The 72089-nt window shown below is 37.5% G+C and overlaps 1 long non-coding RNA gene across 1 annotated transcript; it reads right to left on the reverse strand.

Annotated features, from left to right (window-relative positions):
• Positions 1–4846: 4846 nt before the first annotated feature.
• LOC132661138 (uncharacterized) lies at positions 4847–31804 on the reverse strand. The gene is made up of 4 exons (XR_009602080.1): positions 31565–31804; positions 26610–26738; positions 7042–7102; positions 4847–4926 (listed from the first exon to the last, which is right to left on the reverse strand). It is a non-coding gene; the product is annotated as an uncharacterized LOC132661138 (long non-coding RNA).
• Between the last annotated feature and the right edge of the window lie 40285 nt (positions 31805–72089).

Raw genomic sequence — 72089 nt, forward strand, 5'->3', positions numbered from 1 at the left:
ACCTTTATCTGGGTCTTTCTATGGGGCTGCTATAACAAGTATTAGTTATTACTCCTGCTACGATGTGCCTCTCTCAATACAACATTATCTGGCTCATTATCTGCTCTGTATACCATTACCTGTTTACCTCAATCATCCCATCCATAAAATGGGGTTAATAATATTGGCCCTTGTTTACCTTGAACAAATACTGCTGGGAAAAAATGGGAATATAAATTAAATTGCTTGCTGTTCTTTGGAAGAAAGTTGCCTTAGAAACACAGGCTTATTATTTCTCCATAGAAAAAGCAAAATATATTAGGGTTTGCACAACGTTGCTAGCTGTGATTTTGCTCTTTTTTTAACCCTAGGCAGAAGGACTACATTAATTCCAGTCCCTAGGTGAACCTTTTATTCCATTTTCCACTGGAGGAAAAAAAAGTTACTTTGCAAAGAAAGGAAAGAAAGAAAAAAATGTAGTATTCCCAAACCTCATTTACGGAACATTCTGTTCTCCAAATTACAGCACAGCAAGCAGGCAAGTGGGAACTTTTAGAATCCTGCATCCAAGCCGGTTCCACACAGCACCCACTAATACAAAATGGCTTTAATTACTTTAATATAAATCCTGGAAATGTGCAGATGGATTGTAATAATTATGTAAAACTGCGATGGTCCTTTATAGAAACACAGATCTTGCTAGCTTAAAAGAGAATGAAAGGAACACAAGTTCAACACAATATGTCAGGAAGCGTATCTCCTAAGAAGTCCTGTATTTCAAATGCCAAGCTGTACGTTTCATCGGATGTGGCAGTTGTTATGGAAACTATGCTTTTTGATTGAATAGCAGAATAAATACCTACCTAAAATCAGCATGATGGGCTAGTGCATAAATTAAGAACTCCCCAAGACAACAATTACTTGGAGTTCTTCCTTGAGATAAATTTGAAATATACATATATGTAATCTATTATGAGTTTAAATTTTTCTAAACTCCTCTTCCTTACCTAGAACTGTCAAACCTGCTTCCCTATGTGTGTGCATATGACTGTGTGTTTACCCCCAAACACACACCTTACTCATACCCTGTACCCTTAAGACTTTCTGAATGAAAAATCTGAGGCTTTGCCAAAAAAGGCAAATTTTTTAATCACGTTTCTTCACTTTCCTTCTGAATTAGTACAGGAGAAGCCTTGGGAAACAAATGTTGAGTTATTATCATTGTCATTTTTAAATCAGATGGGTCATATATAAATGTGGAACAATCCCCAGGCATGAGAGAAAGGTCAGTTAAACATGGTTTTCATATTTTCATGAGTCTGATATTAGACTGTTGCAGATTCCTATTGATATTATAACAACCTTTCATAAATCATAACACAAATACTTCTCTCTGTGTAGATATAATTCGCCCATTTGCTGACTTAATTAAAGGCTCACTGTATAAAGTATGAAATAAAACATACTGAGGTTTGTTCCCCTCTTTCACATTTTACATGGAATGATGCGCCAAGGAAACAGTGTGAGTGCAACAGGCACCCATATCACAAACTTCTCCATCATGGGCATGCGTTCGCCCATTGGATCAACATCTTTCAATTTATTAGCATGACAAAGGACACAATTATTTTGGATATGCCTGAATGCAATTTTCATTAACTTCGCAATGATTTATTAACAAAAGTGTCAGGAATGTAATAAAAGCAGCAGGACTCCTCAAAATGCCAAAATAAAAAAAAAATGAAGAATACAGCAGAATTTCCCAACACGCCTTACGGCATCAGGTCAATAAGGTTGCCTGATTCCATCAAAAGCATCACCATGGTGAGTGAACTCTGCAATTAACAAAGAGTAAGCACAAAAAATGCTAATATCTCATTTGAATGTAATTATGCACAGATTACTGTTCACTGGAACAAGAAAAGGGATTTTAATTGTCATCCAAAGTTACATGCAAACCCTGGATTCCAGTTAACTTCTTTTTTTTTTTTTTTTTTTTTTTTGGTTGAGGGGTTCATGTGAGAATAAAGCTTAAAGCTTACAGTTCACAAATTCTTATGTTCAGAGACATTGTAAAAAGCACTGCCTTTGTTTAAGTGATACAACTTGCAAAGTTTTAAAATAACATCATTCGATGTATGTTGGCAAGGTTAGTTTGTAATAAGTTTCACCATCGTTTGCATTTTAATACTATTTGATCTCATTTACATGTTTAAATTTGTTCCTGTAATAAAATTCATTAGTATGTTTATCATAACCACATAATGAATATAGCCCTTATGTAAAATAAAAAATTGAAAGTACATTAGAGACATTACAAGCTGTTTGAAATTACTGTGCTTTGCATATTATACCTTATTAATTAAATTATAAATTATTTATTTATGTATTTCTTTAATCAGGGGCAAGCACTAGAACAATATTATATTAGTATAAGAAACACAATACAACTCCAAGCTAATTCACACGTGGACCAATTTTACGTAAACGCATGCAGATCCATTTTGCCATGGGGCGGCAAATGCCACTCCCCCCTGCTGAGCATCAAGGGATGCGAAATCACTGTTTAAAGGAGAGTGGAGGGCAAAGGGATTAGAAATGTTTCTTGTGCAAGTTAAAAACTGCACTTGTTAGTATAATATCTCCCTTTGCCTCCTCATTTTATTAGTATAATTAGGTCAGATGTGCAGATGGAAGCAAAGATCAGACCATCATAGGAGAGGATACCATGTCCATTTTATTTGGAGTCCACAGAAAAGAAAAAGTAATCTTTTCTTTTTTCCTTTGGTTTCCTTTGTCAGCAGTGGTAGAGAATATGAATCAGAGAGACAGAGAAAGATGGAGATAAAATGAGAGAAAAATATATTGGAAAATGACCTCAAATTTAGGGAAATAAGCATTAAGTTCATTTTTCTCATTCATTTTCTTAAATCTTTTTTTTTAATCCATATGCAGAATATCTGTAATCTCTTTCTCACTATATTCACATGACTTAGAGACGTCTCTTTAAGTTAGTTTCCTAATCCCTGGTTTGAGTACACAGGTCTGATTACAGGCTCAGCCTATGTCTATACACACAACAGATTTGCCTGTTTTGATAAGCAATTACTCCTGTCTACATGGTCAAACATGATGAGACTTACACAGGGCCTTCTGTCCTTAAAGAAGCCTGCGGAGTCAGGGTGAGACAGGGGAGGGCCGGTAAATGGACCGCCTGATGTGGAGAGTGCCTGGCTTTTAGAGTCAAAGAGGTCTGGATTTTAATCAAAGCAGTCCTTCCAAATAAGGATAGTCCTGACTCACACAGTAGTTCTGATGATTCAGTGAAATGAATACTTTTAAGTGGTTTAGCACGGCTACATAGTAGGTGTTCAATAAATGTTAAATCCAGGGCTATTTCTGTGCAGGAACATAACCCAACCATATACCAGAGTCTCCTCATAATCTGCAAGCCTGCATGGCATGCTGCAGTTCATTTTTAATAGATGTCAGCCTCTGATATAGGAAAAAGCAAGCTAAATACCGAGAAGGGTAGTGTTGAGAGCTAATGACAAAAGACACTGGCACAAGTTAATTATAAATATGCCTTTAAATAAGAAAAATAACTCAATTTTCTTCATCGGTTTTAAGTTTAGTGTGCAATTCCCTCCCATCTCAGTTTCCACAATTTGGTAAACACCAGAAGAGAAGAGTAGGTGGGGAAAGCGGTAGCATCAAGAGAGGCTGCGGGATGAGGAGAAGCCCACTACTGTGAGTGTGTTGGTTTCTAACTTAACAGGGTCTTTGGCAGATTGCTAAAACCAAGGCATATCTGTATTCACTTTTTCTTGGCACCCAGCTAAACCTTTTTTTCTGAGCTATTCTGCAGTTAGATGGAGCCATGTAACTGAGTTCTGGCTAGATAGACAGATAACTGGATAGATAGAAGTGATACATGCTATTTCTAGACCTGGTCTCTAAAAACTCCTACCAATCTGCCATGCTATTTCTTTGTCCTCTACCCTCTCTGTCTGGATAGGAATGAACCCACCAAGGACACTGAGTCTTCTGGAGACAGGATGGGGAGGGCCACTGCGTGGAAAGAACATAGGTCCCTAAATGACTGTGTGAAGTAAAGTACCCCTCCCATCCTAATTAGACGGTGTCAAGAAGGAAAAAGAAAACTTTGTTGTATCACGCCACTGAGAATTTGGACTTTCTGTTACAACTGTTAGCCCATCCTGAGTAGAACTCGGTCATCGTGAAAGGTGGGTAGTTTTTGTTTTTCTGAAAAACTTCCTCTTACTGGAAATATAATTCTAGACATAATTAATTTGATTTGTGTCAGAAAAAAAAAAGATGCCCTGAAATTATTTTTTTTTAATTTTAAATGACATTTGACTAAGATAATACAGTTCTGCAAGATTCTTTCAACAAAGGAGTTTTCTCTAGTGTAATGTGTATTTTCTGTTTTTATACATGGCTTTTATTTTTAATTTGTTTTACATTGAAAGTTGATCCATAATATAGTCTAAGTTTAAGGTGTATAATGTGTTGATTTGATATATGTATATATTACAATATGATCAACATCATAGCATTAGCGAAAACTTAGTACTGTAGGTATTTTCTAAAATAAAAAATCATCACTAAAAACATATGACTATATATTATGCTTTTAAGTACTGCCCTGAATAACTACAGGACAGGAAAATTAACTCTTGAGAAAGAATTAAACCAATACTTATAGATGTTCATTATAGAGAAATTAGATTCACTGAACAAAAGGTTTCATCAAAACACATGTTTCTAATCAGCGTGTTCTGCTTTCCTGAGGGCAAATTTCCAGCCAAAATGCTTCATTAACGAATAATCAAGACATCCCTACCTTTGTGCTACTTTTGAACTGGGAGCTGTCGGTGGGCCTCATGTAAAGGATGGATAAAGGGACACACTGAACACAAAACTCTAAAATCAACAAATAAAATAGAAGCATAAATATGTTATGGACCCCCTAAGTCATTGAACAATGTAGGATGCCACATGGGAAAGCAATGTCAATAGAGAGGAGAAACAAAATTGAATTGTATTACATTTCTAATAATTCAGTAGGTAAAGAATCTCCAGATGGTCTAATATTCTATCAGTTGCTATTTTGATGAACACATTAAAAAAATCTTAAAATATCAACTGCACCTGTCAATATCGGGCATAATATAAAACATCATTTATAATCTGTGTGCATTTTCTCAGTGTTTTTTAAAGCACCCAAATAGCCTTTATTGGTTATGGTTTATTAGCATGAGGTTGAGGCTTTCCAAAGTAAGGGCCTAAAGGTCCATTCAAAATTTTATTCAACTTGCTTTACAAGGTAGCACCCCACAATTCAGATGGTCTATTAACAAATACTTATGAAGATAAATATTATGGTATGCTCACCAGCAAGAAAGGACAAAGACATATGGCTTAGTTCAAATGAAGGTAAGCATTAAAAGTAATTTAAACCAAGAAGCAGAGCCTACAGCCAACTGATATAGAGTGACATTCTTCAGAATAAATGAAGAAAACATACAAACAACATGCATACAACAAGTAATTTGCCACCTGGACTCTATTTATATCTAGTTATACATAAAAACAGTATGAGATAGAAGGTGAAAGAAAAATAAAAGTAGGGCAACTCCTGTTTCTTGAGCACCTACTATGTGAACAGTGCTCTCATTCCCATCTCCCCATGGAAAGGTGTCTTTTCAAGGGTACCAGTGACCTCTCACGGTTCTCCATATCCAGGCTGGAATTCTGCCACACTTAGCCTCTGACCAAAGTGTTTGCACAAGTACCAGCTCATAGCTTCCCTGGGATGTCCTAAAAGCTTCTCAAATTTTAGGACATGTTAACTGGGGATCCTCCTGCCTCCTCAACACCTGTTTCTGCCACAGACTGCCTTAGCCAGTTAACAACTCTCTCGTACCAGATTCTCAGGTCAAAATAGTTGATCCTTCTTGACTCTCATCTTTTCTCACATCCACATCCAACAACAAATCCTGTCAGCTCTACCTGGAGAGTATATGCAGATTCTAACTGCTCACACCTCCACTGACACCAGACTCTAGGGGGAGTCCTCCTTTTAAAAACCTAGATTACGTCATTGTCCTGCTCAAAAACTCCAATCACACCCAGGATAAAAACCAGGGTCCTGACAATAACCCACCAGGCCCTGTATGATCTGGCCTCACAGTTCCCTCCCTGACTGGATCTTCTCCCACCTCTCCCCACTCACTCACTCTTCTCTGGCTACACCAGTCTCTGCATTTCTTCTTACACCGGAGGCATACTGCTGCCTCGGGGCTTCTGTACCTGCTGTTTGCCCTGCCTACAACATTCTCCTCAGTGAGACTTTTATTCAAATGCCATCTTTTCTGATGACCTTTTTTAAAATTGCCATCTTTCTACTTCTTGCCCTAGCATTCTCTATCCCCTTCTTTTCTGACCTACTTTTCTCCATAGCACATATTACATTTGTCATTTAGTTTCTTTATTGTCCGACCTCCTCCTTTAGAATGTAAGCTATATGAGGGATCATTTTTTCTTATTTTGTTTTCTGCTTTATTTCCAGAGCCAAGAAATCCACAACACTTGGGAGTACTCTATTATATTATTTAATTCAAATGGATCTTTTGAGTGAAGAATTACCAGCATTGTCATATATTAGTTGAAAAATAACTGAAGCTTAGAAAGAATAAGTAATATTCCAAGTAGCAAAGGTGGGAAAAAGAAGATGGACAAAAGTTTTGGTCTGCCTTTTGTGACATCTTGTTGTTTCCATCACATCATCTGCCTTTACATAAAAGAAATCACACATAATGTACTTAAAGCCTGCTTGGGCTCTAAAGTCTGAGATGAGTTAAGTATTTTATTGTTGTTTTATTTTTGCCCTTCCCGAATCCATTCTGTTGAGTTCCTTGGGCTTACGTGAATTTTAAAAACTATTTTATTTAAAAATTAAAATAGTATTACATCAAACTTTTAAAAGTATTTTCTTCAAAGTTTACACATTATCCAACAAGGAACAGAATTACTTACTGATGTGAACCAACTTCCTAGAGTATGTCTGATATTTTAAAATGTTTCCTTTGGTTTCATGCTATAAGAAAAAAAGTTCAGAAAATAAGTTTAATGGACTGATAATATGATCATAGATCATAATTCTATCATAATAGAAGAAAATCTATTCTCTTTGCACTAATCATTCATTTTTCATCCAATAGATATATTAAAAGAAAAAACAAACAAGGGACAAGAAGGGAGGAAAGGATGGATGGAGAGACAAAAAGGGCTGGAGAAAAAGGGCTGAAGATCAAGAGTGTTTCACTTCATAAATGGGTAACAGTCATCTTCATTCAAATCTGTATACCAAAATTTAGAGAAAATTTGAAGAGTTCTTCAAATAGATGTGGGGACCTTTACAGACTATAATTCAGTCGAGAGAAGAGTTTGTAATTGAGACTATGTGCTGAAGAGAACCCAAAAGCCAAGAAATTCATACCCTGTGCCCACAGAAATGAAATAAACTAAGTTTTGTCGATCTGATTTGTTTCCAAAGAAGGCACATGCATACACACACACACACACACACACACACACACACACACACACACACACTGTGGACATCTACCTTAATTAAGCCACTCTGAACATCTGCAGATTTCCACAGTTATTTGTGATTCTGAAATTGGCATCCCTTTTTATTAGTATTGGATATTATTTTCTATAGAAAGATTCACCCTATTAAATTTAGACATGAAAATTTCTCATTCTTAGATGTTTAAACAAAATTAAAGATAATTTTTAATATAAAAAAGATACAGAGGGGCGCCTGGGTGGCTTGGTCGGTTAAGCGTCCGACTTCGGCTCAGGTCATGATCTCACGATCCGTGAGTTCGAGCCCCGCGTCGGGCTCTGTGCTGGCAGCTCAGAGCCTGGAGCCTGCTTCAGATTCTGTGTCTCCCTCTCTCTCTGCCCCTCCCCTGTTCATGCTCTGTCTCAAAACTAAATAAACGTTAAAAAAAAATTAAAAAAAAAAGATACAGAAATAACATACCTTCCACTAACTTCTAAATATTAAGTTTAATTATATGAAAACACATACTCCAATGGGTATGTTTAAGTCAGGAGGGTGAATTTGAAGCCACACATATTCCTCTTACAAAAGCCAGTTGCTTCTAAAGGGATCAAACATAGATGTTAACACTTAAAAATAAATAAATAAATAAATAAATAAATAAGCAAGCAAGCAAGCAAGCAAGCAGTACTTTAGTAAATTTTAAGTCAAAATAACAACTGGCATTTCTACTTCTAAAATTTGAGAACGATTTTTCAATTCTCAAAAAGGGTTAGATGAAAACATATTAATTCTGATTCATCCCCTGTTTGCCTCCTAGCATTTTAACACTCTTGCTACACAAAGTGAAAAGCATGGACCAGCTGCCTCTGCTTCACCTGGGAACTTATGAGCAATGCAGTATCTTGAAGCCATCCCAAAGCTATTGAGTCAGATTCTGAGTTTTATCAGGGTCCCCAAGAGATGCATATGCACATTAAAATTTGAGAAGCATTTATGCACACTATTGAGCAAAATATTTTTGCTTAGTTAGAAGAATTAAACTACCTTTGGACAATGAAAAAAAATGGGCATAGGAATAAGCTATCATAGCAGTGATATATTCAGAGGAAGAGAAGAGACTCTATCTTGAGGACCCCATTTCTTCTGCTTCTCATTTTGTGTAAAGAGTAAATGTTAATCGGGAACCTATATCAGCAGTTATGGCTTCTTGAACGTTGACTCAACTAACCTGAAAGCAGTTTCTGAGCTCTGTGAAGAAGACCACCATTATCACTGAATAAAAATAACTTCATTCTCAAGTCTAACATTTAAATGATATAAGATTCCAATTTAATTAGGACAACAATGTGAAGCCAGCTCAAATAAAAAGCAGGGACAATTTTCTAATGGATTTAAATTACGAGCTTGTGACAGACTATGACAGATGACATATTTACTTTTCATACAAGCTAAACGAATATGTTAGATAAAATGTGCTAAAAACACAGCAAATTTGAAATTAATGAAACCATTGATAATATATTTTTAAAGAACACTTTCTCTTGTAAAGGAAAATAAATCTGCAAAGCCAAACAGTTATTTAAAATGGCAAAATCCAATACATTATTGGAGCTTAGTAATGAGTTGGGAATTTGACCTTTCTTCAGAAATTGAAGATGCTCTAATCAGAATTAGCCAGGTGCATACTGGGGTCAAGCACCATCCTGAAGTTTCGCTAAATAGCTTCTATCTCGCCTCTGATCATAAATGCTTCAGATCCCAGGCTTTGACATCTCAGTGACTTCAGTATTGTGGTTAGGCAGCTGCCATTTATTTCATTTTCAATGCATCAAGTTTTGCATGCCTTAACTGTGAGCCTTTTGGCAAAATATGTAGTCTAATAAATTCATGATCTAGCATTTTATCTTCCTTATCGTGGCCTTCGTCTCTTTAAGAAAGAGAGAATTCAAATACGACTGCAGAAACTGAGTGGAAAATGAGAATATAAGTGTACACATGCTTGAAGACATCACGGTGAACTAATGACTAATTACTGTGCAATTGAATACTAATGGAGAGACTCATGAAATCAACATGAACAGGAAATGAACTCAATATGACCAATGGTTCCACAATTAAAATCAAATAAATGCCTAGTAATAGAAAGACTTAAAAGATATTACTACAACCAGTCAATTATTCTTCGGGTTATACTTTACTAAAATAAGCACAATGCTAGGTAGAAGCAGCTAGCTGGATATCTTCTGAAAAGTTAATGTGCATCTGAAATATGAATTATAGTACTATAATTATCTTCAAATTAAAGTATATAAAACTAGTTCAATAGCAAGTCACTTATTAAAGCAAATCAGATAAACATGCATTTCAGGAAAGAAACTTGAGAGGTTAACTTTCTATGACCTCTTAATTAATTGTCGCTCCAAATGTTTAACTCTTTAATCCTGGGCAGTCCAGTCAGAAAATTGCCAATAGGAAGCTCGTCTGGGCATTGGAGAAAAAGCAAGAAAACAAACAAATTCAAAAAGCCTCTACTTCCAATGCCTAAAGGGGTAATGGCAATTATAAAAATTGATTAATAAATTTACCACAACTTTTAAGAAAATTGCATGCATGTTTCATTTAGTTCTATTTCATTTACCTCCTTTCCACTACCCAATGGCTGAATAAGGCAGACTGAAATAAACTGCAATATTTTCTCTTGAAAAGTCTACTCACTTATCAGCTGTGGATCTAATCAAGGACCTAATAAGTCCATAATGGTACATTTGCTTCCCAGGAGAAACCACTGTTTCTCATCATTCCAGAAAATGCCCCCTTGCAAGGTGCAACCAAGAGCCACAGACTCACTGCAACAGTCTAATAATTTGATTGGGAGCCCTTAGGCAGGGATAACTTAAATTACAATTAGAGAGCCCTCACACTGGTGCTAACATCTGTGTACTGAACCACTGTATACTGATTAAAGGTTTTTAAAAGAGAACTAAGTACTTCCCACATTAGGGACGAGTCTAATTCTAATGGCCCTCGTCCTTGGTATGTAATACTTCAAGATTCCCTGCTGAGATTCCTGCTCGTGAATCCAACGAACGCATACCCAGGGTAATAACTGTCTTAGAAATGTCCAACAAATGCTCAGGTATAAGTGGGCAGAAGGGCAGAGCCCTAGGAAGGGAAAGAAAGCACTGTTCATTTCATCACTCTTCCTGTGTCTACTTCCCCCTGACTTTGTGGCTACGGAGTTGAGGTGTTTTTATTTTTGTTTTTCTGTTAAAAAAGTGATTCTAAGGAGAGGGTCAGAATGCAGAGAAATTGCCATGGGGGCACCAATTAATGAAAGTTGACATGAATGGGGACATGCACACTGCATCCCTCAGTGTCCTCCTGCCTCGTTATTAAATGAATCGTGCATGCAAGGAGAACAGAGCAAGAAGAAAGCAGAGCCACAGAGCTCTTCCCCAACACCCTCGCCACTCTGCTCCTTCCCCTCCATTCATTAGGGCCTTTTTCAAGCACATGGCTACAGCAGATGTCCCCGAGAGAACATTTTGTTTCCCCCCTGCATCCAGGCTCAAACACCTGGGCTCTGACATGACGTCCGGTGGAGGCTATTTTCTTTTTCCTTTTTTAAACTTTCCTTTTATTTGGTTTGCATACAAGGCTAATAATGAGGTTTAAAAAACTATACACAATCAGTATACAATTACACTCATTGGGAGCCTGACATGTAATTTCTGATAAACCCGTATAACTATGAACAGCAAAAGGAACCACAGAGCGCACACAATGTGTGGGGTCATCAGAACACAATGCCAACACAATCTCTGCGTCATGTCTTGTTGCATAGTATTAATCAGTGCAAACATTGTTTGGGAAATGAGAGGGGAGAGAAAGAGCAGTTTCCCAGCTGCTACTGCTTTGCCATCAAATCTGATAGTTCTATCTAATACAAGAGACTTTAGTAATAAAGCTTAGAACCCACTAATGACTCTTGAGGAGTCTGCTTAAACTGTTCAAAATGCAATGAAATAACACATCCTTAGATATAATCCCAACTCTTCTGATAATTTCACTTTCAACATTTCTTTAGCAATTTATTTATTTTCTTAAGTTTAGGAAATGTATCAGCATCTTTAACAGGTACATTAGGTGGTAGTGAGTATCCACATGATCTAAATGATCAGTGTTCTAGGCTGATCACTACAATTTTGATTTGCTTCAAATTTTCAAATCTTACATGTTGAAACATAATTATTTTTCTGTTGATTGTTACAGGGAAAGTATACAATAAGGTTTCATTATGAAAGAATTATCCAGGACCATAAGATGACAGCCCAGGTCACTGGGGAGCACAATGCAATACTATTGTCAATACTATTGATATGTCTTAGGAAAAGTGAGTCTGGGAAATGCAGAAATGTCACAAGCTTTGTTTTACCTTCATTTTAATAGAGCACAGAATGACCTGTATGGGAGGGGCTGACTACTTCAATTAGGTTTATGCTATTTTCAATAGGCACTTCCAATCAGTGCATTTAGCTGGAAAGCAATTCCTGACTTTATTATTACCGTTGTCATCCTTAAAATGCATTCTATTTATTTTTTTAATTCGCCAGGAGGGGCGAAGAGAAGACGGGAGCAATAAAGAAAAGGAGCCAGTAACATGCCCTTAGGGACCAATAGTGAAGGGAGAAGAATCACAGGAGAAGAGAGATAGGAGATGAAAATGAAAGACATATCTTATTAAACCATCATAATTAAGAAGTAATAGGTATTCATAAAGAGACCCATGCCCAAAGGCCTGAAGATGTCTACAACAGCAAGGGCAAATGTTTTCTAATACGTAATAATCAACAAATAATCTACATTAAAAAACAAACCAGACCTCACAAGAATGAGAAGTCAGAGTTCTACCTTCTCACAATGCTCCTGCCTCCAGTTCAGGGTGGACAGTTCAAAACTGAAACTAACTGAAGTAAAGAAAAATTGGTGACTCCTTTTCAAGTACATGCAAATTCTGGAGAACACAGCGATAAAGAGCATTTGATAACAGAGCACCTTGCTCCCCATCACCTGTAGCTTATATTATGGGATGGTCCCTGGTTCTGAACCCTGAGATTACAATTGCTGCCAGAGATCCAAGGGAATCGGGGCCTGATGATGAAACTGACCCCACATTATTCATTTCAGCACAAGACAGGAATTAATTGGATGGATTTTCCCTCAGCTCCTGGACTTTAAGTTAGCTGGACCTAGGAGTACCGACGAGACAAATCTGAAGGGAAGGAGAAACACATTTAGTCCTTGGACACCCCCTAGTGTCTATGTGCGCATGAAAACATCTCACAGGTATCCCTTCCTTTCCTGCTACATTGAAGAATGACAAGTCTGGCTCCTAAAGACCCAGGACTCCAGCCTGGTGGGGAATCTGTTTTCTTCTCAGGTCAGGAATCAAGGTATCAGACTCAAAACCCCTTTTGGATACTTCTGGAATTTCTGCTTGCCATTAACTTTGTCTGAATGTGGCAGACTTTGTGTCAAGAAAATGTGGAAAATTATGGGTGGAACCAGGACGGGTCTATAATTTGCTCCCCCCACCCCCCAAAAAAGATGAATTTCACAGCTAATATACAGAATGAAAAATGCAAAAGAGAAATGGAGGAAAAATCTATTTCAGAGAATATGTGGTAGTTTGTCTTTATATAGATAACTTGTGAGTGTTTGAATAAGTTCTGTGATGTATTTATGTTTACCAATGTGATTGGATGTGAATACTGAATAAAGTCTGGGAAAAACTGCTTGCTACTTCTCTCAGTCAGCGGTTCTTTGAGCAGTATTTCATTTGTATGATGAAGATATAATTTAAAAGTGGCATGGAAAAGCTTTAGTGTAAGCACCTTTGAAAGTTCCCACAAAAATTGTATGTGATTCCCTTTCCATGTAGGTAAATTAATTTTTTGTGTGTCCCAGAGTCATCTATGGACTAGGCCTTCTCTGTTAAAACATTGTTAAAATTATGAAGTGTTACCGGGAGTTTTATCCATGATCATCTCAAAAGTGTAAATGTGCCAGAATGCCATTACTATGTTTGGCTGTTATAAACACCCCAAACTGTCCCAGTGTGCACCATTCTAGGAAAAGCATCCTTATACGTGACTTACTGGAACTTCAAGAGACACTGGCTATTTTCCTAGCTTTTCTAGCACAATGCTTTCACACCAGTTGTTCTGGGGAAGCACTCCACCATTCTACTAAACCTTGAAGCATATATTACAGCAATATGTAAAAGCACGTTTTCCTGCTGCACCTGGGTAGGCTGCAACCTACATGAGATGGGATTCTTTACAGAGTCACAGAATTTTAAAGGGCAAGGCTCCTCAGAGACCACCTAATTCATACCCTTATAAAGGAATGGGGAGTTCAGAGTGATTTCATGATTTGCTCAGAGCCACATGGCAAGGTTGTCAGAAGGCTAGAGCAGGAACCCAGAAGTCCCGCACCCAGTCATTTTTGGTCACTGATGCTTCTAAGTGTAAGAGTGCGGAGTGGGAACTTCACAGATGTGAATATATCACCTGTGGCAGGAAAAGAGAAGCCTGATTACAATATTTGTACCCTCTGTGTTGGGGACATATTCCCTGAAAGGTGAAGGTGTCCAGCCAGGTCCTATGGCACCCACCCAGGAAGATTATGACAGTAGACTCAACAGCCCTCCTTCCCTTGATTTTTCATTCGCAACTCTGATACAAGATTTATAGGGCAGAAAGAGAGAAAGGAACCGAGGGGAGGAATGTCAGAAACATCCTGCCCCCTCCCAACCACCTCTAGCACCACATACAAGCATGTGAATGAAACAGTTTTGTTCCTTCCCCAGCAGGACATGCTACTGTTTTAAATATCAAACAAAGATAGCTCTTGCTTCTGGTTACAGCCCACACAATAAATAAACTTATTTTTAAAAAGGAATCTTGGCATATGGTAACAAACCTATATAATTCTCTTGATCTTTAATCTCTATGCCAATGTCTTTTTTACAGATTATGGCCTCAACCCCTGACAAATCTGCTTAGTGAATTTTTGGCTGACAAATCTGGCAACACAAACGCTGTCTGAAATACATTCCAAAGGCTAAACATTTTCATAATAGCTACTTTACATAGCCTAGTAGGTTTCCCTTTAGGACACCAATTAGATTTTTTTTTAAAGTGACAGTGTTAATTTTTATGATTACACACAGAACTGAGATTTTTATTTAATGCGCTGGGCCTTCTTTTAAAGCTTTTCAAGGGGATCAACTACTTTGCCAACAGACGGGTGTTACAGCAGGGGTGATTATAGTAATTTTTCATGTAATTGGGAGTCACCATTTGGTTGCTATCTTTCACATGCTTGTTGACTCATCATATAATCCTTTATAATGAAGGTTTGTTGTATGTCACAAGAACGTGCCAAGCAGCCGGGAAATAACAAACAGAGGAACCCCCTGGCTGGTGGGGACCACGAAAGTCTTTAACATCTGCCCAGTTCTTTAGACTAAAGTACATTTTACTTAATAGCAGTGACCGAACACTGAGAGAAAGGTTTCAGAGGATTTGGGGAGAATCTGGGTTTTCTCTCAAAAGAAGATGTCTCAAAAAACAGATTCTATTACACATTATGAAAGCACAGTTTTTAAAAAGATAAGAAGGTGTAAGTACTCATTAGAATTACCTAAGTTCCTTCCCATAAATTCAAGAATTTTAGACCAAAGTGAACACAGGATGTTGTCCCTCGGGTTCACTTACCACAATTCCACTTTTCATTTCATCTTTTGAATCCCCACAGTCAGCAAAGTGCTTTAATGGAACAAACACACAAACAGAGGTTGCAAATAAATGTTAGATGCTGTGTGACATAATGGGTGAAGGCCAGAACTGGAAGTGGGGACACCTGAGTTCTCAGCCCAGTTCTGTCATACTGGGAGAGACATGTGAACACACCTAAGCCTCAAATTCCCTTAATATTATTTTTAATGTTTCTATTTATTTGAGAGAGAGAGAGAGAGAGAACAAACAGGGGGGGTGGGGCAGAAAGAGAGGGAGACAGAATCCCAGGCAGGCTGCACGCTGTCAGCACAGAGCCCAAAGCAGAGCTCAAACTCACAAACTGTGAGATCATGACCAGGGCGTAAATCAAGAGTCAGACGTTAAACCGACTGAGCCAGCCAGGTGTCCCCCCTCCAATATTTTAAGGGAAGAGGAGCATCACTATGATTCCTGAGTCTCCCCAAGAAAGAGCTGAAAATAAATAAGAGGAAGTCTAGAAATCTTTTTTTATGTTAAAGCACTAACTACTAGGCCTCAACGTTTGACTTGAGATGATAGTTTCTGTTAACATTTTGCCTTCTTTGAACCAGTAAAGTTGGCACAGCCATCTATAATGTGCATTCCATCTGATGCTATGTGCATATTTCCTTTGGAATTTTCCAAGAGCTGCTCACTTTTATTAAAAATGTCTGGGGTGCCTGGGTGGCTTAACCGGTTGGGTGTCTGACTTCAGCTCAGGTCATAATCTCACGGTTTGAGTTCGAGCCCCACATCAGGCTCTGTGCTGACAGCTCAGAGCCTGGAGCCTGCTTTGGATTCTGTGTCTCCCTCTCTCCCTACCCCTCCCGGCCCACGCTCTGTCTCTCTCTCTCATTCAAAAATAAATAAACGTTAAAAAAAATTTAAAAATGTCTAATGAAAAGTCTCTTCACCATTTGCTTCTAATAGATTCAGAAGAATGACTTATTTTAGCTTATCAGTGACTGTTTTTCCTTTCATATAAGGCCAATGACTATGGACAGCCATCTTGCCTAAAAAGCATTTCAGCTGGATGCAACTCTTGCATATTGATTTGACAAAGAACCTGCATTTGTGTTTTAATTTAGTTATCTAAGTACTTTTTTTACAATTCAAGCACAGTATTAAATATGCCGAATCTTACTTAGTTCCTAAGATCTGAGATAAAGGTCGTTTGCCTCACTAACCATGTGTTACAAATTAGCCATAATATGAGTTAGCCCTAGGTTAAGTATCTTCAACAAATCCAATGCAATTATATATTATACCTTAAATAAATAAATACAAGACACAACTAAAAACAAAAACCTAACAATACAAATAAAGTTTATTTAACCAATTTTAATTCTTATGACACCAAAAACAAATACAAAATAAGATTATCCTATTAGAAATTAGAAATGGCTATGTGTCATGTACTTTAGACTGCTGCTTAACCGTAATTATTTCTAGCATTTAATATCACATACTCATTGCCTTCAAAAGGCCGTCAGTGATGCAGGCTTCTGATAGAAACTAGTTGAGGGGTGCCTGGCTAGCTCAATTGTTGGAGTAAGCAACTCTTGAGTTCAAGCCCTACATTGGGCACAGTGCTCACTTAAAAAAAAAAAAAAAAAAAATCTAGTTGAATAACAGACCATCAAAGAAGACAGCTGGTAAATTTTGTCTATTTTGATCTAATAATTATCTCAGATAAGAAAGAGTAAAGACAACTGCCTCTATGGTAACCAAATCTGTAAATAATCAACCAGATAACTTCATGCTTTCTAGGAACCTCTAATCACTAGGACACTTTAATTACTAAGTATTCATATCTGTCCAGTGCCACAGAAATTAATAAGTAAATTACTGATGGGTAAATGAACAAGCTTTCAGAATCAGGATTAGAAGTTCATTTCATAAACTACAATCACCTTTTCATTTACACAAAAGGAATAAAATTCCTTTGTGAAGTTCAGTTCTACTATTTAGATCAGGAAGACATTCCACTGATAATGACTTTTATGCCATTTCTAATGTTCAGGACTACAAAATCCACAGCAAGCAAAATTATAAAACTAACTTACAGGTAACAGGCCAGTCTTTTCTCCAACAGAGGAAAATATTTTCTCAACTTAATTATATTTAGAAATATTAAATTTGCAAGAACCTACCTTTCATGGCTTCCCCTTGTTGAGTATGAATATTCCCTTTTTTTTTATAAGTAGGCCACATCCAACATGGAGCCCAATTCAGGACTTGAACTAATGACCCTAAGATCAAGGCCTGAGCTAAAATCAAGAGTCAGATGCTTAATCAACTAAGCCACCCAGGTGCCCCATGCACATTCCCTTCTGATGAACTGCTTGTATCCAGACAATGACACTGATCAAATTATGGAGAGGAAAAAAAAAAAAAAAAACAAAAAAAAACACTCTTTGTCATATTCCTTTATTACAGAGCTAACAAGTTATTTAATTCCATTAATAAATTTGGTCTGGTAATAGTTTTTATCACTTTCCTCTTTGTTTTTTTAAACTTAGAAAAAGTGGGAGGTACATGAAGACAAGGGTATATTAGGATTGATGTAGCTTCTAGTTTTCCTCTTGAGTTTAAAATCATAAACTACTCACTAATGTGAATTCTTCGGAGCAGCCTGTCAGATCCATTGTGATAATTAATATAATGGCATACTGTAAATGCCACTGTTGTTAAGGCTGTTATCTTGGTGATTGCTGTTGTTTCTGACAATACTATTAATAACATTACTATGTTGATAATGATACTAACAAACAATGTTAAACACAAACAACACAATGTACTTTGTACTATACATGCAGACTGGAATACTGGAATAAGTGTATTTCCTGGGTAGAAGCTGATCATCTAAATTGTAAGCGACACCCACAGTACTTGTCTTCAGAGCATCTATATATTGGATGTGAGTGGGTGAGACTTTGCAAAGAAGGGCTGGGAAACCAGTTTTACATAATAGCTCTTCAGAGTACAAATTGAAAGTTGAAGGATTGTATGAAGATTTGAAGAAGAGAAATCCTGGTAAGATGAGACGAATGTGAATTGAGAAGTTAGTGAGAAGATTTAGAATTTTAGAATATCAAAGAATATATTATATCAGTGACAAAACAACTGGACACCAATTTTATTTTACTAATCTTTTTCTGATGACAAATGCAATATGCTTGATTGTAAAACAAAAATGTGGATGACGCAGAATAAAGGAGAAAAATCAGAAGCATGTGTAATACTATCAATGGATAGAAAATTTTAATTTTGAGTCATTTATTTTGTAATAGAGAGAACCCTAATTGGATCAACAGTTTAGTGCTTTTCTAGTATTGCCTTACAACCTGTTAGTGAAAGATACAATCAGTTTTTTGGTTTACAATCAGCATCCTTTTTCTTTTTTGTTTTCTTTTCTTTTTTTTTTTTAAGAATGGACTAAAAGTTTTTGCAGCAGAACAGAAGTTTTGTGTGAAGCTTTTATTCATATGCATGATGCATACAGGTATGGGTCATGATGTAAATGAATTTCTATGCATAGGTCACAAACACTGCTTAAAAGCTTTCAAAAGTCATGATTTTGGTTGATTTATTTGAAAAAGGAGAAGGAACTGGTATGGAGTTCTAAAAAGTAATGAGACATATTTCATAATAAACTTAATCTTGGTGAGAAATATCTTGAAAACACTACTTTATTACAACACTGATGGAGATAGCAATTGCCTTCACCTTGGTAACACTCACATATACCAGATGCCATTGAGCAAAAACAGACACTGTCGTTAACCTTACTGAGCTCACAAACTAGATATTAATCAAATAACTAAGCAAATACTTGTACAATTTCAGCTGTGATAAATGCCATGGTGCTCAGAGAGTCCATAACAAGGGAACGTAATCTAATTTAACCTAAAGGAAAATTCAAGGGAGGCTACCCTGAAAAGGTAGCATCACTGCATTTTGAAGGGTAAATATAAGGTGGAGAGGAGACATTCCAGACAGAGAGGACAGCATATTTAAATGTCTGAACCTGGGGGTACCTGGGAGTACAAAGCCCACACAGTCACTTGCTTTAGATCTTCTCACAAGGAGATTATCACAGGTGCTCTATGATCTGGATTTAGCATATTTGCATGTCCAGTGGGGAGAGACATTGTCCCTCCTTGAAAATGAGCTCACCTGCTTCAAAAAGTTTAGGTGATGATCTGCTTGCAATATAAACATGGGTGGGTTACATGATCTTTTGTGTAGGCTTTCCAATTCTGCTTTTTATTTCATTTTTGTTTTTTAAAGGATATGGATAGTTCATCTGTGGATCACACAACTGCCAAAAGCGCTTAAAATGTACTGGACACCTTCAGGGTCGGTGCTGGTTTTTTATGTACACATGAATATGCATATTCCCCTGGTAATAATTTCTTCATAAAACACTGCTACATCCCTGATAAGCTCATTAATATCTCCACTTAAAGGAAAAGGAACTAGGAAACTTCTAAATACATCTTCTATATCTTAAAAGACACAAATACAGACCAATCAGTTATAATTTTGAATTCTAAAAACTGTAGGCACATTTTGGGCTGCTAGTTTCTTCTACTCTAAAATTACTTGGCAGCTTGCTAGGTATTTAGCATTAGGAAACTTTAATTTAAAGAAAGCCAAGGTTTCCAAAAAAACAAACAAATTTAATTTAAGCAGACAGTTCTGGAAAGCTCAATCTCTTAAAGTATAAAAGCATAACAGAGTAGAAAAAAATTAAAATAGGTAAATTTCATTTTGTCAGTAGAACTGTGTAGTAATAATTTCTCAGAGCCATTTTAGGAGGTAATTCTTTCTTCAGTTTTTTATCTTTAAAGCATTGTTCCACATTTGGTCCGGAAATTCATTTATTCATTCATTCATTTAACTAACACTAATTAGACACAAGTAGTTATGACATATATAACTTTAAATATTTACTGAAATTACCTAGATATGAAAGAAATCTCTCCAATCCGTTTCCTACATGGCATCAGGAATGATTTTGTAAATCTCATTATAACATCCCCTGATTCAATGATATTCCTCTGAATTTAAGGTAAAAATCTAAATCCCTATCATGGCTTTTTACAAAGCTCTACAAAAAGCTGGTCCTGCCTATTTTCAAGCTTCATCTCACCAGCCCTCAGTTACTATGACCTGGTCACACTGGCCAGTTGTCAGCTCCCACCTAGGGCCCTAACATAGGCCAATTATTCACAGAGAAGAGAACTGCCTCCATTCTTCACTTATGTGATATCATCTCGCTTTTTAGGTCTCCATTTACATGTTCCAATGGAAACACCAATGGAAATGATGTCCCCCTGTGAGAATACCCTGCACTTTTTCTTCGTAAGCTTTATCACAATTTATAATCATGTACATTTTTAATGATTTTTTAAAAATATTGGTCTCTGCCACCTAGACTGTGGGCCCCAGAAGGGCAAAGATCACATCTGGTTTCTTCACTACTAAATTCGAGAGCTTAGGTCAATAAATATCTATGGAATACTTCTGTTTTAATCCTAGATCCACCTCTAGTTACTTAGTCTGGCACAAGTCACTTAACCTTTCTAAAGCCAATCTTATCATCTAAAAATGACTATAATACTACCTTCTTTTCATATTATATTTAATTTTTTTAAATACTATTGCCTAGAACAGAGCTGGGCTTAATAAATGAATAAACTTCTTTCCCCACTCCCTCTCCTTTACCTCCATGCACATCTAAAAATGTTTCAACACTCTGTCCAAAATAAAGCAATGATTCACAAGTCTGGCATTTACCAGCCACTAGTTTACTTTTCCCTTCCTACTCCCCAATTAAGAGAAAGCTCATTTTGAGGTTTAATGGAGAGTGTCACAGGTTCATCAGAGTTCAATTCAGCAGTCTGGAGTGAATCTGTAATAATCCATGACCACAGACCAGTTTGTATTTTTCCACTAATAAAATTCAAGAATGGCTATGTTTAAATGGAATTTTGCAGGTCATTAATCCATTCTAAGGACTGACTCTTTTGGCTGTTTAATTGGGAAACAGTGGTGGTAGGAGCAGATTACGAATCTAGATTTACCTAAAATATAAGGTGGTAAACTGTTTACATTTTATTAATTTATACTTCAAAAGAACTTCTGAATGACTTAAAATAAAAATTTCTAAAAGCCACTGTCTTCTTTCTAAATCAGACAGGACTTAGATATTTGCAATGGCACCATAAAATGCTAAACCCTGATGGGACAAAAAGGTTCTTTCTTATTTTAAACTAAGAAAAGCTCTAGATGACTGTCTTTCCTGTTCTGAACTGACCACAGTCCTCTATTTTGCTGCCTCAGAAAAGACTCATGTGTACCATAAGTAATTGGTTGAAACACAGGCCAAGTGCCACAGCTCTGGCCAATGAAACATGAGGGGAAGAATAGAGGGGGTAGGTTCAGGCAGAGCTTTTCCCCTCTTTAAATGGTACATAAAACAGGGACATTCCCTTTTTCCGCCTATGCATGTTATAAACTGCAAGATATCTGGTCTCTGGCAGCTGTCTGGGAATGGCAGCTTGGCATATATGGGATAAGAAATATTATTATCTGCATGAATAGAAGAAAAAGACTGAAGTGTCCAAATGTAGAATGACTAGACAGAGTCCAATCTGCTCATGTACAGACTGCCTCAGTTACTGTAAATTATCTGGTGATTCTCTACTGCCCCTTCCCTCCTCCCATTACCCATATTCCAACCAGTCCTGAAAGTTTTAATCTTGGCAAATGCATACACCAATGTCCCATCATTCCCCAAACACCATATACATATTTTTAAATTCTAAGTACTAATTAGAAGAAAGATGTCCATTTACTAATCACAGGGATAAATGGGTGGAGAGATAGATGAATAAATATCTCACATATACACATATTTAACATACATTGAATATATTTATGTTAATATATGTCACATTCATTTAATGTATGTACATTCAACAAATATACTTAACATGCATTTTTACATATGTATATTTTTCATATATACTGTACATGTGTGAGCATGTGTAATGTGTCCACAGAGAGAGGAATTGAGAGACAGAGAATAGTTAATAGCTTACGGAAATCCAAAACAAGACTGGAAACAATCCTCAATTGCCAGAAATTCATAGATTCAGTGTTTGTGTGAATGACTAGCATTGTTCTTTTGCCAGCATGTTAGTAAGGAAAATTCATGAAAGCAATGTCGGTACGTAGTTTCCTTATGTCGGTACGTAGTTTCCTTATCTCTGCAAAAGTTTTAATGACTAACTGCAATTTTTCTCCTTTATTTATCTACCTTCTTTGGAACTGTAATGACTCACCCTAAAGATGATGACTAAATGTCTACGGTGATTTAATGCTGTCACCCACAGTAAAGACGTAACTAGAAACTGTCAATTATTAGGCTAATCAGGAAATGCCAGATTTCTACGATAATAGAAAACAAGTAATCATCACTAGAAATGTTCAGTTGGAGTTTAAAGTAGATGTATATGAAGTTAAAAACAAACAAAATGTAGTCACTAACAGAGTCATTCCAGAACTATCGCCAGACTGTCGCCATTTTCTTCATGTTGCAAAGATTTATTTCAACCACACCTTAAAAAGTTGAAGTTTGGAACAGAATGCTTGATTGTTTTTTTAGTTTTTATATTTTGACTCTCTCTAAATGTAATATTCCTTCCTCAGAATCTAGTATTACACCTGATACACAAGGAGTAGCCCCCAAACCTGACCTTGTGCTTGCATGAGGTCAAGCAGTGCGATTTAGAAAACCAAGAATTTGGCATGAGAGTGGATACTATAGGTACTTATCATTAATTTATAAATTATGTGCTTCCCCTCCATGTCCAAACTATTAAACTGGAACCAGTGATTGAACTTTCTTATCACTAAAAGTAAAATAGCTTCTTTTTTGTCTGCTAGTGTATTCCTTCAGGACCCTCTTCCCCTTTTTTCCTATACTGATCAGTGAGCCAGGAAGAAGTATATGGTAAATTTTAGTGCTTAACAAGCATCATGGCATACCACAAACTTCATAAATAACAACAAGAAATATATATTGTCTGTCATACAAAAGATGTTAAAATACAATGTCTGAAATATAAGACTATAATATTGCCAAAATATGTCACTAAACCGAGGATCATATGTATCCAATATCCTGCTTCAAGAAAAATATGGATTTAAAAATTACAGCCTATGAGACTCCATTTTAAGATGACATAATATATTAGTCAATGTTTCTCACAAATGAATCAACCCATTGCATAATTATAATCAAATTTAATCATTATAGCAAAGTATAGGGAGCAGCATAATCTTTTTTTCTATTGGACAACTCATCTCACACTGGAATCTCACACTGAAAGCAAATTTATTGAGGGTTACTTGTCTGGTTATACCTGACCATTTTATAGAAATTAATTTTTAAAGATTCTAGGTTCGAACAGAAACATGGTTTTCTAAAATAAATGTAGTTTTGTAATGCAATCACTCAGTGTTTGTTTAATGTTTGATTCACTCAATAGCAATTCCTCCCTGAAGCATTTGTGAAGTAGTTTGTGGACATGCTTGCAGTAGTATACTTGTGTGCAAAAATCAAACATAAAAACTGATCACATGCTCACAGCTGGAAACCGTGTCAGGCTTTATTCAGGAAGGTATCAGGCATTATCATTTAGCGCTCCCACAGCGGGAGGAAAAATGGTGGCACAGAGGAGAACGATCACATCAGACACACTCCAGGGGTTTCCTTTCCCTACATTGTTCCTCTCCCAAATGTAACTCTTTAAATTTTAAATAGGAAAAGAACACACAGAATCATTGCTCAGAACAAAAAAGGGAGGGGGAGTGGATATGGAGGAGGAAGGTAGTGGCAAAACAAGAAGGAAAACATTTCTCATTAAATAAAGTGAATTCTAGAAAGCTCAACATACACTTTAATGTGTCCTTAAGACCTAAAGAAGCACACACATCAAAGAAGTTTTGAAGATCTACTTTAGTTCAGGCAGTGCTATACTGTGCTGTTTTACAATTGTTGATTGTGAACAAGTTACTTCTTAGTAATCAAATGCAAATGAATTCAAGAATAGCTAATTGATGAAGTTTTGCCTTATAAACCTATACTTACCAGATACAATATACATTAATAAATATTAAGCTAATTGAAAGAGTGAAGACACACGAACTGGAGCACATTTTATTTTTCCTTTCCAGACGAGAAATCATCTTCCAACCCTATTATCTAATTCTATTTCTTCATAGAAAATTATAATTTAGGAATTAATTTTAACCTCTGAAAATCCCCATGTTCACATTAGTCATTGTTTAATACAATAATACCATCATTATTTTAGAAAAAAAAATTATTATAATACAAGGTTTATTTTACCAGAAAAGCAAAATTCATGAGCAGCTTAGTTTCAGCAAGTGGAAGGATTTCTCAACAAATAATGATACCTATTTCAAATCAATAGTCCATGCCAATACCTTCAATAGCAGTATAACCAGCTCCTGAAGGTCCACAGACGGATGGTCTACTCAGTGTTTTTGCTTCAATGTATTTTGCTGCACCTACTGCTCTTCTTGTGGACACTGCAGGCATTCTTGGCATACTTCACAGTGTAGACTGAAAAGTGGCCCTTTGAACCCCAGACACTGGCTATCTACTCTGCTTTTGGAATGATTTGAGAAAGAAATCCTTGTCAGCATGTAATAGCTAAGAAAAGGTAGAAAACAGATCTTGGTCCATCCATCCATCTCCTAGGATTAATTTCCTTTTAAGTAATCTGTACCCCCCCCCCCCAGTGTGGGGCTTGAACTCACAACCCCAAGATCAAGAGTTGCATGCCTCACCAACTGAGCAAGCCAGGCTCCCCCATCTCCTAGGATTAGAGATGAATCATCTGCACCCTCAGATTTCATTCTTAACTATTATGATAAAATTCTCATGTGTCTTTTTCACAACTCTGTCACAAATACAGAAACTAAGCCATAAACAGATTAACTACTTTTAGCCTAGACTAAATCTCAAATAAAATTTAGATGTGACCTCTAGCCTCCTAACTGCAAAGTTGTTCTTTCTATAAGTTCCTATTCTGACACATATGTGTGTATGTGTGTGTATGTATATGTTATATATAATATATATGTAATATATATAATATATGTATATACATACATATATATGTTATATATATTATCTATACGTGAATATGTATGTACATATATATGTGAATATACACATGCACACTCACAGAGATAGATGGATAGATAGATATCCATATATACACACATCCTTTTAAACTTTTAGTTTTTTTCTAAAAGAAGAAAAATAAGAAGAAACAACTGAATATGTGCATTTTCTTTTTAAACAGGGAATCAGATCAGCCTAACAAGATGTTTCCCTGAAATATTGGCCTCAAATGAGTCCATTCAGCCATGGCAAGGAGAGGTTTCCAGCCAAAACATTTAATTAGTGCCCAATTAAGACAGCCAGAATGATGTGAAGTCCGGGCTCTGGCCGCATGCACGCCTCAGGATGGGTAAGCAGCTTAAGTGAGTCTAGTCTGACTAAAAGCTGTCAACTGTCAAACTGTCAGTGGGCCATATGGGTCAGGCAGCATCTCTCTGAAGAATTCGGCTTGTCCACTCATCAGGGGAAAAATACCTCCAACACCATTGGGTTGACAAATACCCAGCAGTTCCTCAAAGCAGGAAGGAACTGAAGTTATGATCAGATTAGAAGAAGAGCCCAGCCGTGTCCCCTTTTAAACTTTCCTGGCACCCCACCAGCTACAGAAAAAGGTCCAAACTCCTTAAAATGGCAGACAACACCCGGCCTAATTATCTGGCCTCATCTCTCATCCTTCCCTCTCCCTGCTTTATCCTTAAGCAACATTAAACTGCTTGATATTCCCTCCATATGCATGTGCACTTTCCGAACTCCAAAGCTTTGCTAATACTGTACCCTCTGCCAATAATACCATTCTCTCCTCTCTCCCCACCTTGATTCATTCATCTCTTTCACTCAAATTCATCCTTTTATATTAAACTTATGAGTCAGCTGCTACAAGAAGCCTTCCCCACGCATCCCCTCTACCATTAACCTCAGGCAGGGTTACAGACCCCTTTCCCATCCTCCCATAAGCCCCTGGGTGTCCAGCACTAACCTTAATGCGTATGATTCTCATCATCTCTTTATGAACCCATTTTCCTCTCTTGACTGGAATATGCAAACGGATGGCAGGAGTGTATCTCCTTTGCCTTCATAATCCCAGCACCAGGAACACTGAATGTTCCTAATAATTGTTATTGGTAAGAATCAACAAATTAATCATGAAATAATCAAGTAAAAACCAATTTTATCCCACGTTTATTTCCCTCTTTTGTTTCAAAATGTCCCTTTTGAGGCAAGCAAATATCACCATGCAATTGGATTGGTTTGCCTATACAGACATAGTAAGTCAATACATAGGCCAGTCACTGCAACCCTGTTGCTCATCTTGTGCTGAGGTCAGTGGGTACGCCCTTCCAAGAGGACATGCACAGGGCAGAGGAGCCTGGAATTAAAATCGATTAAGGTATTAGGCTGAGTATTACCAAGTGGAGGAGTGTACTGGCAATCAAAATCAAATGATCTTTAAAATAAATCATTTTCGCTTTGGTATTTTATCAAAACCAGAATCAAACAGGATGTGGATGACTCTGGAGCAAAAGAGGAAATCTTGGTTTGTAGAAGTACCCTAATCTTCTTCTAGTCCCTTCCTCAACAGAAATGTTTTTATATGAATATTAGAAAGAAGAAACTGTCACAGGCAAACTCCTTTTCAAGGAGAGAACATGAAGAAAGATGCTACCAGATTCAGCTAGAGCTTGAAGTCTCCGTGTGTGAGTGTGTGTGGGGGGGGGGGGGGTGTATTTGCGTGCGCACGCACATGCTGTGGAGTGAGGTACTAATTCCCCAGAATCTATTCAGTAAATACTGGAGATTGGGATCTTAACATTCATCTGTCCACTACCTTCTTGAGTAAATGTGCGGTATGAACTCTCTCCAAGGCAAGCCCGTCTCTGCCCCCTAAAAACCCTAGGACCAAATGGTATTGCCTCCTTAACAGTTATGCAAGGAAATGTAAAATTTTGTCTTTTTTGGAATTTTAGATGAAGAATTAGTCTGCTCTATATCTATAGAGCAACTCTTAAAATAAGATCAAAGATTAGAAATACTAACTCAACCCCAAATGTCACATAATAATTAAATGTAACCAAAAAACTTTAAGAAATCTTTGACAAAAAAAATATGCATTAGAAAACAATAAACACTCTCAAACTTAATCCTTCCTAAGTTCAAAACAAAAATAGAACCTGTGAACTAATCATTTGACAGAGGTCATGAAAATGAGCACATGTAAATGATGCCATTTTGCAAATACCAACTGTTGGTCACAACTCCCAGTGCAGAGAATTCAGACTGTAGTTATTGCCAAAGAAAGTTAAAACACAAGTTATTTTAATAGATCGATGAACCACTCTCAATGATAATACTTGTGCATAACTGTGGAAAACTGCTTTCTCTGGCTATCAGGAAAAGGACCCTAGAGCTCTGCACTTAGCCATGTGAAAAGTCTTGTGCTTCTCCTAGGAGTAGGGTCTGTTGTGTGGGCAAGAAACTGATGGAAAGTGCCTTATCTTAAGATAGGGATGTCCAGTAGACAAAAGAGGAAAGGGATTTGAATGCAACTATGACTTTCTACCTAAAGTACCAAATGTCTCACCCAAAAAGTGTAATTTTTTCTTCATTCACAAAGGAGAAAAGCTCGCCCTGTTTTGCAAAAGAACACATGCCTGTCAGGAGGACACAGAATCACCAAGTCCATGAAGGTCTTTCCAGGGTGCCTGTAAACCTGCAGGAGGCAGACTTTCACCAAGCCACAGTAGTGACTCAGCTAGCAGGGGCTTGCCTTCTAACTATAGCCAATCCACATCTGTTGATAGCTCCCAGCCCACCCTTCCAACGTCCCGAGGTACCAAGGCTCCTCCTGGCCTCCCTATCAGCTGCAGTGAGTTTTTAAGCCTCTTCAAAGGGACACTAAGAATACTCATGTGGCCCCTGCTACTGCCATCTAGCTGGCTATATCGAGGGGGAAAATCAAGAAACATATTGACTAGGAAAAAGAACTCTGGAGAGAAGCAGAAACATAAACAAAAAACAACAGAAAGACTCTACGTAGAAAAAGGAAAGAGAAAAAAGAGCAAGCCTCCCAGTGTTTATAGTCTTCAACATCTAATGGTAAGATTTATTTTTCCTTCCTGATAGTGGACTGTTAACTCCTCACAGGCAACACCTAGGTGTTGCACTTAGAAATAAGTCCCTGAAGACTCTCTTGCTCCTTCCTGGAGAGAACGTGGGAAGACATGCAGAAAGGGGCCTCCCCTCTCCCTTTTTCAGGGAGCATTCCTTCTTTAGGTCAGAAGAAAAGTGAACCTTATTACAAGGAATCCTTAATTTGAGTATGCTTGCCTTGAAATGCACACATTGGTCAGAAAGGAATGAGAATTGGACTGTTCACATAAGCAAAACAGAAGTCCTACACATGGATATTGTACGGGAAGTTCCCAGGGTTTTGCTACTGAGTCTGTACAGTGGGTTAATCATAGGGAAGAAGAAAGCTAAGATCATAGGTATCAGATCAAGCCCTTACTCAAAACAGCCACAGGTCAGGATCAGGGCAGAATTTGGGGAAAACATTTAGAATAAAGGAAGTGATGTCAGAATCAGCCATCTGAACCAAGATTTTTAAAAATGTCAAACACAATGGTTATAGAAGACTCCTGACTCAGATTCACTGTCTTCAAGGTCGGGACCACAGAATCAGGTCACCACCAATAGAACAATAATATCTCCATATGCATGGGTTTTAATTATGAGAGCTAAAAGAACAAAGCTAGTTAATTCACACGGGTACTGTTCTAAGATGTATTTTGTAAAGACATTTCATAGTACAAAGAAGGTAACAAACTCCACAAGCCTTGTGAAAGTAAAAACAAGCTTTGTGCCGGTAGTAACAAAGGATTATAATTGGACATTAACGGATATACCCTAAATACAGGAAATCAAGCACTGAGCTTGCTATTGACATATAAATGTTGAATTAGAAAAAAAATAATCAATTCCCTTGACTTGGATTAACGGAGATGACAGGTCTAGCAAAGCAAACTGAATGAGAACCCTCTAGGTGATAATGATCATAAGGTCTATAGACTGTGTCTGGAATGAAAGAGGAAAAAACAGCTGAAAAATGTCTAAGGCAGTGAAACTCTGAAATCAAATAGCAACTGTTAAAGTACATAAAGCATTGAAAATTGAAATTAGGCTATATAAAAATTATTCCAGGTTACCTAAATCTGACAATACTCTCTATAGTAATGCTAGAGACCATACTCAGTAAATATTTACATGTAAGACTAAAAATATGGAAACACTAATATTAAAAGGAATCAAAGAATTTGAGCCCTTCTCTTCAAGACATTAAAATATGTATACCAAATATAAAAACAATAATATATCTAAAAATTAGTATTTCTAGGAGCACCTAGCTGGCTCAGTAAGTAGAGCATACAACTCTTAATCTTGGGGTCATGAATTCAAGTCCCACATTGGGCACAGACCTTACTTAAAAAAATAATAATATAAATTAGTAAATAAATAAATTTTAAAAATCACTAGTATATAAAGTTCAAAACAGTAAGAAAGAAAGAATAAGCAATTTAATAAACTCTCCGCCAACTAGGAGGAGACATGAGGGGGTCCTTCTAGGATTACTGCTATGTTTAGTGTCTTGATCAGGGTATATTCAACATGTAACAATTCACTGAGCTGTACAATTATGATTTGTGCATCTTTATAGAAGAATACTACTCTTCTATAAAAAGTTTTCTAAAGAACAAAAAGTCATCAGTCATGGTCAATGGTCCTAAAACCTTGAGTTTATCCTTGCTAGGGTATTTAAGAATGAGGCTCAAAATAAAAACAGGTAATGACATCCTAGGCTGTAAAAAAAGAAAAGAAAAATTGCAATTATCTCAAAGGCTTGAGAACAACCCATACTTGGTCAATAGGTAAAGTCTTAAAAAGCATCTTAAGAGATACCTGTTTGAATTCTAAGAAACTGGGCAATGATATGCACAGGGAAACTGACTCTGCAATGTGTGAAGCTGAGTCTGCATAACTGGAGTGAACTGAGTTCAGGAGTAAAAACGTTCTGCTTGTCCAACTTCCTTCCCACCAATTTTATGAGCCAAAAAAAAAAAAAAAAAAAGGCAGCATTTCTTTGATTCCCAATAACACAGCATGCGTCCAGTTACAAAATCAGAATCCCCATATTCAAGTCCCAATTCCATCACTTCTGAAGTGCCACTCTTTGGGCACAATATTTGACATCACTGAGTCAATACTTTCTATATACAGAGAATGGAATAACATGCCACGCTCTATTTACCTTCTTGGGTTATTTCCAGTCTCACACAAGATAATGTTAGCAAAAAAAAAAACCAAAAACAAAACCTGCAACATTGTGTTAAATTAACTGAACAAGGAGGTCATTAGACTGAGGGAGCTCTGATACCTTAGCAGCCCATGGTTTAAACCTTAAACCAAGATTTAAGCCTATGATGCCTCCAAGTGAAGAAATCCGAAACCTAAAGGTAACCAATCACAAACCGCCAACTAGGCTTTGCCAAATAAGGCAACTGCTTAAGCTACAGCCAATCAAAAAATGTCCTGGCTTTGCACCGCATCTTCTCTATAAAAGTCATTCTCAGGGTTTCTGTCGCCGCCGCCGCCACCGCCACCGCCACCGCCACCGCCACCACCGCCACCACCGCCGCTGGAGCGCCCCTAGCCACTTCCGGTTTGACGCGCAGCCAAAATCAAACTGATTTTTACTCAAACTCTTAAAATTTGTAATACTGTATACCTCAGTTTATCTTTTAACGGATGTAAAACAGCGTGACTCTGCTGGTTCCCAGCCTCAGGAGTTTCCCCAGGGGAAATCGGAAACCGGCACCCAGGGGAGGGAGGGCAGGGAGAAAATGCAGAAGTGGCGGTTTAATAATCAATAGAACTTACTTAGGAGGCTTGTGTTCCTTGGCCAGAGGGGCAGTAAATATCCGCACTCACCCGCCAGGATCCTAAAGTTTAGGAAGAGGCCTTAGCACGGCTCAGTCACGTGTACCACCCATACCACACGTTGCTCTCTCAAGGTTGCCCCTTTGAAAGGGCTCCGGCTGCGGGAAAGGTGTGCGGAACCTTTATTCCACGTACGCGGGAGGGACGGGGAGCCTCCACTTTGGGTCCAGCGGGGAGCAGGTTCTCGCCATCACGTTGTCTCCTACCTCCTCCGACACGTTCCCTACTGAACTTAAATGTGCTGATCCAGTCTGGTTCCATTTATTCTCTTTCATCTACCCTGTGTACCACTAGCTACTTTCGACTTCCTAAAACCACGTATTGTGCTCTTGTTTCAAACCTCTGCCCCTTCTAACTGCAGCCACAAACCTGTGGTAATAAGGTCCCAGCCTCCCTCACATCTCTTATCTCCTGCCGTACCCCATTTGGAGCCCAATGCCACAGGTTTCTGTATTGTACCATGTGTCTTCCTACCTCTACAAATTTGTTCCTGTCATACCCTTCCCTCATTGTGTATTTTTCTCCCCTTCTTTTCAAACTCAATCTATGCTTTACAGTCCTAGTCACATCCTTCCTTTTCAATAAAGCCTCCTCCATTCACTCTAGTTGATTGGTCTATTTATTATCCCTGAATTTCTGCATCTAAATTCACAATTTGATTGTCTGTTTCTCTAAAAATCTGTGTATGTTAAGACTCCTCTTCTCCCAAACTGGTAACTCTCTTTAGAAGAGGTATCATCTCCTATATTTCTTTTCCCTTCTCCCAGTAACTTGCACACTGTTGAGAGGTTCAATAAATATTGGGGTTCTTTAAAATACCCATGGAAATGAATTAAGTTAATAATTCCTCAGGGCACATGGGACACTTACATTGATATCTATGTGTCAAAGGAATGATTTATCTTGTTCATATCAAATATGCCTTCTGAGAAGTGCCTTGTGAAACTATAGACAAATGTGATCCTGCATTAGGAGGAACCTGGGTCACCAGTGAACCAACCTATGTCACTGTCCCTGATATATAAGAGTCAGGCAAATATGAAAATATCCATACATAGGATTTAGATAAATACAAAACCCATCCAACACAAATAAATACAAAAGATTAACAATCCAAAACAGAACTGCATAATAAGCTTTAGTCGTGCTTGAGTTTTGACAAAGGGAGTTCTGACAAGTTCTACAAAGATTAGACTCAACAGACCGGGTCACTAAGGATAAGAGAGAAAAAAAATGGGCAATTGGTCCAAAACAAAATTCAGCTGCATTTTAAACGTGGCCATTAAGTGCATTGAATTAAACTCCTGCAAATAGGTCTGATTATGGATGGGTAGTGGCTCTGAGATTTGCAGGGTGCATAATGTGGACAAAAGAAGGAAGAAGGAAGGGGAGGCTAGTGAGGAAATGGAGGGAAAGGTACTTGGAGACCTCTTTACTTGGCTAACCTTTGTGGTTCTGATTTTTAGCTTTTTTTCCCCCTTCTGTTTTGTACTCATGCCCAGATTCAAAGTGATGTCTTCATAATAATAAATAAATAATTAAGGAACTGAGAAAAGATCCGAATGACATGCCAAGAAGGGTTACAAGCTTGGCTCCAGATCTCACTGTAGTGAGAGACAGAGAGTAGGTTTGGAATTGCCCTGCCTGGATGGCTGAAAGGCAGTGACAGCCATCCAATTATTAAGCTCAAGGGTCATTTTCTCTTGCCACCATTAGATGCCCAGGCTGCCTGGCATTCACACTTCAAAACATTTTTTTAAGGGATAGTATTGTTTTTTTCTTCCCTTCTACATGATTTAGTTGTGCATGAGTCTTCTCATAGACCTTCCTTTAACTTCAGGAATGAGCAGGGTTTGAGGAGTACCTAGACTCCTACAGACCTAATGCCCTAGAGAAATGTAGCTCTGACATCCCCAACTGAGGCTGCTCACCACTAGCCTTTCAGCGCTCCTCATTAGCCTTCAGATAAGCCCGGTGAACAAGAAGATAGAGGGAAGGATAGCTGCTATAGGAAGGTGATGAAAGACTAATTACTTAAGTTCATGGACTTTTTAAAAAAATGTTTTCACAACTATCATCTCATTTGATCCTCAGACCACCCTGTGAAGCCAGCAGAGCAAAAATGAGCATCCTCATTGTGTGAAAAGGCAGGAGCTCAGAGGTTCTACCTGCTTAGCTTTTGGTGACAGAGCTGGGGCACTGCTCCAGTGGGACTGGAATCTAGGCACCCGAAGTGTGTCCAGAGGGTCACACTCAGGAGCAGAGAATTGGTCTCCTTGAACACTGAGGAGCTCAGGAAATTTCTGGAATTTATGACACAGACCAAAAAATCCCCAGAAGGGGGCTTAGACAATATCTATGGCCAACTCCCTCATTTTACAGATAAGATAAAATTTGATTGAATGGCCCAAAATTATCTCTCAAATTCATGTAAAAATCTGTTCTCCCAACTCTCAGCCCCATGTTATTTTCCACCCACCGTGACATTTCCTTCCATTTAGCCTTGTTTAAACAAAAAACTCAAGAACTTAGGGAGGCAGGTTTGGAACCACTCACCCTGATAAAGTAAATTGGAGATCTAAACCAATGAGACCAGACCTGCAAATAGATTAACTATAGTTAAAAAACTTCTCCTTGTAAAATAGGAAAAGCTGACGAAGGCTGAGAGGTAGGAAGAAGCACCAGATCCAGAATTTATAGGTCCTCATTTATCTCCTACCCCTGCCTCTCCCTACAGAAGGATTCTGAAAGCCTGGCAGAGGGTCAGTTTCTTCATTTATAATATGCTGTGTGAACAATGTGAACTTCATTGGGTTGTTAGAGAAGGTAATGAGAGAATGGGTATGGAAATTCATCACAAATGATAATAAGACATTTTCATCCTTAATGTCATGGTTTGCTTCCTGATTACCTAGATAATATTCCTTCCTTTCACTTCATTTTTGTTTTTGTTTGTGTGGCCAAGGTTAGCTATCTAGTGTGAGGATGAAAGGCATGGCATAGTCACTCCCAGATTACAACTTAAAATTGTCCTTTTCCACCCACGTGCCTCACACAAGATAGTGAGTCCATGGATACCCAAATGTAGGACTAGAATTCCCTATGGATGGTTTTAAAACAATGCCCAATTAATTAGGTTAGCCACCTAGGAATAAAAGTCACATAAGAGATTGTTCAGTCACGTATGATGAAGAAAATTTAGGCATATCCAAGTTTCAAAGAAAGTGGATATTACTAATAGAGATAAAACCAAAGAGGCATAAATAAATAAATAAATAAATAAATGCATTCTCAAACTAAGAGTTTATCAAGGTGGGGTGTCTGGGTGGCTCAGCTGGTTGAGTGTTCAACTCTTGATTTCAGCTCAGGTCATGATCCCAGGGTCATGGGATGGAGCCCCACATTGGGCTCCACACTGAGCATGGAACATGCTTAAGAATCTCTTTCTCTCCCTCTGCCCTTCTTCCCCACTCGTGCTCTCTCTCTAAAAATTTTTTAAAAATTAATTTAAAAATTAAAAACAAAATTGAAAACAAAACAAAACAAACTGTTTATCAACGTATCTTCAGCCCTGTGCAGGATATAGGATACTTAAACATCTGGACTCCATGAGTGGAGACAAATCCACAAGGCTATCAGAACTTGAGGACACTAAGGGCACCTGGGTGCCTCAGTCAGTTGAGTGTCCAACTTTGGCTCCGGTCATGATCTCTTGGTTTGCAAGTTCCAGCCCTGCAGGGGACTTTGTGTTGACAGCTCAGAACCTGGAACCTGTTTCAGATTCTGTGCCTCTTTCTTTGCCCCTCCCCCGCCCATGTCTGTCTCTGTCTCTCAAAAATAAACATGAAAGAAAGAAAGAAAGAAAGAAAGAAAGAAAGAAAGAAAGAACTTAAGGACACTAGCTCTTAAGATCCAGATTAATACACTAACTCTGAGGCCTAGCTCACCAACAAAGACTGGTATTGAAACATTTGCTTTTTTTAATGTTCATTTATTTATTTTGAGATAGAGAGAGAGTATGCACACACATACACGTGAAAGAGAGCAGGCGAGGGGAAGAGAGAGAGAATCCCAGGCAGGCTCCAGGCTCTTACCAGACCACGATGTGGGGCTCAATCCCAGAAACTGTGAGATCATGATCTGAGAGGAAATCAAGAGCCACCCAGGTACCCCTAAACATTTGCTTTTAAACAAGACTTACCTGCATGGAAGGAGCAGCCGACCAGTGGACACAATACATAGCTTTGTTTTTAGTGAATACAGTCAACAAGCATTAATTATTATATTAGTTTCATGTGAGCTGGGGTCACAAATCATTAGTTCCCCTGACCTTAGTTACTCCAAGAACAGAGAAGGAAAGAAATTATAAGACCTCACCTGTCAACAGGTGGCAGTGGTGAGGACACTACAAATAGCAAGGTACAGACCTGAGAGAATCCTCATGTTACTTAAAAAAGCTCCCTGTTTTCTATGCTTATAATCAATGAGATAATTAAGTCAACCAGAAAATATGCTAACTTGATTTCCTTTGGAAAATAATTTGGACTGGGGGGACACCTGGGTGGTTCAGTCCCTTAAGCGTCTGACTCTTGATTTTGGCTCAGGTCATGATCTCATGGTTCCTGAGTTGGAGCCCCGAGTTGGACTCTGTACTGTCAGTGTGGATTGGGATTCTCTATCTCTCCCTCTCTCCCCATCTCCTGTGCGCATGTGTGCTCTTTCTCTCTCTCAAAATAAATAAAATAAACTTAAAAAAAAAGAATTTTGGAAAAAGAAGAAAAAGGTATGTTGGCAACACCAACCACTTTTTAAATTAGGTTATGCTCTAGGCTAGGTACAAATTTAGCCTAATTCTTCCCTCTTCCTAAGGCCTTTCTGAAAATGCTGAAGATAATAAATGATGAGGAAGTACATAAAAGCATATATTTAATGATATTGTAGACACTCTATTACTAGTTAAAAAGTAAACAAATGCATTCAAGAAATAACATTTCAATTAAGGTAGATGGAGTTAAAGGAATTATATTACCTTTCGATTAACTAGAAAACTCAATTAACCAAAGTCACTTATTCACTGTGCTTTTTCAGTTCATGAAGATTTTGGAAAATTTAACAATAATTATCCATCAGAGTTTGTCATGAAGATAATATCCAGTTGTTATAGTACATGGTGTGCAGAGAATCTCTTTCAATTGTTATTGTATTGAGTGCTGCTTATTTCAGAAATAGTCTGGAGTTAAAGAGGGGTGACATGCTAGTGATTAATCTTAAATCCTTTCAGGATGGGAACATGGCCCTGGGCCAGCAAAATGGAAAAGATGCATCGCAATAAAAAATCAGCAGTTTCTTCCTCAAACTTCCTAATCCAGTGGCCAATTGCTGGCTGTCACTGCGTTAATCTAATTATAACTCTTTCCTATTGAATTTTAAAATACATGAAATGACTGGAAAAAAAAATAGCAACTTGTAAAAATCAAAGGGTTTCCACAGTTAATGTTACATTCAAAGGTAATTACTTAACACACGCAAAGCTGAGCTGTACAACCTACAATTCTGCAACTTTCTATAGGCTCTTTTGCTTCTACTTTAAATAAAAGAAATTCCTTTCATTTTGTCAAGAAAACTTTTCTCTACCTCACTACTGCCTGACAAGGGAACAGATGGCAATTTAAGGGGAGAATTTATGAGAGCCACAATCTTAATGTTGCATAAAGGAAAGAAAAAGACTCGCATCAAAACCACTGACAAATGTACTTGCTAATATTAATGCACTCCCCATTCATCCAATATGCTTCCTAATTGCTTTTCTGTACATAATAATGTGGCACCTGCTGCTCAACATTGCAAACGCATCAGGATTTCTCCAAAGTCAAACAGCTCTGCAACTGGCCCTCTCCCAGTGATAAATGTAGAGCACTGTATCACGCACAGTTCCTGTCAGTGGCATAATTAAAATTTTATACTTACAGAAAAAGATAGTAAACAATCAGTTCTTAAATGGATTCACAAGAGGAACTCTTGTTACAGCCAACTTTATAATTAGTATGCATCATGTACTGCTAATATATCCATGACAAGAAAATAGGAAAAAAATTAAAAACTTGAGTTGTTCCTTTTAATGCTATGGTAAACTACAGAAAGAAAGAAAGAAAGAAAGAAAGAAAGAAAGAAAGAAAGAAAGAAAGAAAGATGAAAGAGAAAGACAGAAAGGAGAGAGAGAAAGACAGAAAGAGGGAAAAAAGGAAGCTATTGCTACTGGACTACATTATTATGAGCCTTCTTTCATGTTAACATAACTGCTCCTTCCCTATAACTTGTCTGTGGCTTCTCAAGTGGCGATGAGAATAAAATTAGAGATTATAATGGAGAAAACTTTTGCATGTGCACACACCCACGAAAACATGACCCCAAATTCCATATATTGTGCAGCTCAAGGGTCAGAAAACTACAGCCCGCTGGCCAAATCCAGCCCATGGACTGTTTTTGTAAGGCCTGTGAATTGAGAATAATTTTTACATTTTTAAATGTTGGAATAAAAATCAAAACAAAAATAACGTTTTGTGATACATGAAATTATGTGAAATTCAAATTTCAGTGCCCATAAATAAAGTTTTATGGTAATGTACCCAAGTTCATTCGTTTATGTATCCTCTGTGGCTGCTTTCCTACTACAAGGACAGAGTTCAGAACTTTTAACAGACACCGGCCTGCAAAGTCTAAAATAGTTCCTATCTGACTCTTTTCAGATAGATTGCTGACCCCTGATTTAAGGCATTTGTACTCTATAAGGCAATTAGAGTCTGTAGTTAAGTGTATGTATGCACACACATAAAAAGTAATGATCAACGAGACAAAAGTAGGGTTGCATATATACAAGCTTCTAGCTGTATGTATGCACATGTGTATGTATGTGAAAGGTTAAAAATTATAATTCTAGAGATAATTAAACGTTAATGTCCCAGTTGTGATAAAAATCATATTAATTACCGATCTGGGCTTTTCTTTTGGTTATAATCTACTTTGCAAATACAGCACTTCACTTACGAATCTAAACATTTTATGTTCCTGTGTCTATGAAGAGTTCACTTATCAAACTACAAAGCAACCAAAGCAACAAGATTTAGTTTTGGCTACCATTTAATGTTGAAATAATGAGAGATTTAGTAAAACATCATCAGTTGTTTAAGTTACTTAGCTATTTCTTTACAAAACATGACTAGGCTAAAAACAAAAAAAAAAAGTTATTTGATACAATTGCTTAGAACTACACACACACACACACACACACACACACAAATACACAAATGAATGCATGTAAAATCTGGGCAAGGTCAATGAATGGTATCAATCTCATTTTCCTGGTATCGGTACCCTACCATATATAATTATGTCAGAGGTTACCAGGGGAGGGAACTGAGCAAAGGACACATGGCATCTCTCTATCCGTTTTGCAACTTCCATGAATCAATAATTATCTCAAAGTAAGTTTTTTGTTGTTGTTGTTGTTTTTTAAAAAGGCTTATTTGAGAACAGAGATCATCCGTGGGCAATGGATTGGCTCCTCTACGTAGACTCTACCTACCTGACATGAAATTATAGCGTATCCCAATTTTTAGAAAACTGACAGAGAAAAAGAAAATAATGGTAAATAGGTAAACAAACACATAGATCTAAGGATTAACACACTCTCTATATGAAATGAGGCTGAAACAAATCAGCTTAATTTTCTTTAGTAAATAGAGTGGGAGGTGGGAATGGGGGCAGGGAACTAGCCAAACGGATTATTTGGCTTGGTGGACAAAGTTGACTAGCTGACTGACCATTTTGCTTCATGTGGGTTGTCAAGCATTCCTTTCCCATAAGTCCAGCCTGCAGGGCCTGATGACTATTTCTTTGCTCTTCTTTTCACATCCCCCAGGCACGTTTCTATTGGCCAGAACCTTTCCCTTATTGTACAATTACCATCTTTTACATCTAGATGAAAATCCTTTTCTTCACAGCTGAAATCTGAAAGAGAAGGGAATTTGAAGCTAGAGGATTTTAACTTGCTTTGCTTCACTAGGAAAGCATGCTCCATACGATATAGTACCTTTTAAAAATTGCTGTTCCTTTGAGCAAACAGTATTAATTCCAACACTTTTTAAAGGAGGGGGAGAGCTACCTGTGAATATAAATAAAGTGACAAATTCCACAACTAAAGATCTCAGGGAGATTAAGGTCTAAATCAGAAGCACAGATGCAGACAAAATAATTTGTATCATGAATGAAAATGTTACACACTAAATTCCCAGGAAAAACAAAACCTTTTTGAAGATAAAACTGCATAAAAATTGCTGATGTGAGTGAGGAAATAAAGTATGTTTTTAGTTTTCATGGCAGGAAGAAGATGAGATTCATTTTTACACCAGCTCCACAAAGGCTTGCTAGCAACCTGCTTAGAATACAATAGACGAGATTTAAATTTTCTTTTCCTTTACGTGGTTTGCTCATTTGCATGCTAGGCCCTAGAATGGTCTTCTCTCTCTCTCTGCCATTTCACAGAAACACTGGGATCTGAACGCTGGGAGCAAACTGAAAGGTTCAAGGGTGCTTGTGAGTTCAGCATAAAGCTCTTTTATCAGTGTATTTGCAAGGGAAAAATGTAGTCCTTTCCCCACTTCATTGGGCAACTTTTCCTTTGAGGGACAGCTTCAAAAATCTCCCCGGAACACCTTTCAGCCCAGAAAGTGCTCTGGATTCCTCAAAAACAGAGAAGAAACTCACCATGGGGACTGCTAATGAACAAAGACAAAATTAGTGTTGGTTTAGAAGGATTTTTAGAAAAAGGATCATTCTACCTTTCTCCCATCCTGTTGTCAGTTTCTCGAATTTCTTTATTTAAAATAATACACATGGCTGTTATTCAAGCTTACAGCAAAGTCCGAGGAGGGCAAGACATTGAAGGAAAGGAATACCCTGACCTTCTTGTCTAATCCATTTTAGGATAATCAAAGTATACAGAAATGTCACAGCTATCCACCCCAGTGGCTAGTAATTAAAAGAAGAGAAGGAAATAAACACAAGACACTTAGTAGCTCAAATAGGAGATATCAATCCAATGCAATGATTGCAGTCAGTTTTTCAAGCCTGGAAAGCACATTCTCATCATAAAAAGACATACTGTACATGAAGAGAAATGCTCCCTCATTGCAGTATAAAGATCTCAGATGTGATGCCCAATGAAATAATAAAACGACTATATTCATCAACAGTCTTAAAACTGCACTGCACGTTATTCTCTGTTACAGACAGACAACTGTTCCTAGGAGCTGAAAGAGGTAGAGATGACATTCCTATGTAAATAAGAGGGAGTGGTGCTGGAGTGTTGTTTTTTCCAGCATTGCTAGAGCCCTCACAGCAGGAAATGTTTTATTGTAATGCAAATGTATTTGATTTCCTCCAAAATCCCCTTTCACTGTCTTTCCTGTCTGAATGTATCATCACACCATATTTGCAATTCTATTAAGCACCATTTTATATTAGCCTAATTTACGTAACCTGCCTAATAGGAATCGGAAATGTTACAGTTATTTTACTGGATCCAATTAGTATTTCATTGTTTTAGCCTGAGCACAATATTGTACAATAGTCCTCAATACTCAGCTAAATGGAATAGGATGTACTCCACATAATACGATAAATGGAAGCATATGTTTTAAGCTAATTAAAACGCAGTTAAAACCTGCCTGAACTGAAACCAATTGCATCCTTTAATATCTGATGAGTGACTATTTAAAAAAAAAAAATCTAATAATGAAATGTCATATCATGGTGAACTTAAGGAAAAAACACAAAAGTTAAGTACTGAAAATAGCTGGACTAAATTACAAGTGGATTGTTTCCTAGAAATGCATTTTCTCTTTTTATGTGTCACACAGTGAAGAAGAGTGAGTTTTCCCAAGTTAAATACACAAATTCACAAAATGTGTATGATTATTGGCTTAAATATATCAGGTAACAAGAGGGTGGGGGAATATTTTTAAGTATTCCTAGAATTAAAAATGTAGTATGTCATCTTATTTCTTATTTTAACATCTGTTCAGTTTTAAGAATACCTGAAATGTCGCCTTTTGTGCACATATGAAATACTATATTTAGAAAAAAAGAAGCTACATGATCCCAAATTAAGAAAATTTTGCTACAATGATCAATTTTACATGTGTACCAAAGGTGACACAAATATACCACTAGCTTTATATGGGGATGCTGTAGAGTGTAATGACTGATACTTTGTATCAGAATTGTGAAAATTATCATAGTAATCATTGTAGCTATTAACAGTATAAATAAATATCTTATAAATAATATATATACACATAATTCCTTATAATATAGGAAAATCTTTTTTCCCTAATCTCAGAATTTTGCTGCTGCATTCCTATTGAGTTGTTATACTGTTTTTATCTCGAAATTGTTCCCCTAAGAAACACAGGCTCTATTAAAATATAAGTAGGAAATAATCAACTTACATCCAGGAGGAAAAAATACTGAGTGGCACATAACCCAATTAAAAGCCTATTTGCTTCTTAGTTTTTATACAGACACCTCTCAAACCCCATTCCAATGAAGAGAAAATAGGTTTTTAAATTGCAGCTTTGCTAAAAATAACTTTCGGAAAAAGCAAGTAGGTGCAAGAGGTTTTTCAGACGTTAAAGAGAGACTAAAAGTTTAATGTTCAGCAAAATATCAAATGCAACACTTGATGAAAAAAATTCTTATTTTTTCACTTACGACATTAGAAACAATACTAAAGTGAACACCCAGGCCGACTGGCGATTTTTAATGGTAATATTATGATGGTTGCACTAAACAGGAGAGTGTGTTTTATGTCATTTCTTTCGACTTTACCATTAACTCCATAACAGCTGGCATCAAATATACTAAATTGTGATATAATGAGCTTGTATATTGCTAGCAATTACAGAGTTAAGTTGAATAAATCCTTAGAGTACAAAATAAGTGTGCTTTCCACCTGACAATAAATTAAAGGTGACACCTGCCTTAATTCAAAATTGCCTCGGATCATATATAAAAATCAACAAAAAATACTGTGATTGAAACCACATCTCAAAATTTGCCAGGTTTGACTATATCCATTTCATATATGTTTATGACATCTGTCATCTCGATCTATTATTTAAACACTTTTTATGCATTGCTGAGTTGTGAGGTATGTTTGTGATAACTATACTTCTGAATTTGAAAGCCCGGATTGTGAATGCTATATATTTTGGTTTTCTTGTCAATATATGTACTGAAACAGAAACTAGATAACCGGATCATAATATTCTTTCAAAGTTTGATACCAAAGAATCTGTGCCTATAGAAAAACAATACAGTTAAACATCTGAGGACTAGATTTTGTTTGGATGCTGTTGGTTATCACATAACCATCATTTATTCAGTGAACCTGATACATGTCATGAAATTATTTTTTAATTAATTTTGGAAAAATATATTTTATTAAAACATAATTTGTGCCATAGATTAATGGACTATGTCCAAAAGGAACTCAGATAGCAGCTGCAGTTAGAGACTCATACAGTCAGAGGCTTGGGTTTGATCTGTCAGCATAAAAACACTATGCAAAATAGAAAGAGATAGGACAGGTACCAATACAGAACCTATCTCTACACACACGCTTTTATACTTACACACATACACAGGGCAAATCCTGAACATTAGGTAAAAGTCATGGAGCCTTATGGATTACACAGAGCTGGAAGTGAGTTTAAGTAGTGATTAGAGGCAGCCTTTTGGTATCTAGGAGGGAAAATAAAACTATCTCAACTGACAGGTTTATTTTTCCCGTCTGAATATTTTCAGAGATGGAAACAATATATTTGAAGAGTTAGCTCCTTTCTGAAAATGTGACATCTTCCCATCTTCAACACTCCATATCCCAAATGAATCTGTTATGCACCCTAAAATCTTGTGGTGATCTGCAAGGTATGAGGCCATCTTAGAAAGATAATACAACCCTTAAAATTTCCATCCCAACAAAGCAAGCTGCTTGTTTGGAGACACTGACCAACCTCATCATTTCTTATAGGATCAACTTTATATTATTGGGTCTGAAAGCACAGACTAACATACATCTAAACTACTGAAATCAGATCAGCCCTAAAAGAAACTAAGCTTGCTTGCAGGCCATAATTTAAACTAACTTGGATATTACAAAATATAACAACTAACTGTTACTTTCCTAATTGCCTAATTCTCAGATATTGTGTGGGGTGGAAATAAAGGTGAAAACCTGACATCTAAACAAAGATGTTTCCCAGCCATTCTATACCCAGGGACAAACTCCAATGCAAGACACTCAATTAGAAATTCTCAAGTCTTGTTTTCAGTTAGCTGTGCATGGATTCCAGAGGATTAATTTATGTGGTGACCAAAATTGATGGCACAGGTGGCTGAAATGACCACAAAGATTTGGGAATATTTATCTGCAAAGCTTCTACTGATGCACATGTTCAGATATACACATTTTACAACCACAGATTGACTGACACAGGACCTGTGGACAAAAAAACAAAAACAAAAAGAAAAAACAAGGGCAAGAGTTGCTGTTAATGGAATTGCTTCTTTATCAAATGGTCTTTACCTATTCAATATTGCAAAGAATTATTTTTAATGTTTATTTATTTGTGAGAGACAGAGAGACAGAGGACGAGTGGGGAAGGGGCAGAGAGAGAGAGGGAGACACAGGATCTGAAGCAGGCTCCAGGCTCTGAGCTGTCAGCACTGAGCTCAACGTGGGCCTCAGACTCACAAGCTATGAGATCTTGACCTGAGTCGACTTAACCGACTTAACCTACTGAGCCATCCAGGCTCCCCTACAAAGAATTTTAGAACAACCTAAACTCTTCTGTTTGCCCACAACATCTCAAAATTACTTCTCAGAACATGTATCTCTCCTTTTTGTTACTCTGCAACTTTGTAATGCTACCTTGTCAAAAAACCGAGGTCATCATCAACAACAACAAAGACGATATTCTAGAGGAAAAAGAAAAGACTATCTCTAATTGATTTGGATACAAGAGGTCAGTGCTGGAATCTGAATTTATAAAAAGTGTACCAAGATATGTCTCACATGATTAAATGATTTGTTGATCAACATGCCCATTAATCTCTTGATCCTAAATAACATATGAATTTCTCTTTTACTCCTAGCTCATAAAACCATAAGAAACCCCACGGACTGTCATTCCTTCTTTCAGTGGTCAAAGCTTCAAATGAGCCAGACCACTCTATGTTTTGTCCTGGGTAGGATGTGGATTTGTGGGCAGATGACAAGGTGCTAATGAGGAGCTAATGTCCCTGCAGCTGGCAAACTGCCAGCCTCAGGATGGGAGGATTAGAGCATTTGTCTGCATTAGCCCTGGACAAAGGAGGGAGGGGCTGGGGGACAGCTAACTCCAGGTTGAATAACTTGACTCACATTGGAATCTGTGCCCCATTCCTAAGGTAAGGGGCTATTTCAGGGTAATTACGCAGTTTTCCTAGATGGCATGGCAGGCTCTCATGTGGATGCACTTGACTTGGTTCTCATTCTGGAATAAATTAGTTAGAATAGGCAAGTTCAGAACCTGTCCCACCTCATCACCAACTCAGGATATAATCATATTAATGAGAAACCAGGTGAAACTTCTTGTCCACGTTATATTCATTTATCACGAATGTAAAGTTAGTTTATACAAGTGTCTAGCCAGATCACTTCTTGAATTCAAAATTTATTTTTAAAAGAGAAGGGCACTCTATTTTCTAATTTTGCCATCAAAAATTCACATCATGAGTTTCTAAGCCAGGAGGCTGATTGGAAACAAACCCCAGAGAGACCTGAAATTTCAATAGAATCATACAGCCTGAGCAGAATATAGCTAAGGTGTTTCCACCTGGGCCATTTTCACCCAGGTCTCCGCAACGTTCTTTTCAGTAACAACTATCCCTGTTACATTTTAAAATCTCACCTTTATGCTTATTAATGTGAATTTTCACGTACATAAAGAAAACAAAGAAGGTCTTTTTTTTTTTTTTTTTTTAAATGGAAATACAGGTTTGGTGGGACCAAATAAATACTTTCTTTTCCTGGAAATGATTTTTAAAAACATGAAAGTAAATATTATTAACAAGCTAAATAATAATCCTAAACTGTATTCACATTAAGTTAGATCATAGAATTTTAAATTTAAAACATTTCATCTTTTATAAAGCCATATGAATATGTGGCTCATAATATTTATTTTAGATATATATTCTATATAAGCTCATTGCCTCATTCACAGTGATACAGATTTTTAATTTCCTGAATGATTTACTGAGGATCATGACATATATGCACTCCCAGCCACCCCTTACCCCAATGCACACATGCACGAACATGTCATGGGTCCTCCTGCTGTAAACAGGAACCATGGGAACCACTTGGTCAGCCTTCTAACTGTAATCCTGAGTTCCACCCTTGCCCACAATTCTCCTCACAGCAGCCAGTTGGACCTCCTTGAAGCACACCAGAAATCAGATTGCATCCCGACCTTCAACATCTGTCCCTGGCCTATTCCCCATTCCTATCATCATTCCCCGTCTCCACCCTGTGAACCAACTTTCAACTCCCTTTGGGTTCTTCTCAACAGGACACACAGTTTCTAGCGCAAGACTTCTGGAAGTGCTGTGCAGTATGCCTGGAACCCTCTCCTTTCCAGAGCAGCCTAGCAGCTTCCTTTTTAACCTTCAAATCTAGGCTTAATTATCCCTCAAAGAGTTTCCCCTGCTGGCTCTGACCACCTTGTCAATAAGGTATTTCTTCTTGCACATCTCGAGGTCAACACTCACTTTTTCACTCTCAGCACTTGAACACCATGCTTCTTCCTTTCACAGATGTTTTATTTGCTTTTGTTTGCCTGTTCTCTTCCCCTCTAGAACTATGTGAATCTTCCTCACTGATGTATCCCCAGGGCCTGGCACAGTACCTGTACTCAGTAGCTATTTGTTCCATTAATGAGGAAATACAAGATGTTGAGTAAGGTCTAAATATTTCAGACTGAAAATTCTGAGCATGATGTTATCTACAAAGACAAACAATTTTATTTTAGATGTTGGAAAATAGTTGAGTTTCAGATAAAATAAAAACTCTGTTCAGGGTTATTTCATACATCATGATGCCGCTTTATTGCTAAACTGGCCTCCAGTATCCTATTGAGGACTCTTCTCTAGCTTCTGAGATATGACTGTGAAACAATAATAGATGATATTAACTGAGCACCTTTCAAAGCACTTCCATTAACTCATTTAACCACTTTCTTGAAGATAATGAAATGGAAGTACTGAGCGGATGGATGTGTTGCCCGTCCAGGAACATACAGCCAGCAAGTAGCAGAGCTGGGTTTGAATCCTGAGACTCCAGCTACAGAGACCATGCTTGTAACATCACAAAACATGCTGTCACCCATATTCTCCTGTGCACAGTGGCCACCTTCAGATTATCCAATGGCCACAGGCCCTCATTCCATGTGTGTATATGGAATACATGGGAGAAAAAATAAAAGGAGGACTTATAGAATCATGGCTCAGCTCCAGTCTGGGGTGCTTGGTTTACCAATTTCCCTGTTTTAGATGGGTCGGAACTACAAGCTCCTTCTCACCCTCTCACCACGCTGCATAAAAGTTTGCTTTGTTTGTAGCAAACAAAGGTACTCCAGCTTCTGGCACCTTATGATGTTTGACTTCCTCAGGCCGTAGCTGTATTTGAGCACTCACGGCTGTTTCTCAAAAAGATTCTTATCAGCAACAGGACAATGAATATTAGTTAGGTTGCTACCTTTGACCATTGTGAGGAAACTTTAAGTGTATATTAGATCAAGGAGATATGATATATGAACAATTGCCTACAGGGCTACATGGACACCTGTGTGTGTGTGTGTGTGTGTGTGTGTGTGTGTGTGTGTGTGACTTTCAAAACATGGCTAATACCAGTTGAAAAAAATGTCCCTAAAAAACACAAACAATTAAGTAAAGAAACGTTCAACAAATATTTGAGGGTCAAAAATGCTTGTGGTAGGGACACCTGAGTGGCTAAGTTAAGTTTCCGACTCTTGATCTTGGCTCAGGTCATGATCTCATCGTTCATGAGATCAAATGGCCTAGGGCTCTGCTCTGCCACCTTGGGATTCTCTCTCTCTCCGTCTGTCACACCACCCCCCCCCCTTAAAAAATAAATAAACTTAAAAAAAATGCTTGTGGTAAATAGCACCTCACTTCTTGAAGACAAAGGCAGGTGTCATTCCTACTGAAGATTGTGATGGGGGTTCAGGGCAGGCAATCCCAGAATGTGCCATTTTGGCATATGGATTACTCTGGGCTGAAGACAAAGCCCAACAGACTCAAAAAGAGCTTTTTACCTTTCCTTTAACTGCCTAAAAGGATTGAGATGGGGGCCTATGCCAAGAAGAGACCTATTATAAGAGATAGCCTTTTTTTTGTGTGTGTATCAGAAAGACTAATCTGTGGCATAGCAAACATTTGTTTACCAAACATTTGCTCTTCCCATCTTCCAAGAATTGTCTTCCTTCCCTTTGAAGTCTCAGACACTTACCCTCTTCTTCTTAGCTCCAGATGGCGTATATGCCTCAATTGAATGAATGACTGAGAGCCTCTCATGATTTTGTGGGGCCCCATACATAAGAAATTAAATTTGTTCTTCTCCTGCTAATCTCTTTTATGTCAATTTAATTATTAGGCCAGCCAAAGAACCTAGAAGTGAAGAAGAAAAAGTTTTTCTCCCCCACAGTTGCAAAATATTAACCAGATTACCAGCCTAAGCACTCTGATTGTGTCTGCAGGAATGTTGCAATGATGGTGGTGAAATCTGGTATGATAAAGGAATGAGGGAAAGTAGCAATACCTCAGAGAAAATATTTTTTCAATGCAGTTGCTGGCTGTGCTGCTTTTGCTTTTCCCATTCATGTATAGGATTTGATGAACACCGAATGTAGGCTGCAAAAAGAACTATCTGAGTGAGTATGGATAATATCTGAGTTAGCTGATATCATAATTTCATACACCATTTAGATTGTAATAGTATTAATCTACCTTTGACACCTAGGCTGACCCTTTCCCTGAGTCAGTAAACTTTTTCTTTTTTTTTTTCTTTTTTTAAATGTTTCTTTATTTTTGAGAAAGAAACATAGTGCGAGCAGGGGAGGTACAGAGAGACAGAGAGAGAGAGAGAGAGAGAGAGAGAGAGTCTAAAGCAGGCTCCAGGCTCTGAGCTGTCAACACAGAGCCCAACGCGGGGCTCAGACTCAGGAACCGTGAGATCATGACCTGAGCCGAAGTCAGTCGCTTAATCAACTGAGCCACCCAGGTGCCCCAGTAAACGTTTTCTTTTTTTCTTTTAAATTAAAAAATATATATTTATTTATTTTTTATAAAGACAGAGTGAAAGGGGAGGGGCAGAGAAAGAGGGAGACACAGAATCAAAAGCAGTCTTCAGGCTCTGAGCTGTCAGCACAGAGCCTGACACGGGGCTCAACCTCACAAACAGCAAGATCACGATCTGAGCTGAAGTCAGACACTTCACCGACTGAGCCACCCAGGCGCCCCCCAGTAAACTTTTTCTTAAAAGTTGAGATAGTAAATATTTTAGGTTTGCAGATCCTACAATCTCTGTTACAACTACTAAACTGCCATTGTGAGACGAAGCAGCTGTAATGCAGAACAGACAACAAAAAAGAGCGGATAATACAGAAATGAATGAATGTGGCTGCATTCCAATAAAACTTTATTTTTGGACACTGCAATTTGAACCTCATATCATTTCCATGTGTCATTAAATATCCTTATTTTGATTTTGTTTCAATCACTTAAAAATGTAAGAACCAGTCTTCACTCACAGGCTGGAGAAAAACAGGTGGAGAACCAGGTTTGGCCCAGAGGACATAGTATGTTGACCTCCGTCTTCTACTATTACAGAATAACATAAACAAAAAAACCCTAGGAGGGATTTTTTAAAGAAGGTAAATCTCAGGGTGCCTGGGTGGCTCAGTCGATTAAGCGCCCAACTCTTGATACTGGTTCAGGTCACGATCTCACAGTTCATGGGTTCGAGCCTGCTGACAGTGTGGGGCCTGCTTGGGATTCTCTCTTTCCCTCTGCCCATCCTCCACTCGCAATTTCTCCCTCTTTCAAAAATAAATAAATAAACTTAAAAAAATAAGGTAAGTCTCTTGAAATATTGGATTTTTAAACATAAATTGACCATAGTCCTTATATTTGAATGCCATTTGTAAACTTTTTATTCAAGTACATACATACAGAAAGTATACAATTTGATGAATATTCACGAACCAAATACAATTGTATAACCAGCACTCAGATCAAGAAACAGAACATTATCAGCATTCAGAAGCTCCCCATGCTCCTCACCTGTCAGCCACTATCACCACCACCTCCCCTATTCCAAGGGTAGCTACTACTCTGATTTCTAAATACCCAGATTAATAGGCTGTGGTTTTTTTTTCTTTTGGTATGATAGTTTACTTTTTAAAAATAACTAAGACAGCATTGTAGGATAAAGTATGCTTGTACAATAAAAAAGACAATTAGATGCTATAACTGAAAATTATAGTTTTGAAATCACATAATCATTGACTCTAGAAATGTAAGAGATTGTAGAGCACATCCACATTTACACCCTCATACTACACCAGAGTCTCAGAGTAACATAACTAATATGTTTATAATTCAATTGTCTATCCAAATATTAGTTAGATAAGCATTATGCACATATGCAGGTGGTCAAAATCTATACATCAACACTAATATTGACGGTGAGTAAAATAATAAATTAAATTTTTGGTTATGCTATTATTTTCAAAGCTAATATCTCCCTCATTTTCATTACATAATTGAAAAAGCATTGAATTCTTTTACAAGAACATCTAGGACTGGCCAATACTTCCAACTATTGGCACAGCTAATGAAGATGAAGATCTTTGCAACAACTCACAAATGATTAGCCTTCATGATAAGGTGAAAACTGAATATTTAATGATTTTATTAACTATTATTTTTGCTATACATATCAAGGTATATCTATGTTTTAGTTGTAATATTAACCAAATGTAAAATAACACTTTGCTATTTTTTTAATGTTTATTTATTATTTTTGAGAGAGAGAGAGAGAGAGGCAGAGAGAGAGGGAGAGAGAATCCCAAGCAAGCTCTGCACCGTTAGCCAGAGCCCAATGCGGGGCTCAAACTCATGAACTGTGAGATCATGACCAGAGCCCCAACCACAAGTCAGACACTTAACCAACTGAGCCACCCAGGCAGGCACCGAACACTTTGCTAATTTAACTGAAGTTACAACAAAACTTTTTTTTTATGGCAATACACCAAGACTGGGCATTTTTAACAATCTAATAACAGAGCAGAAATCGAAAAACTATGTGCTGCATTTCCAAACTATGATACAAATAACAGGAGCCAAGTTAGACAAAAGGTAAGATGTGGAGCAATTTTCTTTTCTTTCTTTCTTTTTTTTTTTTTTTAACGTTTTATTTATTTTTGAGACAGAGACAGAGCATGAACGGGGGAGGGGCAGAGAGAGAGGGAGACACAGAATCCGAAGCAGGCTCCAGGCTCTGAGCCATCAGCCCAGAGCCCGACGCAGGGCTCGAACTCACGGACCGCGAGATCGTGACCTGAGCCGAAGTCGGACGTTGAACCGACTGAGCCACCCAGGCGCCCTGTGGAGCAATTTTCGAGCACCATTTTATACAGCCTCGTATGTAATACCTCCCACCAACCCCAACAGTGAGTGTTTTCACCTGAAAGGTACTTTATACTTACAGGATCTGCAAATGTTTGTTTTATGAAGAAAAATTAAAACATGTTATTATTTAAGTGTAAACAGCAATGTATAATATATCCAGAAATAATATAGTATATTATCTAAGTATAAAATTAGACTAATTCCAAAGATTTAAATGGGATTGGGTAATCCTAAATAGAACTGTACTGTCTTCACTCTGGGACAAAACTTGCCTTGTGACCTTGACCATGGCAAATTACCTTGAACCTCAGTTTCCTCATCTAAAATGTGATACTGTGAAGTTTCTTTCCAGTTCTAAAAATATAATTATTCTAAGAACAAGAAAGTAATTAACATCCAAGCAAGAGTGTCTTCCTTCCTGAAATGCCTGAATATAGCATAGTTAGGAAAGAATTAACGTTTGAAAACAATTTTCCTGAAATGTTATGAATTTCTCTAATAGTTCAGAGGCTAAATGTGAAAACACTTCAACATTAAGAAGTGAATATTTTAAACAGTAAAAACACATTCTCCAGGCAGGCAGAACTTTTCAACTGCTGGCCAAAAAACTTTATCAAGTCTACATCTCTTAAAAGTGAGACTTCTGTGGCTAGCCCCTACCGATCAGTATAAATTCAATCCAATTTAAAGCCCGGTAACAACGTGGGCAGTCTCAGACTATTACTTTCAATGGGATTGCGTCCCTAAGGATGGCAACGACTGAGTCCCATTGAAAGTAATGGAGTAAGCAATCACATGCCATTACTTTCAAGGAGACACAGTCTCTACTACCCATAATAACTTGGTAATATAAATCTGCACTGACTCATCAGCATGAAGAATAAAAATGTAAAAGAATTTCAAAGCTGCAAATGTGCACCCTGAGACAAAAAAAAAAAAAAAAAAAAAAAAAAAATTCCTCTCTCTCTTGCGCCCATAGCTCATCAATGTTAAAACATGCTTTAGTGGAGCTAGAAAGGTCCAAGAACCCAGGGTAAGGCAGAATGAATCCTAGGAAGATGATCCTGCCCTCCTCACATTTCCCTTTGAAAAACTATTGACATGCTATTAAGTGTTGTCCTGAATTACATGCCTGTTTTGTGCCCTTTTCATTCCCACGTTTGTTTTTAAGCATCGGCAGTTTAGAGAAGAACAGTTTTTACCCTTAGAACCACAATTGGTTAAACTCATTGTAAATGAGCTTTCTTACCTTCTGTTTTAATACATATGTGTTGATTTCCCCAATAGGTGAAAAAAAAATACAATCTCGATTTCTTTCCATGTGACATTCGGGCAAAATTCCAAGCAAACCTGTGTCTTAGAAATAAGAGAGTTTGCCAAGATTTCCTCGCTTCATTCCCTTTAACTAGAACTAGTTTTGAGCAGGATGTTTTGCTCCTCCAAACCTCCCCTCAATCCTAATCTCTCAACCTATGAAGACAATATGAACAAGTGATTGGAGCCACTTACATTCAGTGTGGTTGAGGTTCATTTTATGGAAGGAACGAGCAAGAGAATCACAATTAAACACTTGCAAAGCTGTAGGTAGAGGCGCGTTAGTAAATATTTAACAGCTAGTTCTCAGGGAGGAAAAAATAGCTCGGACTGTAGCATTTGCCAATTCTCCTGGTGTAAATACTGCCACCATGGCTGATTTCACATTACCAACACGATGATACTAGATGGAGAGTATGGGAAAAGATGTGCAGTAGCACACCATTATATAGTATTTCCACCATGAAAATACAACAGATGTGAATGACTTCAAGACCACAGACAATAGGAAAAATGTTATAAAGTCATTACAAAGCGATGAGTCTTGAAAGGCTATTCCTTTTATTTTAAATATAATTAATTTGACTTCAAGTGTAATAATTTAATTTTTAATCATGACTGTGTTAAACAACAGACTTACAAAATTCCTGACAATCTAAAAATTGGCTTGTGGGAGCCAGAACCAGTCTCCAGCACATCCACTGGGTGTTTTTCCTTTAACACTGGGAGCCAAGTTGACATTGCGTCATGGGTTACAACGGATTTGCAAATCAGTGAAGACTTTCCCAGACCTTATACCAGTGGGATCTGTCTTGAGTAAATATCCAAGCGTGCTGAAAATTCTGAAAAGTCATATGTAACTTGATTGTTACATGACTCAACCAGTCTGGTGCAAATATTCAGGTTTTTATCTAAAAATTTTGATGTGGGAAAGGCATTTGAGTCAGACAAACCCAAGTTTATCTCAGCTCTCCTTTGCTATTTGTGTGCCCTTGGTTTATTTGTTTTAACTTTTTTATGCCTTAGTTACCTCATTTATAAATGAACCTCAAAATAGATTATGCTATGGACAATTATAAGGACTATAACCACAGTCTTTCTCAAATCCTTACATTTTCAGATACCACAATATTATATAATTGCCCTCATGAAATGCAATAATGTAAGTGGGAAAAAAATTAGGCCACTCCCTAGGATCCCTAATGATCTTACAAGTACAGGTTTTAAGTCATTTATGAAGCTATTAAAATAAATTCTACCAACTGTAATTTTCACAAGTTTCCTCTTTTATTTAAAGAACAACTTTTGACTCTTTGAAACAGCTTCGTGAGTCACTTTTTCTTCTGCCTTTTCAATGCATATAGTGGATTCTTCAGTTACAGATTTGAACCAGAGCCCAATGCAGCACTGTATTTTTAAATGTACCCAGAACTTCTAAGAGACATAATTTTCCTAGACTTCTTCACTCCCATCGCTAGCCCCTGGCTTTCTCTAGGCATTATTTTCCCCACACATACAACAGTAAACAATAGTATTTAAAGTACAAAACTTCTCAGTGATGCGAAAACAAAGACATGTGAAGGTGTGGATGTTAGAAGATTAGCCAGGTGCATTCACTATCTAGAACCTACCCCTGCATATTAGCCTCACAGAGCAATTTAGACTCTTTTTTCAGTATAATTAAAAATCCTACACACAGCAGACATTTGGGTGACTCATGAGGAGTCATCACTGTGAGTGTCTCACTTATAAATCCAAGGTTCCACTGACTGGAGCTATCTGGCATGGTTTTGAGATTATTAAATAAGATGCTGTATGTGGAGTACTGGGAACAATGCTTCAGTCTTAAATATATCAGGCACCTCCCCTATGTTACTTCTATAACACCATAATGATTAAAGAGGCCCCAGAGGAAGACAAAACATAAAGAGAAAGCTCTAGGTTGCTTTCCATGCCAATTTTAGACTCTTTATGTTGCAGGACATCAACATGTCCATCATCCTTAACTTTCACTAAGCGCCAGCTCTAAAGAAAGGAGAAACAAAACTGTCCTCCTCAGGTATAACTGTACACAGCTCCATGAACTCATTTCTGAATTTTTCCTTTGCTTTTGCTAGATTGTCCCTTCAACTCATCCTCTGAAACTGGAGGGGAAAATTGTTACTTTTAGCAAATATTTCTTGCTCCTCCCTTACTCCTTCCTTCATTGTATTCTCACGTGGCTCAGCTACATATACCCCCAGAATTTTCAATGCTTGTGTCCCCACTGACTTTATTTTTCACAGTTCTAGAGGCTGGGAAGTCTGAGATCAGAGTGCCAGCAAGACTGGGTTGTGGTAAGAACCCTCTTCCTGGTTCATAGATGGTCATCTTCTTGCTTTGTTCTCATGTGGCAGAGACATAGAGATGGAGAGGTAGAGGGAAACGGAGGCAGGATGCAAGCTGTCTCCTATTTCTTCCTTTTTTTTAAGTTTATTTATCTATTTTGAGAGAGACAGAGAGCATGAGCAAGGGAGGGGCAGACAGAGTGGAACAGAGAGAATCCCATGCGCGGCTCAATCTCATGAAGCTCGAGATCATGACCTGAGCCAAAATCAAGAGTTGGACACTTAACGGACTGAGCCACCCAGGTGCCCCATCTCCTGTTTCTTCTTATAAGGATCCTATCCCATCATAAGCACTCCACCCTCATGATCTAATTACTTCTCAAAGACCCTGCCTCCTAATACCATCCCACTGGAGATTAGGGCCTTAACCTACGAATTTGGGGAGGACACAAGTATGTAGTCCATAATATCTCTTCTACCTCTATTTTACTGAATCCTTTGAAGTTCCCAATTTTTAATGACCCTAGCACCCTAAGTTTTGCTTGAGTATGCTTTGCAATCTCTCTGTGCTGGTCAAATTCTGGCTCTCTCTCTCAATGCTGCATAGCTCAGAAGCCTAAAAAGGAAGTCAGCATCTAAAAAGGGGGCAGTCCTAAGAGAAGAGTTAAAATGGAAATATTTTTATTAGAAAATTAGTTTAGGGTATATGAAGTGGGAAAAGCATTGGTTTTCCATTTTGCATAGAAACCCTTTGTTGTTTTTCACAGGATGCCAGTATTCTACCAAATACAGGGTTAGCCATGACTTAACCTTAAAAGAACATACAGAGTTCTCAAGGAGAGCGCCGCCACCAGTCAATCTCTATAAATTAAATGCATAAGATCAGATCTCAAATGCCCTACACAAAGTATTTCCTGGGATACGTGCTTACACTTACTTAATAAATGTTTGACGATTTATAGTACTAAATCTCCGGGGCGCCTGGGTTAAGCGTCTGGGCCTCAGTCAGCTAAGCGTCTGACTCAGGTCATGATCTCACAGCAGTTCGTGGGTTTGAGCCCCGCGTTGGGCTTTGTGCTGATAATGAAGAGCCTGGACCCCACTTCGAATTCTGTGTCTCCTCTCTCTCTCTGCCCATCCCCTGCTCATGCTCTGTTTCTCTCTCAAAACAAACAAACAAACAAACAAACATTATAGTATTAAATCACTTCACAACATATAGAACATTCTGAAATTGAGGAATTTCTCCTAATGTAGATAATTTTAGAATCTTTAAGGCTGTATATCACAAAATTAGGAATCCCATGAAAGAATGTGAAAGTTATACTTATCTCCTCATAAAAAGAAAGCTTAAAGAAGAAAAAACCCTTTAATATATTATCAAAATAAAATCTTTTTCTAAACAGAGGCCATTTATTTTCTAGTCAAGAAAAAATCCCTACCCTTTCCCACCTAACTGAATCTCAGTCTTTCTTCTAGCCACCAAAAATAGCTCTTTCTTGATCACATGTTAGACTTGCAAGTAACATTTTGGACATGCTTTCTGGCATTAATCTATCCTTAATATTTATGTGTTTCAAAGAAACCCAAAGAATACAGTTGAATAATGGGGAGTAATTTAAATGGTGCATGCAAATTGTCATGAAGAAATGAAGAGGAAATTATGTCAAAACAGAATGTTCACATTACAATAAAAAAAGAAAGGAATAGTTTTCAATGCCTACTGACTTCTCGAAAAATATTTCTATCGCACTAGACTGAACTTTGAAGATGTCACACTGCTTGTGAAAACTCTTGAAGCAGAGAAAATATCCTACCTAGCACTTGAAAATAGATAAATATATTCTTTTGAGGAATATCATAACATTTTTTTAGAAATTATTTTGCCTATCCCTGCTATCCGAATGGTTCTGACAAGAGACACATTTGTATCCATTTTTGTATTCACTGTACAACCCTAGAATTTGGCCCTATTGTCATCTCTTAAAACAGTCACTGGACTACAGACAATTTTCAACATGAAAATACTAGCTAGGTGATAATACCATCAACTAAGCTTGGATAGGTTTAAACAAACTTGTTATAGCAGTTACATCTTTAGACAAGTCTCCCTCTGTTTTCTTCTCCTTTCATTATTTGCTTTGTCTAGAGGAGCTTCCATTTTTTTTTCTATTCTACATAAACCTCTATATTTTGTAGGATTCATCAAAGAAAAGAAGTCAGTCATTTCCTGAAGTGTTCCAAACAGCACAACCAAAAGGAAATGATAGCAATAAACCTCAATGGTTGAAATGTTTCTCATATCTCTTTTAAAAGTTGTTTTATATTTTACTAATGCCGGTCATAATACAGAATCCTATTTGGGTAATAGTCATTTTTCAGTAAGTTTTTTTTTCCTTATAGGTACACCCATTTTTAACATCTATGAACTTAAGAAAAAAGAGCAAAGGAATAAAGATGAGACAAGGGAGGAAGAGGAAGAGTAATGGTTTGGTTATAATGGCATTTTAATTCAGTTCTTCCTAACTACATACAAACAAACCAAAAGAGTGAAAATTAACAACAGGATCTCATTTCAGGAGGATTATTACATAGTGCTGGTGATCTCAGGGGCAAATCTGGTGGTGCGTTGGTACAGAATAACCACGAAAATAATAAAAGTTTGGTTTGTTTCTCAGATGGATGGTAATCTTAATCCAAACCATATTTATATTTGGTAGGGAAGTGCCAAAGTTTTGTTGAAGGAGGAGAGGAAGCTGATTTAAATATGGAAACCCAGCAAACTGCAATTAACATGCAGAAACTCTATTTGGTTTTTCAGAAAATTTGAAAGTTTAAAATAGCTATTTATCACTAAGTGGGATTTCCAAGGTAGGGATAAGTGGGGAGAAAATATTTAGATCCTGTGTCCTTTCCTAGATGGAGCCTCTGTTTTGTTTGTTTTGTTTCGTTTCATGGTACATTGTGGTCTCAGTTCACCTTCCACAGCCTCTAACAGGAGCCATGTTTTCCTCTAAAAGTTTTAAGTGAGTTTTCTGTGGTGTTCGATTATTATTCATAAAGGTTTGTCCCGTTTCTCTTAGAGAAGAATCAGCGGATTCTCTTAGAGGATTCTGGAATCAGAGGATCAGGAAATCACATGGCAGGTTGTCAGAGGACTCACGGCCTCTACACCCATGCCATTGTTACGATTTGTTAGTTACCTTGCACACACAGTAAGTGGAGGAACAGATCCCACTCTAATAAAGTGGCAGCTACATTCCTTTCAAAATGACCATAGTTTTTCTCTTGTGAATTCATTTAACAAATTATACAGACAAGTTTAACGTGGTCTCCAAATGGAAACAGAATGTTGAGGCTCTAAAACTGTTTCTCACATGATACACATAAAAAAAAAAAAAACTAACTCTTAAATGCGCTTGCATCCTGTTCTCAGTGTCTGCAAACTACCCTTCGCTTGAATCCTTCAGGATTCTTTCATTTGGTACCTCTGAAAACTGAAAAAATCATAAGGTTTATTTTTTTATGGTTTGCATATTTTAAGAAAAAAAATGGTAAATAAATCATTCACCCATTAAGAATGATTACTAGCACGTAAAGTGGAATACGGAATTACCTTAGATATATTACACACGATGCTTTTCGGGACAGCAGCTAATTTCAGCAGAAAGGTCATGCAAAAAATAATGTGATTAGAAGAGGTTGAAGGAAAAAAATAGCCACATATTTGGACATAGACCAAATTCCCTTTTTGCCACTGTAACTGAAAACCATTGCTTCAATATTTAATGAAACGCTTATGCTGCAGCACCTGGTCACATTGTCAGCACTGCCTAACCACTGCCTCCCCCGTGGGTCATTACTGCCGCCATCTGAAAGGGGGCAAACTGTTCATCGATGACAATAATGCCAGTCTTTAAGAATCTACAGCTACAAAACAGCAGGAGACAGAGTTACTTTGGCTTTGATCTTGGGAAAAATGGCTGGGGGCAAAATGCTGTTTCCTACCATCAGAGACTATACAGTTAGCAATAATTCTGTAAGTCAAAGCCATTCACAGGACTCAACTTGGCCGCCCTGCTTTGCTTTCTCTCTCCCCTTGCAGAAAGCTAGCAGCTCCTGGTGAGAGATCCTTGTCAACAGGAAAACACTAGTTCACGCTACCCTGCTAATGATCCAATGCATCAATACCTCAAACAATCACAACAAGCAGATGTCCTAAGTTAATATAGACTTCCCTGGGATTTTCCTGGTGAAACACGGCTTTAAAAGGCATTAGTCTTTTGTCCTCACTAGAGAACGGCTAAATCCTGGCACCAATTCCTTGGGTATGTGAACCTCAGCCTAATGGAATTTAATTACTTTAGTGGTATTAATCATCTGTACAGTAGAGCAAAGAGTATTTTATTACCACTTTTAAGGGTTATCGGCACATTTATTTCAAATGAACTGTCAAACTGCATTACGTGTAAGGCATGCCAGGTTTGAGTTCTGCAGCTCAGGTGAAAATAAATTTACAGTTTAAAACTCTTCCCCTATCATCAGCATCCCACCCATTAATAGTTGCAGCACATATGTAAGACTCTCAAAATTAAAAGAAATTAAGTGTTGAATTAGCTATTCATTTTTTACTCTCTGGTTTTATTCCTTATTCCAACCATTTTGACTACTCATTTGCAAAGGTTGCTTTATACCAAGGACCCCAGGAACACCAATTGGCATCAAATAGGCTGTGACACCATTACAGGCTTAGTTACAGAAAAGTGACGCTAATCTTTTCCATTATCAGGCAACAAGCACCAGCTCAATAATATAAGATTCCTCCAATTCACACCATGTAGCAAATGCTTTTGTTTTTGTTCATATTCAGGGAAAATGAATGTGTACTTCTCTCTCCTCTTGGTTGTTTTTAGCCCTATTTGAATTGTTCTATAAAGAACTCTAAGAAACTCTTGCATCATTTATAAAGCTCTCCTCCTGTGCTAAATAGATCCAAGAGTGGATTGCAAGATGCCAAACTCAGGTTAATTCTGTAGACTTCAGTAAACTTTCTGTTTGTCATAAAGCATTCTACAGAATTCAGGGGCAGCAAACCAGGAGAGTGGGGGTGGGGGAAGTGCAGGATGGGGGGTCCAGATACAAAGGTGGCCAGAGAGCTCCTGGAGGCTCTGGAAGCAGACTGTCTGGGCTTCCGTCCCCCAGGTATTATTTATGATATTGTGGTGTAACAGGCAATATATTTGGTCTTTGTCCCCAGTCCCTGGCATAAAGCTGCTCAAACTCTTGGAATTTCCAGAGTGATACGAGTGTTTTTATCATTTACAAAGGAGCCCCTTTTGGGCTTATGCTCCTGAGGTGACTTTAGGGTGGGTGAGGCCCCTAGGTAGCTTCAGGTTGAGTCTGGTCAAGAGAAAGACCAATTGCTCAGAGGGTTAGAACTTCCAGTCCCATCTGGAGACCTCTGGGAAGGGGGAGGGAAGGCAGGGGCTACAGAGTAAACTATAAAAGCTGCTGAGCAACAAGATTTGATGAGCTTCCAAGTGGAGGTGCTGGGAGAATAGCTCATCTGGGGAGACCTTGGAGACTCTGCCCTCTTCTCACATTCCTTGCCCTACGTATCTCTTCCCTCTGGATGTTCCTGAGTTATATCCTTTCATCAAAACCCCCTAATCTAGCAAGTCAAATGTTTCTGTGAGTTCTGTGAGCTGCTCTAGCACATTAATCAAACCCAAAGAGAGGGTCGTGCGAACCCCTGATCTATAGCCAGGAGGTCATAAGCACAGGTGCAACCTGGATGTGAAACTGGCGTCTGAAGGGAAGGCAGTCTTGGGGACTGAGCCCTTAAGCAGTGGGACCTGGTGTTATCTCCAGCTAGTGTCAGAATTAGTTAGTGACTTGGCGCTATTGGGAAAAACACACATATTAAAGATACCTTTGATAAATTCTTCAACCTCCTTGGTTTCCTCTATAAACTGGGAATATAATCATAAGCTAATTTTAAGGTTCAAAGACAGTATGTATAAATCAAATAATCTTAGCAGAATGCCTGGTATACAGTGGGCTCTGTTATGTTGTTGTTATGATTGTAAGGAGGATACAAAATACTTGGAAAGCCATATGTTCCACCTTATCATGTGGGTCAATATCATATTGAATGAATTCCCAATGAATTCTAGTGACTTCTAAGACACCTTCATTTTTTCTTTCTCAACCCACCCCTCCTCTACCAAAGTCCCCAACCTGTTCCACATCCACCTGTTTAAGCCATTTCCACTCATCTCATTTTGGAGACATTCTGCAGTGAGAAGCAAATGAGAGCAACTTGTGACATGAGATACTGCATGTGCAAAAGACACATAATTAGTGTCAAAATGGATGCATTTGCTTTTTAAAGTCTATTTGTCCTGTGATTTCAAATGAATCAAGCTGCTATATCTCTCTCAACAGCTTCATACTACTCCATAATGAATTAAATGGCTCCTTTGAAAAAAAAAAGTATAAGCTTTATGAATAAAATGCCTTTTCAAATGTTGGGATAAGAAGAACTTAAAAAGACTCTTATGTCTAGTACCCCTTCGTCTAAAGATCTTCTCCAAACTCAGTATCTTTGAAAGAAAAGCATTCTCCAAGAAAAAACATAAAGAAGAAAACCCTCCTCTCCACCCACCCCCATCTTTCCAAATGTTATAATTAGCAATGGGGGGGTGGGGGGCGGGAGTCGGGCGTAGGAAGAAAGCTACAGTATTCAGCAAAGGCAGAATAGGGCCCTGAATTTCCCTTCCCCAGTTTAGTTCTCTGACGTCCTAAACATGCAATCAAGACCCCAAATCATTTTTAAAGACATTTCATAAGAGAAGAAAGGATGCTCCACTCAAAGCTCTAAAATGTTTAGATTCTACGATTCGGTTCTTCTATTTACACTCTATTTCTATCCCTCTCTCTTTCTTCCCTGAAAATTCCTGTTTGGTAGTGAAATAATATACCTTCTGAGTTCATTCTCTTAACTCTACCTTTGAAATAAGCTTGGTTTCTCCAAATTTCCCAAACGTTGGTCTTTACTAATGTCCTTATAGATTTGAAAAACAGAACAAAGAAGCTTTGAACCTAACAGTAACCTATGGAAAAGGCAGAAAATCATTTGAGCTTTGGGAAGACCAGAGCTATGGATGTTTAAAGGGAAAAGCATTAACAAATAATTTAATCGAAAGCAGTTGGAGATTCAAGAAAACTATCTGCACTGATCCAACCAGATATATACATATCCTGATTATATGTAAATCCAATTTCTAGTAATGGTGCGTGCTTCGTATTTTGGAAGAAAGTTAAAATTAGCTATAGATTTATGAGACTACTGTTTCCTGTTTGAACAAACAGAAAATAAATAAAGGGCATCTCAGATTCTATCCAATGGTCCATGGGGATCAAGTTTGCCCCATAGTTGTCACCTGCATTATAAAAATTAATACCATTGTGAAGACTATGAATGAGGCACATGGTGAAGGGTTTAGGATGTAACCCTAGTTCTCTTTTTTTTTTTTTTTTTTTTTTAAAGGTTTTTTTTTTTTTTTCAACGTGTTTAATTTATTTTTGGGACAGAGAGAGACAGAGCATGAACGGGGGAGGGGCAGAGAGAGAGGGAGACACAGAATCGGAAACAGGCTCCAGGCTCCGAGCCATCAGCCCAGAGCCTGACGCGGGGCTCGAACTCACGGACCGCGAGGTCGTGACCTGGCTGAAGTCGGAGGCTTAACCGACTGCGCCACCCAGGCGCCCCAACCCTAGTTCTCTTTTATTCTTCCAACCATAAACCCTGTTTCTTCACTGTGAAATGAAGATAATGTTAATCATCTTAACAAGCACATGAGGAAATATGACATAAAATTTATATACCAAGTTAAACTACATAAATTGGACATGTTATAAAATGCCCAACATTATTAAAAGAAAAATAAAATGATGTCATCTCTTTTCTTAGAGCAACCTTCCCAGTAGTGAGCTATAGCTATTTTTAGTTCTAGGTAATAGGGACAAAGTATCCTTTATAGTGAAAAAGACTTTCATTTAATCTACATTCTCCAAGCCTGGAATTCCTTTGGCATAATTTCTCTGTCCTTCAGGTATTTGCCTCTAGAGTTGGCTCTGACCACGATATGAATGATCAGCCCTTGTTAGCTGCTATCAGAAATGATTGACTAAGTGCCCAGTTGCATAGGAAACTGGGCTAATGGGGATATCATACAAACCCAATGGATGTTTATACTCTAGAGGGCAAATGTTAAAGTGTTGTGAATGCATGTAACTGAAAATAAACATAGGGGGAAAAATAGTGAGAGCTATTAGTTCTTACAACATGCACGATCATTAAGTTCATCATTTTATTAAACATTTCCTATTCACTAATCACTTGATTAGTACTCAGAGTACAAAACTGTCAATATCGGGATCATCAGTATTACAGAAATGATTGCATAAATTATAGTACATCTATTGATGCAGTATTATAGTATCAAAATTATCACTGAGAGCTTAGAATGGAGGAATATGTTTTTGCTAAAATGAAAATAAATGGAAAACATTAACTGATCAGTTTTTGTTGTTCACAGCAAGAATGTTTTCCTTTTTTCTAGCTTTCCCAAATTTACTAATATCCTTTTTATGTTCTTTTTCTGAGAAAACACACATACAATTAACTTTGTTAATTAGGAAAAAAGAGAAGAGACTTCATTTTATACTTTTTGTGTCAATGCAGAAGGGTTTCAACCTACAATGACTGTTCTGTGTTGGTTGGACAGAGGTAAGTATACAACTTAAAGAATGAAGCCACTAGCATAGAAGTTCTGCTTCTACCAGACTACTGGCTTTAAGTACCATTCCACTTTTCAGATGCTACTATTGATTTTTATTTATTGTTAAGGTTTATTTATTGCTACTACTTATTTTATCGTAAGCATCAGTCACCCAATTACCAAAATGTCCTTTATTGGGCTGTTCGTGAAAACAAGTGACTTCCCACTTAAGAAAACTTAATTTTTAGAAATAAATTGTCTTTACATGAAGTCATCCCCAACTTGCTCATTTTTCTCCATTTCTATGGATATTTTCATTCTCTGCTTGACGTGTCTTAGGGCGCATTGACTGAAATTAGCCTTGGTATTCTAGATGAACGTGTATCATTATTTGATATAACATCAACTTAATATTTCCATAGTATTTACTCCCTCTTTTAATGCCCCCTGGAGCCCTATTTACCTTCCTAACTGCCAATGTGTGATGGGGAGGCTTCTTCCTAGAGCTGTCCATGATGACTCCTAATTCACTTAAACAGCACACACCGTTTTAATCATATCTGTTTTCACACATACCACATCTTTTTATGAGCTGAACTGTTCTTTTGCTAGCTTAGCTTTTCTTTCATGTGAAATGTTCTAGGTCAGATAAGTAATATGGTATTCAAAGATATAATGATAAAAAGTAATGTTAGCTCAGTGGCAAAAAAAAAACCTATGTTTCACACATGGTGTTAATCATTTCTACAAATATATGAGAATTACATTAAAAGATTTTCATATGAGTGAATATTGAAATATTTAACACTTATGAAAGAGATTTATGTGCCTGTCTTGTTTTTCATAAATGTCTTTGCCATTTTACTAATTAACCAAAGATATCTTTGTTTAGACAAATTTTGTCTCCGTCGCAGCCTATGCTCTTTCTACATTACTTTTTCCTGCAGTAAAATTAAAGCACTCAGTTTTACACACTAATCATCCTCTAGGTAACAGATTGCAATATTTTGAATACAAAAGTATGAGACAGGAAGATGGGACGTTTGGGCGCTCATCCCGGATCTTTCGCCCAATGTGTGCTGTGCTCTGGAAATGTACTGCTTTCTCCTTCCCCTCAGTTAACTTGTTCAAAGAATGGATATAGAAATTTTAACTACCTTGCAAGATGTCACAATTTTTGTGGTTTAAAAAAAATGTGATTCCCGATTATATTTCCTCAGATTACATTTGCGTGTTCTTAATCGCATCTTTATATGCCTTCCTGAAATTATAACCTGTGAGGGGTGCCTGGGTAGCTCAGTTGGTTAAGCATCTGACTTTGGCTCAGGTCATGATCTCATGGTTCCTGAGTTCAAGCCCCACACTGGGCTCTCTGAGAGAATGGGGTGAGAGGGATAAAGATGGCTGAAGCCTGCAAAGTGCACCATGGAGCTCTAGATAATTTTGACAAGAATTATTTTGGTGAAACAATGGAAACAAAAGTCTTATTGGAATAGGTTCAAGAGAGAGTGCTGGGAGAAAATGACTAGGGACAATTTTTTTTTCTTGGAGTGTTCCTATTAAAATAGAGAAATGGGTAGTAGGGAGCAGGGCATTTGCAGGTAGGAGAATTTTTTTAATGTCACATTATACGACAGCATTTTTATTTTGCTGTTTATTTTGCTGATGGGAGTGACCCAATAGGAACAAATGAAGGTGCAGCAGAGAGAAAGAGTTGCTGGAACAATTTCCTTTCATCGGGGAGAAGGGACAAAATCCAATGTAGAAGCTGGCCTTGGGAAGGGCAAAGTTTATCCACAGGAAGATCCACGTAAAAAGCAGAATGTGAAAATACTCTTCTAAAAGAATATGAAAGTGACCGGACCAGGAAAATGTACTATGATTTCCAGGGAGCACTAAAGACCCAGTTCAGATAGTGGTAAAGTGGGATCACCAACAATGTTGTGAGTTTTCCTCCAGTCAGTCGTGAGGGTGCAGAGTGAAGGGTTGGATTTGTCCAGGTAAGATGATGAGAGGAGGAGCGTGAGACAATGATTCTAATCATGGACAACTGAGTCTAATTAGGAGAGGAGTAACAAGGACAATGGGTGGTGACGAGAAAAAGTAAACAAGAATGATGGATCCGAGGGGAAGTTGAGATTTAGAGGGAGAGGGCTGGAAAGATAAAAATGGTGACTGGAGAGTGAGAAGCTTGAGGTTGAGATGATGGAACAGGTTGAGTTATTGGGTGTGGCAAGGTCTAGGGCAGCAGCTCTCGGAATCCCCGGGAAGGCTGGGTAAAGGAACGGTTGGACTTCACTCAGAGTTTCTGATGCCATAGGTTTGGGGCTGAACTCCCAAATTTGCACTTCTATTAAGTCCCAGGTGATGCTGAGTCTCCTGGTCTGGGGCCCACAGTTTGAGAACCACTGGTCTGGTGTGTGATCATGGGTGAGGTAGGGCGGAAAAACAAGATTGCTGTCAGAGAGGAGTTCAAGGAACGTGGAGGCTGGGGTATTAAAAAAACTCATTTATGTGACTAATACACAAACAGAGCTATTCAATCCATGACATCAATTTTATCCAGCCACCAACTGCGAGGCCGGTGTTGTGTCTCATGTGAGGTCTCATACAGAATCAATCAAACAACAAAAACAAACAAATGAAGAAATACCTTCACTTCCATGAGACTCACATTTCCAAATTATGTGTGTCTCACGGAAAGATGCAGTACATTTGTGGAATTATTTATTCCACTGCAAATAGGAGAATTCCTGGTGTACTTTGTCCAGAGCAAAGAACATGGGTTTCTGAAAAGTGACAGGTAAACGGAATAATTTCAAATGTTGAAGAGAGCTCAGTAAACAAAATCCTACCTAATCATTTTATAAAATGAACATCCAACTTATAAATTTGCATTTTTATGTATTGAGTATTTTATACATGCATTAACGTTGCACTCTTCCCCACAGGGGAAAAACGGCCCCAAACACAAAATAATATTCATACAATTTCAGGCAGTTTAAGGACCCTATGAATCCCATCTATGTTAAGTATCTTTGATCTAACTGAATCAACCAAAGATAGAACTGCAGAAAAAAATGCCTTTGTATCTTTCCTTCATCCATACCCCATACAGCCCTTTTTATGAAAAAGTGTCTTTTTTAAAAATAAAACAAATCAAATATATTTCCTAAGCACAAGAAGTTTTATAAATATTTCTTTGGACATGAAAATCATATCAACAAAAACTGAACTCATATATTTTCATGAATCCTGAGCACTGTGAAGCATTTAAAGAGATATAAGAGCATGGTTTTGGACATGAAAACATACCTCAAAACCATACTATACAATATACTATATATAGTTTTACGTTATGAAAGGGAATATAAAGCACATACACATGAAATTTACCCGAAAATACATGGGTTGAAGTAAGGATTCCAGAAGGCCAAAGGAGAGATGTCACAATATTGATAATAAATTTGTTGTCAAAATAAGAGTTCAAATATTAAGTACCCCCAAGGCAAAGGCCTTTCATGTGAGAATAGTGAAGAAAAGGCCTTCTGAAAGAAATCAGCCTGGAGTCGGACTGTGTAGAAGGAGGCAAAACAAATGAAATCAACACGTAGAAAGGATGTCTCAGAGACAGGGTTGGCTGGTTACCTGTTGGTCTGAAATCTGACATGTTTGGCAAGTTCTCCATCAAAATGCACCAGACCTGTCATTAGAGAGTGAAATGGGCCAAACAATGTGCAAGATCTCAGCAGAACAGATGAACGGATTCAAATTAATGCAGAAGCTAACATACTAAAGTCTCCTCCAGGAAACCTGCTTCCCTTGTTCCCAGTCACTGCGTAGGGACTATTCAACTGTCAGCCTTGTTCAAAACACCCACTGTTATCATTGTCTCATCATCATATATCTGTGAGCAGTTTACAGTTTACAAAGGTGTTTCATATCTCTGGCCTCATTTCTTGCTGTTAATAGCACTTGTATTGACCTTTCATTAAGCAACTTCAGGGAGATAAACAAGGAAGAAAATGGATGCAATTATTTGATCTATGTAAAATCTCATTCCACTAAAAAAAATCTTTAATAAGTGATAAAGACTGACACACTTTGCACCAGAAGAGTAATGCAGCAAGTATCCTTGTTGTTGTCCCCTGGAATACCCATGTTAGGTTGAGCTTTATGAGTCAAAAGAGGAGGAACATAAGTTGATTCTGGGTAATTAAAAAGGAAAAAAAAAGGTCTCCTTATTTTCTGAATTTCATAGGTTGTTGAAACACCGAGTTTTGCTCTTGTCTGTTTCTGTTACCAAATTCTTCAAATTAAATAATGGAGATATTATTATTACATGGAAATATTCAAGGTATTTGATTGGAAATATTAGAAATATTCAAGATATTTGATTAGTAAGTTTTCAGATTAACTTGGGCATAGTAAGCATAATTTAATATTTTTTCATAATTTGCAACTTGAAAGGTCTTCTGATCATTGGTGACCTGGGGTTGCAGGTGGATGATGAGACTGAGTTCAACAACCTCAACACTAAGGAGGGAGAGGCCAATGCTGAAAAATAAATCCACTTAATTAATGGTTCTCTTGAATTAGGATTCAGATTATTGGAATTTAAAATAATATCAAAATTTAAAACTTTGCATGTCAATTATCTTAACTATGCCTTACCTTACCTCCTAGACCTGGCCTCTCTAGCTTTAATGCTTTATTTTAAGCCTTTAGAAAATGCTTTATTAAAAAAGTTGAGAAGTTTCCCATATCTTGGAAATAGATAATAAAGATCTTTTGGAATACTCAAAATGTTCTATTACTCTTAACTTTTGCAACTTTCTGGAGTAAGCATAACAGAGCTGATGGCTGCCACTCGTGTGCTGGTCAGGATTAGAAAAACTTTCAGGATTAGAAAAACCTTCTGACTCTCCAAAGGCCAAAAATACAATTAAACTTGATTTCAGTTTTAGGCAAGTTAATTTGGCTCTGATTATTAGAAATTAATAATTTCTATAAATTTTATGGAGTTTGTATATGAATATTTGGTTAAACAAAGTATTTTATTTTATAATAATGCCAGATAAAAGAGTGCACTTTAATTTTTATTCAGAATTTTAATCGTTAACATTAAACTTTCCTCTCCGCAACTATCTATCACGGCGTAGTTGAAAAAAATGACTAAATTTCCTTTTGGTCATGAAAAACTGCATACACTAGCCTGGAAGCAAAAGACCTAGGAAGAAAACCCAAATAAATCTAGAACCAAGAAAAAAAGGTACAAAGTATTCAATTTCACTTAACAGTGATTAAAATCCCCAAACCACATGTAAAATTCTGCTGACCAGATTCAGATAGAAGTGAAATAAAGGAAGCAAAGTTGTTTTTTTTTTTTTATACATAGTTTAAAAAAAAAATCATGGGTAATCATAAACTCCACTCCACCAGGAAAAAATAGCAAGATTTAAAATTGTTGTAATAAGGCAGTGGTTAAGAATACAACTACATTATGCTAATTATCATAGTTGTACCATTAGCCAATGTAAATTACTACACTTATTAAAGGGACAAAAATGGCTCTGTGCTTAGGAGATACAGATAAGTTATAGTAAGGTTTATAGGCTGAGAGTAAAATTATGCCTCTTTTGCAATAAAAATAATAGTTTTAAATAGAAAATAATAAATAACATGAGTGAACATGCAAGTGTATAATAATTAGTTTAACTTTTATAGAGGGCAGGACCTCAGTTTTATTATCACTAGTGTATCACATTCACTTCAGCTCTGTACAACTGTAGCTTCTGTAGTTAAAACAAATGTTTGGTGTGTCATTGGGGCTCCAATTCCTACAAGGGCACATTCTTTTTTTTTTCCCTCCTTTTGCACCAACGAAGAAAGAACCAAAACAATTTTCAAGACCCCTCAATTGAATTGTCATTTTAAATTCACATCATCTTTCCCTCAAGCCCAGGTTAAAGCTTGGGAGATACTCTTGACATCCTCCCTACACCAGGAATCATTTACCCAGACCTGCGAATCCTATTTCCATGCTTCTCAAATATGTTTGCTTCTCTCCATCTCTACCAACATCCCAGTCCAAGTCGCCCCCATTTCGCACCACACTTTGTCAACAGGCTTTTCACTGCTCTCTCTTCTGATGCCCTACTCGGAACCAGTCAGAGCATTCCAACATAACCATGTCTCTCTGGAACTTCTCACTGCTGCAGGGATAACTTCCAAAATCTTCACTTGGACCTAACAGTCCTTTAGAATCTTGCCTCACTCTCTGGCTTTATTTCTATCCAACTTTGCTATTCATAATCCAGCCTTTCCCACCTATTTCAGATCCTTTGATGTTCTATTCTCCTTCCGACCTTCAGGCTTTCCCTCTTCTTCAATGCTTTTCCCCAAATTATGGCATACTCAGTTTAACAATCTCTTGCTTACAAAAGTTTGCTTGCTATCCAGCTCTGTCAGGTCAAATATGTCTATCATATATCAGTCCATTATATAATCATCATAATTCTAATTATTTGTTTATATGTTTATTATCCTTGTCTCCCCTGCTCTACATGTCGGTCACTCCCAGAACACATTACATACATCAACTTTGTTAGGCAGGGACCATGGAGGTCTTGTTCTCTACCGGATCTCCCAGCTATAAGAACAGTTCACACTACATAATATAAATGCCCACCAAACTGGAATAGAATACCTCCACTCCTGGGAGAAAAAATGTTCCATAGCTTTGGTGCTGGGAGCTCAGGATGGCTCCACCGAAGAACAAACCTGAGTAAAGAATAGCAGGAACTAAACCATCTTCTCTGAAAGGTGTTTGACCTTGCTCATCCTTACACATCTTATTTTGAGCATCAGTAAATCAGGGGTACAAATAGCTACTGGACATTGTTCACATTTGTAGGGTATTCTAATAAAACAATTTTGATGAACACACTTTCTAAGCTATAAAGAGCTATGCTATACAAATGTAAGTTATTACTGGGATATGTGTGTATATGTGTGTATAAATGTTGATTTGAAGATGTATTTAGATATAATTATAAATATTTATATTTTCCCAACTGTGCTGTGATTTTTTGCAAGGGTAGAGATTGTGTCTTCTTTTAGTGAAGTAAAAATTATGTTTGTTTTTCAAAGCTGAAACAAGTAATGTCTTCTTTTCTAGGTCTTACCCAGTAATGGGTACACAATGGTTGCCTACAAATACTTTATGAATGAAGAGTTCAATGGTCTTTGGTAATCATGGGGCAAAAAGTCATAGTTACAGGCTCTGCAAGGAATCGCTAATAAGCAGATTACACACAGCTTTCCCAGGGAAGCTTATATATCACTCCGTACTTGCTTTCCTCACAGATTAATGCAGTGGTGCTGGACCCGAGTATGAAACACTTGTGACTTATAGAAGACTTGATGGGAAGGGTCTTATCTTTGTATCTTCCCTAAGAAGAAGCCCAGTCGAATAGCAATCTTTTCTTGCTAATCGGGATTAAAATTTACAGAGTTAGCAACAGAAATATGAGAAAATTATCTAATTATTTATTTCAGAATGAATTCTTAAATGTATTGCTTTTAAGTTTCAAAATTGATAAAAAGTAACTTTTCTTGTCTATGATCAAAAAAAAAAAAAAAGATTAGGTATGTTAATACAAACCCAGAAAAAAAAATGTAGCAGGGAAAGAAAATTATGAACAACACAAACCACTGTAATCAAAACAGTATGGTATCAGAATGGGAACAGTGGGAGATATCAGTGGAACACACTAGAGAAATCAGAAAAAGTCACTAGCAGGAATTGAATATACGGAAAATGTGATTTCAATCTAGTCAAGAAAGGATGATTTATTTAAAAATAACAACACTGCCAATAGCTATCCCTCCGAGGGAAAAAAAAATCATATACTAAAATTCCAGTTTGCTTAAAAATTTAAATGTAAACCTAAATGAATAAAAATATTAGAAGAAACTTTAAGGGCTGAATTCCCAACGCAGAGATTAAAGGAAAGCAAGATACATGCAAATATGTAAAAATTACAATTTTTGAACGACAAATGATTCTTTCTGTACACAAAATCCATTGGCAGATAATATATTAAGATTTTGCAATCCAGGTGACATAAAAGTTTTAAAATCTAGAGTTCACAAAAAGCTTTTCAAATTGGTAGCAAAAAAAAATCTACCACTCACGCTGATGCACCTCGAAAACATTAT

Source organism: Panthera onca, chromosome A3 (genome assembly GCF_046562875.1).
Source record: "Panthera onca isolate mPanOnc1 chromosome A3, mPanOnc1 haplotype 2, whole genome shotgun sequence".
Taxonomy (NCBI): Eukaryota; Metazoa; Chordata; class Mammalia; order Carnivora; family Felidae; genus Panthera; species Panthera onca.